Source organism: Cucumis melo, chromosome 3, assembly GCF_025177605.1.
Source record: "Cucumis melo cultivar AY chromosome 3, USDA_Cmelo_AY_1.0, whole genome shotgun sequence".
Taxonomy (NCBI): domain Eukaryota; kingdom Viridiplantae; phylum Streptophyta; class Magnoliopsida; order Cucurbitales; family Cucurbitaceae; genus Cucumis; species Cucumis melo.
In genome coordinates this window covers 29,451,883-29,505,718 of record NC_066859.1, presented here as the reverse complement: position 1 = coordinate 29,505,718, position 53,836 = coordinate 29,451,883, and the positions used below count along the sequence as shown (strand labels likewise).

At 31.1% G+C, this 53,836-nt stretch overlaps 5 protein-coding genes and 1 long non-coding RNA gene across 6 annotated transcripts; 4 read left to right on the top strand and 2 right to left on the bottom strand.

The window, feature by feature from the left end:
- Positions 1–2,638: 2,638 nt before the first annotated feature.
- On the bottom strand, positions 2,639–10,224 carry LOC103487913 (uncharacterized). The gene is made up of 16 exons (XM_008446422.3): positions 9,923–10,224; positions 9,107–9,411; positions 8,783–9,008; positions 8,459–8,704; positions 8,234–8,349; positions 7,559–7,657; positions 7,372–7,459; positions 6,184–6,413; positions 5,820–6,004; positions 5,500–5,699; positions 4,844–5,176; positions 4,652–4,753; positions 4,082–4,379; positions 3,680–3,828; positions 3,319–3,603; positions 2,639–3,057 (listed from the first exon to the last, which is right to left on the bottom strand). Exons 2-16 carry the CDS (start codon positions 9,403–9,405, stop codon positions 2,836–2,838), a joined length of 3,078 nt encoding a protein of 1,025 aa, XP_008444644.1. The 5' UTR covers positions 9,406–9,411; positions 9,923–10,224; the 3' UTR covers positions 2,639–2,835.
- A 6,819-nt stretch (positions 10,225–17,043) lies between these two features.
- On the top strand, positions 17,044–21,686 carry LOC103487914 (polyadenylate-binding protein RBP47-like). Its single transcript, XM_008446423.3, has 6 exons — positions 17,044–17,851; positions 18,971–19,451; positions 19,681–19,745; positions 19,868–19,998; positions 20,103–20,199; positions 21,200–21,686. The coding sequence occupies exons 1-6, from the start codon at positions 17,501–17,503 to the stop codon at positions 21,362–21,364; spliced, it is 1,290 nt and encodes a 429-aa protein (XP_008444645.1). The 5' UTR covers positions 17,044–17,500; the 3' UTR covers positions 21,365–21,686.
- A 4,070-nt stretch (positions 21,687–25,756) lies between these two features.
- LOC103487917 (uroporphyrinogen-III synthase, chloroplastic) lies at positions 25,757–31,904 on the top strand. The gene is made up of 9 exons (XM_008446424.3): positions 25,757–26,060; positions 27,246–27,333; positions 27,560–27,626; positions 28,255–28,370; positions 28,836–28,931; positions 29,959–30,014; positions 30,497–30,582; positions 30,698–30,832; positions 31,578–31,904. Exons 1-9 carry the CDS (start codon positions 25,833–25,835, stop codon positions 31,642–31,644), a joined length of 939 nt encoding a protein of 312 aa, XP_008444646.1. The 5' UTR covers positions 25,757–25,832; the 3' UTR covers positions 31,645–31,904.
- A 138-nt stretch (positions 31,905–32,042) lies between these two features.
- LOC103487915 (uncharacterized) lies at positions 32,043–35,040 on the bottom strand. Its single transcript, XR_537355.3, has 4 exons — positions 35,015–35,040; positions 34,747–34,867; positions 34,261–34,567; positions 32,043–33,116 (listed from the first exon to the last, which is right to left on the bottom strand). It is a non-coding gene; the product is annotated as an uncharacterized LOC103487915 (long non-coding RNA).
- A 10,464-nt stretch (positions 35,041–45,504) lies between these two features.
- LOC103487918 (transcription factor MYB44-like) lies at positions 45,505–46,611 on the top strand. Its single transcript, XM_008446425.2, has one exon. It carries the CDS (start codon positions 45,889–45,891, stop codon positions 46,603–46,605), a length of 717 nt encoding a protein of 238 aa, XP_008444647.1. The 5' UTR covers positions 45,505–45,888; the 3' UTR covers positions 46,606–46,611.
- Positions 46,612–49,708: 3,097 nt separating this feature from the next.
- LOC103487919 (uncharacterized) lies at positions 49,709–52,621 on the top strand. Its single transcript, XM_008446426.3, has 3 exons — positions 49,709–50,040; positions 51,217–51,729; positions 52,282–52,621. The coding sequence occupies exons 2-3, from the start codon at positions 51,277–51,279 to the stop codon at positions 52,435–52,437; spliced, it is 609 nt and encodes a 202-aa protein (XP_008444648.1). The 5' UTR covers positions 49,709–50,040; positions 51,217–51,276; the 3' UTR covers positions 52,438–52,621.
- Positions 52,622–53,836: the final 1,215 nt, after the last annotated feature.

Here is a 53,836-nt window from a genome sequence, read left to right as displayed (position 1 = left end):
ATGGCTTCACATATCAACATTTCTAATTAATGTTTTGAAATTTTTAATTTTGTTCGTATAATTAATATTTATTCATTTAAGCTCTTGGTGTAAAAATTATGAGAAAATTCATATTTCTTTTATTTTTTTAATGAGTTGAGTAGCAATTGTGTTCAATATAGTGTGTGTATTATTATAATATTACTTGGTAAGAGTCATATAATTAGTTATTGTAAATTATAACATTATTGTAAATTTTTGTTAGTACATCAATTATAAATACGGTAATCGAACCTCCAATCTCTGTATAAGTGAGTCAAGCTCATTTTAGCATTATAAATTAATTCTAATTCAAAAAAACTAGATAATTCGATTTAACTTTTCAATTTTTATAAAAATATGTAATAGGTAAAACCAATTGAATTATGCTTTTGTATCAAGATTAGTAATTTTATCGAAGGATTTTACTTATTTTCAATAATTGATTTCTTCTCTTTTTTTTTTTCTCTAGATTGGTTTGGATTGCCTTAAACCAAAAAAGTATTTTTTAAAACACTCGTTCTTATTTTCTCTTTTTATCAAATTTTTTAAATATATTTTAAAAAATATTTTGAATGATTGTTAGATAATCTAATTTTTCTTTTTGAAATGACTTATTTTTAAAATTAAACAATTGAAAATATATTATAAATACATCCTTTCTTTTGTTTTTTTTTTTCCTTTTCCATTTTGGCGTCTTATATTTCTCGGATCTTTTCAATGTTTTTATTTTTGAAAATGTATTTATCTTTTCTTTTCAATGTTCTTTTCAATGTTTTCATATCAATTATCAATATTTCCTAGGGTACCAATAAATTTGACGTGTGATTATGGAAAATGAAGACCCTCTTGATTTAATAAATTAGGGTTCACTTCCAATCGTGCAACATTAATTTTCTCTCGATTCTCAAAATTTGAAACATTCTGTATTTCTCATTTTTATATGAAACATTTTGTGCATTTATAAATTAAATAAATGGTTTTTCTTTCCATTTCTTATTATTGTCTCTTTTTCTCTATACAGCATATAATTAAAAAGAAAAATGTAAATGAAGCATAGTACAACGATCTTTTATTTTAAATAAAATGAAAATCTAGGGAAAAAAAAATAGAAAGCTTCGTCCAAACACATTCCTATTCCATTTGTAACAAAAACCATAAGATTAGATCTCCCAAGCTTCTGATTGCTATACTAAGAAAGTATTAGAAAAAACACTCTGGTAGGTTGCATTCGAATAATTAATTAATTTATTTATTATTTAAAATTTTTAATTAAGATTTTCTTTGAAAGTGTTCACGCATCCAACGTCAATTTTGTTAATCCAACCTTTCAAGAACTCAACACACGTGTAAGAATTGAACGCAAATGACAATATTCAAGTATGATATTAACAAACAGTCCAAATGAATTAACTAATAGTATTTTGAAAATTCGAAAAAAAAAATTATATGCTCCACACGATAATAAAAAAAAGAAAGAATTAAAATTTGGAAGCAATTTACATAATTTTCATTGTTAAGCTCTAAAGAAACAAAAGTAATAGATCTTCGATTAAATCTTCAAAACGCACGCGAATTGACTTCAGAATTTTTGGGTCAAGAGGAAGTTTCTTTTTTCTTTTCTCTTTTTGTAAAGAAACCGATTCTTCACCATTATGTATCAGTTTCCTCGAGTTGATGAAATGACGTAGGCAGACTTATCATTTTTGTTTAAACGAAAGGTTTCAATCTAGAAGGATACAGCTGCCACATCGCTACAACACATTACAAATAAAATATTTAATAATCAATCTATTCAAAAGCATTGTTTTAAATATATATATCTAAAATATAATTCACTTAAAGAAAGGAAAATAATAAAATAAAATTAAACTAAAAGTCACACGGCAAATCTCTCGAAGTCATCACACTCCATTCTTACATCTTGCAAATTTACTATTAAAAAAACACAAAATTTGTGTAGCCATATCACAAATATGAAATATATAATGACTGCTTATTGGTAAATTGTCGTTCATTATAGCCCTTAGATTTTTAGCAGCAACAATAAATTAGAAAGAATAATATTATAATTTCGAGTATAGTTCAGAATATAAAACACCAATTTTACCATTTTAAAATATGATAGTTTGATCTTTATGCCCGATTATTAATGATTTTTGTAGATAACTGCAAGACCTTTTAGCTTATTTAGTAAGCAATAAATTTAGAAAGAAAAATATTTGGGTGTATTTGACAGATTTATACAATTATCAATAACAACTTTTGGTTTGGAGTATAATTCGGTAATTTCACAAAATTACGTGTAAGAAACACATTAAAAGGTATGGACAAGAACAAGTTTGTGTCGTATTCCATTTTCAGTTAAAAAGTAACCGCAAGTATGCATTCTGAGATCTGCCCATACGCCCAAACATTTTGTATTGGGTCATTTGGAAACATTATGATATATATATATATATATATATATATATATATAGAAACTAAAATTCTTTTTTTCTTTTTTTCTTTTCCTTTTATACTGCATCCGTGAGGCCATAAAAATATTGCATTTCAAGAAATGAAACGGACATTATGAATCATGGATCTTAAGCAAGAGATGATGACTCCATACAAAAACTTGTAGCAAACATAAAATGGCTTCATTTTTTTTCTACCATTGGGAATGCAACCATTTGTTATGGAATCGCTTTTTGGGGATCAGAACACTAAAAGGTTAAATCAATCACTGTACAGAGCATATCAATTTCTGGCTTTAAAATTGCTACCCTAAAATACTTGTATCAAATACTACTAAAACTATAGTTAAAACTTAGGTCAGTGAATTTCTGACCCATTGGCATCTCCAAATCTATCATTACCTCTTCCTTGTCTAATAACAAACTGATCGACAATCTTAACGGTGTGCACTGGATCCTGATGCGGTGCAGCCGCCTTCCACTTGCTTGGAAACGACCTCTGGTGACTCATCTTCTGATCACCTTCCATTTCTCTTGCCTCCCCTTCCCACTTGGAATCCAACTTCCATTCTTTCGGAACCTGCAAAGTCAAATACGAGAGTCAAGATAAAGATAACTTGAAAATAAGAACGTGAGACAAATGGGAGTGGGAGTTATATGAGAAGTTTTGTGGAGTAGCGATCAAAAATTGTTTCTAAGAACCTATGGCACGAGCCAACACACCATCAGATTATGTATCCACGTGAATTTCAGTTTTAAAAGATAAAATCTCTAAACGTGGTCTAATACTCTTAATAAATAAAGCATTGCGTTTCCATTAGATATGAAAAACCATGTTTACCTTGTCAACAGCAAGAGTAAAAACTTCGAGATCACCATCACGGTTGATGTGAAACCGAGTGAATGACTTATAATTTGCAATTCTTAGTGAAGAGAATGCTTCATCAAAGTGAATGTGGAGCCAATTAATACATATGTATAAATAGCTTCCAAAAACGAAGGAGACGACCGGTGTCGAGAAAACCCAGAAATAAAAGAAGACGGACCCATAATATATCATAGCACCTCCCCGGGAAAGTGAATCCATTCCATTCTTGCAAATATTACTACGTGAGACAGCCATGACCTAAACAGCATCCTCTCAACCATTGGTCAAATAGAAAAAAAAAGGTATACTGGGAATTAGGAAAAAGTTTCCTAACCTCGGGTATATCAAATGCAGACATAAGATATTTTATACAGGCTGGATATAGGCCATATGTCCATTCTTCTAATCGGGCGCGAAGACCAGTCGGATCAGGAAAGTGCTCGCCTTCCTTTGTACGGTACCATTCATACAAAGTGTGATAGCCTGCAATGCACAGAAGAAAATTCACTTTCAACCGCTAATACTACACAATCAGAAACATTAAACCCCTCCTTTTTCTAGATAATCTCCAACAAAAAAGAACTCAAATCTCTTCAAATTCTCATCATTTTTTCTATTGCATGGCTAAAAGGCTAAAACAATACAGTGAAGTATAACTATATTCTTTTCCGTCATTTCTCATGGTCATGAAAAACTGGCAAGGCTGCATTAAACAGTAACAAACTCACGACAGTACCTGATGTTGCTAGTAATTCATGACGGATGCATGTCTCCAATCCCAGTTCCAATAGCAACATAAGAAAAAGCGCTGCAGCAAGATGTGCAGAAACATGAAGAAGCCCAATTATTACCCGTTTCTTCTTGGATGCTTTGCTAGGAATAAATGTTACTGCTACAATCAATAATACAATAGCACCAGCTAAAGATACATATGACTCTCCCAGCATGTACAGAAAAGCATTCCACACGGTGCCAAAGAAACTCTTCACGTGACCCGAAAATGAATCTTCTTGCAAGATGTGATCAAGCTTACACTAGAAGAAAGTTACAAAACTGGTCAACCACACATTTAAGTACTGCATTACTTTACTGAAAAGCCATGTGCATTATACGCCCAATTGAGCCTAAGAGAAGGTGAAGTATAAACAGTTCACTATGAATCAATGGGGACCCAAATCGTACAAGTCAAAGATCTCTAGATGTGAAGGAGGAAACTAAGCTAAATATGAATGAAGAGAAGTCAAGTAAAAAACATGCTAAAGGAAACCCAAAAATAAAACCTGGCGCAGAGAGGTCAGAAGCCAACCTGTGGGAACATAGAAAAGACCAATATAAAGTATATGATGCCACCAATGAAATCAAATTGCCAATTTTTCTTCCGGAACTTCAAAATATTTCCTAAAGCAATCTGCACAACGAAAAAAGAGTGCACTAGAAGTTAAAAACAAAATAAAATAGTAGAGCTGAGATAGCACAAAAAATTTTATTTCAACATTACCCGGCCAGAATCTTCAAAGGAAGGATAGGCAGCCTTGCACTCGTATGTAGACCCACAAAATTTTCGAAAATTACTAAAGACATGGGTTGGGTGTAAAAAAGCCCCACCACAGCCATTTACAAGAAGATGGTGCACATTTACAGACTCGTCTGATTTAACAGCAGAATGGCGCATATAATGATGCAGGTCTCCAGCAATACGAAGTTTACACCTCCCTTTGAGATAATCACATATTAGGTGCGAGACATTCTTCCCAGAAACATCCTTCCAGTAACAGTCAAGCAACCAATTTGGTTCATGAGTCATGATGATCACCGAGTCATCAGCTCCCATCTTGATCAAATAAAGAGATGATTTGTTCATTATAAAATAATAACCACAAAAAGAAAAAGTGAAAGAACACCGGAATAATAAAAACAAAAATCAAAGGAAAGAAGTCTTAACCATCACAGACAAATGGGATTGAATCATTCAATAAATTAGATTGGTATATGCTACAAATTGAAACTCCACAATAGAAAAAGCTGGTTAAGTAAATGAGGTGGAAAAGAAGGATAGGCAAGAAGAGCCTTGGGCCAAATGACACATTAGAGGCTAACTATTTCAGCACCTCTTGAATAAATTTCAAATTAACAAAAGCCTTATGGAGAAGATACCTTTTCCTGCACAAGTTCTGAAAAGAATTTGAATTGGTAGACATCAATATCACCATGGAGTGCTAGATCCAAACCAAATACCCACCATCTTTTAGGAAGTTTCAGCGCAAAATAGCTCTTCTTCTGAGGCATAAACCAACCACCCAACCAGCTCTTATGACATATGTATCTCATATAGGTATGAAGTCCATCGAACCAATCTATAAAACCAAAAGAATGCATTAACTCATTGAGATGATGGGTAATCAGTTCCAAATATTCTATATACATAGTACTATGACATTAAAATTGAAACAGCTCAGATTGAGTAAGGCAACAACCATGATTTCCAGGAATTACATAACACTGAGGTCCATCATATTGCTTCAGTTCAGACATCCAATGAGGTAACTCAGGCTTCTTCACTGCTATATGGTCTGCTTTATACCAAGGCGGAGGTTGAAGAGCATATTCGAAAGGACAAAAGAGACGTCTTTCATATGTGAATGCTGATGGATTAGGATATCTGTAGAGAACCACAGAGGGAAGATTTACCATTAATATATATAACTTTGCATATGCTTTTAGCAAGTAAAAGGCTATTCTAAACAATCTATCCAAACTACACATGGTGTTTTATAGATGGAGAGAGAAAAGAAATCATTAATGAAATACAGTATATACTTAAGATTTCTAACAACTTACGCGAGATCCCCCCCTATGAGTAACATGTCTCCACGTGGTAAGTTGAAAACTGAATCATCTTCAACTATACGAATGGAAGGTTGAGCAAGCAGACGTGCAACACTATAAGATGAATTCCCACCATCCCCAGTATCAGCCATGAAATCAAACCATAAGTCATCCCTTTCACTATAGTGATCGTATAATAAACCATCCTGTTGAGCTCCATCTTCAAGCTTGCGCATTGCTGCCTAACATTGGAAAAAAGGTCAAGAAGTGGAAAACGTTATATTTACAATTAGCATTCATAAGAGAACAATTTCTTTGAACTTTCAATATAGGAAACTAGAATTCATGTTAGATATCAAATTAAACTAAAAAGGGAGCAAAGCACCGCCCCAAACCAAGGAAGATTACAAAAAATTCTCGGTTGGGGAAGAGATTGCATTCGCATGAACTGTTACTATCAAAGAAATAATATGATTCACACCAAGAAAGACAAATAAAAGTAACATGGTCAAGAAACGTATCTATGGCTATGGCTTTTCTTTTCATTACTAGAATCAATTTCGTTGATGAATGAAATTTACAAGAGGAAAAGATATCCCCAGTGCAAAGTAAAAGTAAACCTGAATAGTAATAATAAATAATAATAATTTATAAAATTTATAAATAATAAGAAGAAGAAGAATAAGAATAATTATTAAATATTTATTTTATTTATAATAAATAAATAATAATAATACCCCTCAATTTTTAGTAGATAACATTTATTCACACGGAGAATGGATCAATATCTAAAATCTGCCTTTGAATATATAAAATCTAGAGACGTCTTTGGCAAAAAGGAACCTTATGAAGCATTAAATGAATATTCCAAATGAAATTCTAATTTTCAGTACTCTCTGAAAGCAAAAGTGTGGATAAAGTTGAGGTTATTACTACTGCTTCATCCCTCTGAAATTGCAATATGTGTCGCTGACAGGTATTTACAAGAAGACATTATTTCCTCTATGCATTCATAATGTTTGGGACTTGACATTATTTACAAGAAGATATTGTCACTAAAGACAGTCTAAGACATGAACAACAGGGTAGACCACAGTGCCTACAGTGAGCTAGTTAACAAAATTGGTGGATGTGATTATGGATTCATTCCGAACTAAACAGGGTAGGTAAAATGCAAAAATGTGGATCATAGAACTAAACCTGCATCATGCGCATGTCAAATCGACCAACAAAGACAGTCACTGAAACAAGTAGGTCAAAAACAGTCTTGAATAAATCAGCAGAAGTTCTGCAAAAAACCATCAAAAGAATACTTCAAATGTCTATAACTATGCACACCCGGATTAAAGGAAGAAATTGAGGCCAGGAATCTTAGGCAACATAATACCCTGAATACCAAGGAACCATGTCAAGGAAATCAGGCTTCATTTGCTTTCTCTTCAGCTTTTCATATTCTTTAACAGATAAAGGATGCGAAAGAGCCCACCTGTTAATCATGCAAAATTGCAAATCGATTAAGAAACTAAACAAAAACTATGTTCCACAGACTTCAGAATCCACCAATAAATTATCTAAGCTCATTATATGGTAGAAACCAAGTGAAAACTATTACAAAATTAACTTCAGCCAATTCATTCTTCAGAAAGGAAAAACAATATCATAGATTCATGTTTCAGTTCAGAAACAAAGTGCTGATCAAGTATGAACCAACCAAAATGAATAACAGATAAAAACAAAAAAGAATAGAAGTTATTGCTGAACAAAACTAACTATGAGAAACAAAAAGCAACCGGGACCTAAGATAATATGATTCCAGCATTCTCAAGTCCAACCTTGATAGTTTTCTTCATTAAAACAGTTTAATTATATTCAACCAACAACTCCAAATAGACTGAACAACTAAAAGCAATAGAATAGCTAGCAGACTTACAAGTAAATTCCAATAAGGAACAGAGGACACAAAAACACATTACCAGAACCATTACAAGCTTAGCCGAGTCATTATAACATAAGCTCCTAGCTTCCTGCTAAAATTTAAACAAAATGATAACCAATAACTTACCCTGTTGACCGTTCCACCACATAGTTCGCAATGTAAAGACCAATGAAAGTAGCCCAGAGTGAGTATATGGGTGAAATACCATCAGATGGACCAGCACATGAGCCATTGCAAGCTAACTAAAGCAACGAAAGTAGATGACATGAGAAAAAAAATATACATGCAAAGAATTGACAAAGACACATACAGTAAACTCACGCATTAAACAAAGATGAAGGCAGTATACACCTCGCTATAAATTACCCACTTAGACAAAAGTGGGTAATCACTTGCAGACCCAACAGGGGCAAACCAAGACGAGCACACCTGATCCTTCAATTCATTTACACGAAGAAATTTTGCGAGCCAGGTGTTTCGTTCTTCTTTTTTCCAGAAAGGAAACCAATTGGAGGTTCTCTGCTGAAGTGTTCTGTCTTTCAAAACACCATGATTGCCACAGTGACTGTAAAACACACAGCAGGCTATACTTATGACCTACACCACGAATGAGAACAAGAATTAATATGGCAACAGGAAAAGAAACAATGAATGTTGAAGATCCACAGAACTTACGGCACAATTCTGAAAAATTGCCAAAATTTCAGGCCTCTTTCCAGCAACACGTGAGACCAGACCAACGTACCAGAGGCCAATAAAGAGAATATGAAATACTGTAAGAAACAGAATGGAAGAGATATATATCGTTATGAACATTGAAAGGTTCATCCTTATATCCACTCCCATTGACTGAAAACTTGGAAGATGATACACAGCTGCCACTAAAATCCAGGCTATGTACCTGAAAACATCAATTACTCAAATTTCAACAGCACATTTAGACGGCCATAAAATGTCACTGTGAAACAAACGCAATAAAATAGAGAGGCAGAAACTCACCACCGACTGAAATTTGAATAACTGGGCTTAATGGTCTTCCCAATAAATGGTGATGAAAAGAAATAAAAGAAACCAAGCAAACATGAGTATATAGACCACCATTTGATATTCTGATCCAATTTGTCGATGAGAGTGTGCATGTTGTCGGAAGATATAAAAAATAAGCAACCAACCACCACCGCAATAATAGCATGCCGTGAATGTTCATGAGGATAAGGATACGTGTGAGTGAAGATGGTTCGAACCCTCTTCATTTTGAAGTTATCTAATAAACCAACAGAGATGTTGTCAGAAACCATAGTGTCCTGCACACACAGAGAATACCACTTCGTTTAGATTAAAAAAATTCATAAAACAAATCCTTTCGAACATTTTATTTGCCAAAAAAAACATCAAATACGGCAGGCTTCCACATTTCATCAAATAATATTCAAAGGAAATTATAATTCAGGATTTGACGCATCTTACCCATTGATTTCATTTTGAATGCTTAACTCGCAAGTAGACATTTTCTTTATCCTAAAATCCCCCGTCCTCATCAATCACGAAGAAATAAAAAAGAAAACCCTAGTTTCTTCCATACTTAACTCAGCAATCAGACACGACACTAGGCTCTAAACACTAAAAGTTCCACCGGTTAACATGCTCGAGATAACCAAAATATAGAAAAGAGCCAGCAATTCAATTCCACGAATGAATAAACCCGAAATCAAAGAGCATGCAAAATTGAGCATCGTAAGAAGTCGTATTTACAAGAACCAAACAGGAAAAGGAAATTTAAAAACAGAGAGAGGGAGAGAGAGAGAAAATGCATACCAGAAAAGAAGAACCGGGAAGAAAAGAAAGAAAGAAGAAGAGAAAGGACTAGCAGTGAAGGAAATAATATTTAGAAGAAGAAAGCGTATCAAAAGGTGTATGCATCTGAGAATGTCTGCATTAAAGAACATAACAATGGCATATTCCTTTGGAACCAAGGAGACGATGACGAGGCCGTCACAGAGAGACTCGACGACACGGGAACTCGCACGTAAAGGAATTGTGAGCGCGAGTGGGAATTCATTGACTCGGAGATTTGCGTGCCTTTCACGGTTCTTTTCTTTCTTCTCAGAACTGCTTCGGTTTTTTTTTTTTTCCCTCGTTTTTCTTTATTTCCTAATTCTTTTTCAGCGATCCACGTTTAATGGTCCTTAGCCTTGGCCTTTTGGGAATGAACAGCCAAAGGGGGGCCTCGTGAGCAATACGGCGCCGTCTCAATTAACTCCATCCACTCGCGTTGGACGGAAAAGTTACGTATCGAACTTTTAGGTATTATTATTATTTGTAAATTTGATATTGACATGAAATTTTGTTTCGAAAGAATTAATATTTATCGATATCAAATTCTAAAGTGATGATTGCATTCATTTAAATTTGTTAGGTTATACGTAATGAAATTATCTTTTTTAAAAATTGTTTTAAATAACAAATATAGTTTATCACAAATAAAATATCTATAAATATTTTTATTTAATTTGCTATAAAAACAACTAAACTATGTATCTATAAAATATAATAATCTTTTGTAAATAATAACGTTAGAATTGAATCATCATAGTTTTAAAAATAAAAAATTATCTTTTCATTATTCGAATTCTGAAAAATACATAGGTTTGATTTTTAAGTTTTCAACTGCCGATGAGAATTTTATAATATGTAAATTTAATTCCTCAATTCTCAAATTATACACCTTCCATCACTTTAAATTGATTTTAAAAAGGTTCCTATGATAACTTTAAATTGATTTTAAAAAGGTTCCTATGGTAACTTTAAATTGATTTTGTATATAATTTTAAAAAATATATTATCTCTAAAGCTTTTTCCTTATGTATATTTTATTATATAAATATAAAAGTTATAAAAAATACTCGGAAGGCTTTTAAACACATTTTTAAAATCTCGATAATTAAAAATGTGGATTTTGAAAATTTGAGAACCAAATACATTTGTTTTTAAAAAAACTATGACTAAAATGTAATTTTTGAAAACTCGAACACTAAACAAATGTATTCTTCAAAATTCTATGACTAAAAATATGATTTATCCCTTTAAAAATTATAAGTTCCTCGTTATAGATCAATAGACCTTATAAATAGTATTTATAATAATAAAATTTAAATGAAACATAAATTATCTAATATGAGCTTTGTGATCGAGAGTTATGTGAACTAAGACTCTAAGATTTTCTAAATCGAGCCAACTGTGTAATTTAACCTCAATCATTACAATTTATAGACAAATCTTGTAATTTAAACTTCTTACTTATGAGTTGTTTTATTTTGGTGGAAGTCAACGTATTTAATTAATTTATGTCATCGATTAACTTTTTTTCATTGTCAACGTGTTAGCTTTCATGTGGGTTGGTATATCTTACCATGTTTAGAATTGTTGTAAATCTAAAAAGTAGTTTTATTTTTCATGTTAATTTGAAAAATATTAATTATTTTGCCATTGTTGCTTTCATCTTCTTATATTCATTCTTAATTATTTTCATATATTTTTAAGGTAACACGTTGAAATGCATATCCAAATTACACATGAGAATTGAAATGGTTTTCCTTTTTCCTTCTTCGTCTTTTAAGTTTCACATTTAAAACACACATTTTAAATTTTTTAAAACAAAAATAGACTCAAGTTGAATGAAACAACTTTAGAGAACAAACATTCAAATTAAACATTTAGGACAAGTATCTAATCAAAATATACCCAAAGGAGAAAATGGATTAAATTTGAGAAGAATATCAAGTAAATTTTAAATTTTACAATGGTTGACACAAGTAGTTTTGAGCCTACGAATTAAGGGTAAAGTAAATTTGAAAAATGTTTTAAAAATTTAAACCGTAATCAAAACTTACGAGTGAACTATTTCATAATTTAAAAGTTTATAATCCAATTACTTTTAATTAGTTAATAACATCAAATATCCAAATCCACCGTATCCATTACAAACTTTAGACAAACAAACTTCGTGATTATGTATGAATTATAACATTTATACATTATAATATATATATCGAAAATATTAGAAAATCGGTTAGATTGAGTACATGCGAATTTTTTAAATGTAATCGAAATCCAACTCAATACTTAATTTATGTTAGACAATCCAGATTATTCGATTGGTTGAATTATTTAAACACCCCTTCCCTCAAGACACTGCTTGAAGGTCATTCAAGTTTTATTGTATAAATACACATGCGGAAATATATTTTTACAAACATTTCTAAACATTTAGTTAAAAATATTTGACTATGTAATATCATTTTCCTACAAATATGAAATTAGTTTAACTCTTTATTTCTTTTTCAGGTTACTCTTAAATTGTTGTCAATTATACGTTAGCAGTATTTTATACAATGAAACGTGAAAGAATGTCTTGTGGATAACTTGCATATATGTGATAACGTGACTGAGGCGGTGGTGTATATATCACATGGGAGATGAGAGATAATAATGTTTAATAGGTCAACAAATTGTTCTACTTTTCTAATTAATATTAAAAAATTATCGATGTTTAAAAGAATTGGTTGTTTAACTACTTAATAAGTTAATATTATTTTCGTGCAAGAGAAATACTTGGATGATTATATTCCACATATATGCATACTTTCTCATCTAATTCTTCAATCACAAAATGTCGCTTATCAAAATTTATTTTTCAAATATTTTATTATTTTGTAATTAGAGGGATTTCATGGAAACCGGCGAATGCTCTGTTACATTAATACTCAAGCATCGTTCCTCGTATAAATTTTTATTTGTATGTTTATAGGATTAGGTCGGCAATTTCACCCATATAAAGTATGTAACAACAACAAATAGGTTATAATCAATCCATTTTTTCAACTTTAGTCTTTAAAAATTATTGTTTTTTAAATGGGCTAAACGATGACAATATTTAGAAAAAATAAAATACAGTTACACGTAAGTATTGTTTCTAAATTTTAAGACTTGTGAAAAATACTGTGATTAGATTAAATATTTAAAATTGTTGATATAAAATTAAACAAACTCATAGGTATTTTTGAACATATCAATATGGTTCCTTTTAGATGTGTAATACCCACATATGCTTCGAAAGTAATATCTTTTGGATAATTATAACGTAAAGCATTCTTATACCTAATAATTATGTATAAATAACATTTTAAAAAGTATATAGTTATGATTTAAGAAAACTCTACTGTTTATATATTTTAATTAATGATATTGTCTTTTGTCCTAAATCAAAAATTTATTACATTTAGAAGTTATTTTACATTGTATTATGTTTATTAATATTTGGGATATAAAATGGTAGTATTAGCATTGATCACTAAACTTAAGCCAAAAGAAACTAGTTGACTTTAGGATTAGAGTTATTTGTCTGGTTAAAATTTAATCTATGTTCTAAAAAGGAGACACAAATTGAAATACAAATATAGAGAAAATATAATTTTAAAATAAATATATATAATAAACATTTTATGAAATTTTCACTATTTCTAGGAGTTTCAATCGATACATGTGTCTAATAACACTAACAAAATGTCACTATTCGTAGACAATTTGACAAGCATGAAATGGTTTACATGATCTTTAAAAATTATATTCAAAACACATAGCGCGAAGTGACGCATGAAAATGGACACTAAATATAATGGATATCTATTTTAATAACATTTGTAATAATATTATATATACAAGGTTAGTTTTGGTTCTTTCAATTCATAGGACCACCCGTACTATTGTTTAATGTGTTTTATTGCTTTGCTATACCTTTTCTGTTATTTTCTTTACGAGGATGTTCTTTTTCTATTTCAATTAATATAGTAACTAAATTATAAACATTTTGTATATAGTAGTAAAAAAAGTGATTATTAAGGATCCGTTTTCGTTTAAATATAATTTGATTATGTAAAAAAAACATTAAATTCATTAAAATATGACAAAATTTAACTATAAAATATAAACATTTTATAAATCCCGATGCAAAATCAATAACTATAATACAATTATTTTTATTAATCATATGCTATTAAAGTTTGATTTCAAATATTATTTATCGTAAACGATGTTGATTTAAGTTCAATTCAATTATGCTATTATGTAAATGTCATGGTTGTACGATATTAAAGATAATATAAATGACTATCTCGATAAAAAAAGTATATAATGTAAAATTCTACCTAATTTTAATGATGCTAAAAAGAATAAATTTAAATTTAGAATAACATATAATATACATATGGCATGATTTGAAATTTAAAATTTAAAATAACATAAACATACATATTGCAAAATTTAAATTTTGAAATTTAAAATTTTGAAAATATTAATAAACATATTTACAATTTAAATATGGTAAATCAAAGTAATATATAAATTTAAATATTGAACCAATTAAAATTCAAAATTAAATTAAATATATAAATATAAAATAAACATAGTTAAATAGAAAAGAAAATTTAAAATTAGATGTAAAATTTTTAAATCAAATAATACACTAATCTAAATATTAAAATTTTAATTTTCAAAATTAAGTTATCTTATAATTAAGAAAAATTAAGAAAATAAAAATAAAAATTTTATAAAAAATATTAAACATATAAATATATGAAAGATTAACAATATAAATACAAGTTAAGAAATATATATATATATATATATATAAAAGAAGTAAATAAAAAAAATCATAGAAGTAAATACAAGTACTTCACCGGTGAGTCAGATATAGATTTTAAGACATAATGAAGATATAATCGAACAAAATGGAAACAAGATTGAGATAAATTATTTCTCGTAGTTTCTCTAGTTTTTAAAAAGTACGATAATAGTTATCAAATATGTCTATTAAAAAATAAAAAATACAAAAAAAAAACATTAAATATAAACGTAATGAAACGGGTCCTAACTCAACTACCACAAAAACCTATAGCATATTACTCTAATGTACCAATATGTATATTTTTTAATTATTTCATTTATTTTGATTGATTATTGATGATTTATGGTCCCACTGTCACATATGATTTTATTTGAAGAAAAATTTCCTAATTTTTCTCTCATTCTCATTGAAGATAATTATTTATTTTATATATAATATATATATAAAACGACGAGGAACTAATGAGAAAAAAACAATCTATATAAATTGTGCAATACTTTAGGTAATTTTGGATGAATATGATAGAATTAGACATGTTTGTAAAAAGGTGAATGATGGATTAACATTTAATTTGACAAATTTATTTGGTTTAAACTTTAAAAGATTTTTCTTTTATTTTTTATTATTATGACAAAGATGGAGGGATTCGAAAAATTTTCTTTGTAATTATCTTCTTTCAAAGAAAAAGAAGGCTTATCTCATGTAAGTTGTAGTTAGAATGTATGTTTTCAAGGAAAATATGCATAACCTAAAGTAGTAATATGCAACTAAATAAAACAATAAGAACATGTCACATCAAATATTCAGTTACTTGCATTAACCTAAACTAACTAAATTAAAATGAATCATGGGAAGAAACTAACTTATAATCAAACCATACAAATGATTTTATTTTTTCTTTATTTTGCAAATAATATGTAAGTTTTAATTAACAAATGAATTAGGTTTCATTTCATAAAATTACAAATATAATGAAAACACTTGCATTTGTCGCAAAATACATATAATTTTTTAAAGGTCGAACTTAATATTAAACTGGCAATATCAACTAATTAAAATCATACATCATAACTGAAATAATCAAATTATTATTATTGGTCTCCGTAAAGTGAATAAATGCTTTAAAAGTAGTATGTCATAACAATGGTCATTTTAACGGATGCAAACTAACTCTATTTTTATCAACGGACAAAATTATACGAGAAGTTACATGAATAATATATAAATTAGTAAAAAATAACGACAAACAAGGTCTAAAACAACCCATAAAGTCCATGAAGAGGTCCAAGGAAAGAGGAAAGAATGAGTTGAAGCCCATTCCAAACTCATTGGCCACGATCCAACCTCGAAAACTATCTCACTTGCATCGTTGAATCTAATGAAAAATGAACCTTAAAAGACATTTAAAACTAAGGCATGATAGGCTATAAAACACCAATATCTAGAGTTCCGTTGGATGATAATTAATTTTATAAGTTAAGTTAGAAAACGAATCGATGTTAAAATCTAAGCATTAAAGCAAGTGAAAAGTACCCATACAAATAAATTCATTGCTTTTGTCTAGATCAAGATCTTAATATCAAAGAACACCGTTGTTCAATTTGTTAAGCGTTTGGTATTATTTTTTATTCTTTTTAAAATTCAACTTATAAGCACTAGTTTCCACTAACATATCTTTGCTTTATGATCTATATTTATGACTTTTTAAAAATTTTGGGCAAAATCTGAAAATCATAAGCACATATATATAAGGTAACAACAAAATTAGAAAATTTTAGAACCAAGCTCTAAAATCTAACTAAACTCTAGTTGACTTAAATTATAAAATTCATATGATATCTTTGGAGTGCAGGATATAATTAGAAAAATTTATATTTAAATTGACATAATTAATAATTTGTTAATGATTTAAATTATATAAAACTTGATGTTTGTAATAGCAAAATTGGGTTCCACAAATATTTAAGATGCCATAGAAGGGTGATTTTAAAATTGACAGGATCAAAATCTATTATTTTACCATATTTTAAAACTCTTCCTAAATGGTAAAAATAGGGTGTTAAATTGTAAAAATTATTATTATTATAAACGAACTAGTCCATTCCCAATAAAGCCGGCTTAAGGAAAGTAGCGATAAATCCGTAAACTATGTATATTCTTAAAAATTCAGGCGCTAAAAAAAGTTACCGAACTGAGGTAAAATAAAAGGAAAAAAAGGGATTTTATAGGGTGAAACGAAGAATCAAACACTCAAAAGGCAGTTGCGGCGGATGAAGAGGAGAGTGAACTTAACGACAGCACGTTGCATATAAATTACTAATAAATTTGGACGGTTAGGATCGTTTTATAGGGTTTGATCTAAGGGTTTGAGGAGCCACCGCGTCTACAAATCCAGCCATGAATCGGTGGTTTATTGATTTGCATTTGGTTTCGGCTGTTCCATTCCACCCTAATTGAGCCTCCTCTCCTTTTTCTCTCTCGCTTATCTTCTTCTTCTTCAGCCTGCGGTTATCATCAACATATACATCGCCATGGATTTCATCTCTCACTAGCTCTAAAACCTCGATTCATAAGCCCTTTTTTGCGTTCTCCCTTCTCTTCATTATTATCCTTCTTCTTCTTATTCTTCTTCTTCTTCTTCTTTCTTCCAATTTGAATCTGTAATTTTGTTTGTTCTTTTGATTTTGAGCGGTACTCAAGAGTGGGAGAAGATGCCATCGAACGGCCCTGATTCGCAGCCGCAGCAGCAGGCGGCGCATCAGACAGAGCAGAATCAGCAAACGCACAAACAGCCGCAGCCGCAGCGGTGGATGGCGATGCAGTATCCGGCGGCGGCGATGATAATGCAGCACCCGATGATGCCGCCGCAGCATTACGTTCCTCCGCCTTCACCGCACTATATACCGTACCGTCAATACCCGCCGCCGCATCAGCTTAATGGCCAGCAGCACCAGCAGCCACACCAGGGATCCACCAGCGAGAACAAGACTATTTGGGTTGGCGATTTGCAGCATTGGATGGATGAGAATTACCTCCATAGCTGCTTCGCATCCACCGGCGAGGTTTCCCATTTTACTATTGCGATTTATGTTTTTACTTTATTTTTCCTTTTCACGTTAGAATATTAATGCATACTAATTCATTTATTGGCATTTTATTGGTATCTACTGTTCTGGATTTGTTTTGCTAATTTTGTTAACTGTCATTAGTGTCATTTAGCTTACCCAATATAGACAATTTTTTTTGGATGAAATAACTGAGGGTTGGCGACAGCAAAATTGTCAGGATTTTATTTTTAAATTTTATGTCTGCAAGTTATTGTTTTTGCAGTCATTCTTAACAGGTTTTCTATTTTTGTTACGGGAGACTGCTCGGAGAAATCTGCAAAACTCTTACTTGGATCCGTTGTTGTTGTTGTTGTTATCAGATTTGATGCTTTATTTAATTCTAGTGCATCTATCATCAACTTAGGCCCAAATTTGTTTAGTAAATGCGCCCATTTGTTTTACTTGGCATTTCTAAAATGATCCTTTATACCATATATGTTATGCTTTCCTCAATTGTTACGTTCTATTTTCTATCTTATTGAATGAAACAAGCTGTGTAACTTTATTTTTTTTCCTTTTAGTCTCATTATTTAATTTCGTTTAGATACTTTAGGAAAAAGAAATAGAGAAATTAAGCAGTGTAGAAGTTCAAGAGCAAGAAAATCTGAATATGGTGGAGGCATGTCGGTCTATTCAGCCCCTATATATCAAGTGCCAACACTTTAGTAATTTCATTGAAATGAAAAATGAAATAGTATGATTTTTTCTTCCTTGTATTTTTTTTTTATTCTGTCAAGATAATATATTGGTCATTTTGCACATGATAATTTATATTTAATCACGATTTCTGAATGAAAGTATTTAATATATTATCTTCAAATATTAAGATATGGTACGTACTGGCCAAGTCAGTGTTGTTTTGTTTGTGTGTGCATGTTTCTAACTTTCTTGTGTCTTTTTCATTATGGATGTTCCTTGTTTGTTGATTTGTTTCATTTCTTAGAAGAGAACCTATCAAAGAAATCCTCTTGGAGGATGTACTGTTGTCTTTTGGTCTTTTTCTAGACAGTCTTTCTTGTATCCTCTTTAAGCCCATTTCTTATGTCCCATGCTTTACGTAACTATTACTTGCAGATTTCTTCCCTTAAAGTCATTCGTAATAAGCAAACTGGTATATCAGAAGGCTATGGATTTGTAGAATTTTTCTCTCATACAACAGCAGAGAAAGTTCTGCAGAACTATTCTTCAATTTTGATGCCTAATACTGAGCAAGCTTTCCGGCTAAACTGGGCAACTTTTAGCACTGGCGACAAGCGTTCAGAAAATGGTTCTGATCTTTCTATTTTTGTAGGAGATTTAGCAGCGGATGTTACTGACAGTGTACTGCATGAAACTTTTGCTAGTAAATATTCATCTGTCAAAGCAGCAAAAGTTGTCTATGACCCAAATACTGGTTGTTCAAAAGGTTATGGTTTTGTAAGGTTTGGTGATGATAATGAGAGGTCTCAGGCCATGACTGAAATGAATGGCATATATTGCTCAAGCAGGCCTATGCGCATTGGTGCAGCAACGCCCAAAAAGTCATCTGGATATCAGCAGCAATATTCTTCACAAGGTATTTGATACTTTACTTCTTGTAGTTATTTGCTCGTAAACAATATTGAGTTCATTTGCACAGTTTTGAGTCAAAATTTTATCACATTCCTTAAAAAGGGGATTTTTATACTGGGGGCATTGTATATATGTCAAGGTTGTGGTGTAATTTTATAAGGACACTGGGACTAACCCTTGGCGAATTAAGATGCCCATACATCAGCTGTAACTATATGTTGTCTTGGTATTAGGATATGCATCAAATGGTTCATTCTCCCATGGACACCAGTCTGATGGAGATTTTACAAATACAACTGTGAGTTGGATTTCTTCACTTTGTCTTCATAATATCACTTGTTATTTCTCTTGCTAATTCTCTCTTGTTCTTTTCTTTTCTTTTTTTCCTCTTCGTCTCGGTTTTGGGGGATGTGTGTAAAGATATTCATTGGAGGGCTTGATCCAAATGTTACTGATGAAGATCTTAAGCAGCTCTTTTCTCAGCATGGAGAAATAGTATCTGTTAAAATACCAGTTGGAAAAGGTTGTGGTTTCATCCAATTTGCAAACAGGTAAACTTTGTGGGCCACACGTTGTTTGACCATATGCCAAAAGTGAGTTTTTAGTTTCTTCATCCATTTCAACTACTCATCTATTTTCTAATTCTGCCATGTAGAAAAAATGCTGAGGAGGCATTGCAGAAATTAAATGGAACTGTGATTGGCAAGCAAACAGTACGTCTTTCTTGGGGACGTAGTCCGACAAATAAGCAGGTAATTGTCTTTTGTGTTTGTGAAAATGGTAGAAACATACAACTTGTGTCTTTTAAAGCTCAATTCGCAGTAAAGCACAATAGTCTTCTGGGGCTTAATCAGAAGGCGCAAAAAAAAACCTTTTTTTTTTTTTTTTTTTGGTGAGGTGCACTGTAGATAGAAGTACTATATTAAGAAAGAAGACATTGTTGAAGTGGAAATATGAAAAAACAGGCCTCTAAAAACAAGAAGTTTCGCATTTTGGTTTAATAAATTTGATATTTTTTTTTTAGTTAATAAAGAAGGGTATACCCTAATTATTTCTATTTTTTAAAAGAATAAAAAAGCCCCAAGGTGCAGGGCTTTGAGCCGCGCACCTTATTTTGTGAGCCTAGCCTTGAAAAGCTGAGGTGCCAGACCTGCACCTTGAGCCTAGGCACACACCCGTTGCGGCTTTTTAAAACACTGCATATAACTACCTCGATTTTCAGGTTAGGAGATGCTTATGGAGTAACTAATTTTTTCTCTTTTTCTCCCACAAAAAGAGTCTACTGTTGTCTGGTGTATGCACTCTCCTTAGTTCTTACTTACATGGTAGTTAGCAAATCTGTCGTTCCTTTTTTATGTATCTGCTCTGTTTTTCTAACTATATAAGAATTACTAATTCAACTACAATTATCGTGCACTATGTTATTTGGAGGGACAACTGGAAATATCCCTCTCAAATTGTAATACCATGACTTACTAAATAAGCCATATAAACTATTATTACATTCATCATGTAGGAAGGGAATAAAATTCCCTGTTGTGAGATCTCCCGGAATCTTTACCATATGGAATATAATGAGGTAGAGAATGGAATTAGGGAAGGAAATAGAAGGAAATATGTGTTTTATTGAGTAAGTAGTATATATCTGTTTTATATAGGTTCTTTCTAAATACTTGAAATATGGACACTCCAGCTGATTATATTTCTGTTCATGTCTTGAGTATTTTATGACTGGTTCTCTTTTGTGGACAGTACCGAGCTGATTATGGTAACCACTGGAGTGGAGCCTACTATGGAGGACAAATGTATGGTGGATATGGATACGCTCTGCCGCTACCTTATGATCCACCAACCATGTATGCAGCAGCCTATGGAGCTTACCCTATGTATGGCACCCATCAACAGCAAGTGAACTGATGATTGGAAGGTAGAGAAAACAATCTATAGTTCTTATACATCGCAATTGTCCCGCCGGAAGCCTGGGGTGGGCAAATCTTCTACGTTTCTCTGTAGGATCTCACTCTATCTATAATGAGCAAAGTTGGTTCATTCCTGAATGTTCAACTTTGTTCTCGAGGTTTGCTATAAATCCCTCCATCCGTGGAGTGGAACCGAATTTTGATGGACCTGAGTTATGTAGAATATGATTTACTAACTATTCGTTTGAGACTGCGAGAACTAATAAGGAACTTAAATGTTTATTAGAATATATAATGTTATGGCGTGTAGCGTTAGCTAATTTTATTCTGCTTCTACACTTGCTTTTCAACATTAGCATGAATTTGAAGCTACAATCGATAAGATTCTAACCGTTGTTCTATTCTTGTCCTGTTCTTTTGTCTAATTTCGAAAATACTTGACATGTCTGTTTGACCAAACATCTCATGAGAAGATCAAAAAGCAAATGTCCCTTGACGGATTTTGATTGTTTCCAGATGGGAATTATCAAATGGTTTTCAGGTGCTTGTTTATTTTTATTTATCTATTTTGTTTCAGGTCTGTTTGTAATGATTTTTGTCTGGATCTATATTTAAAATGGGTGTAGTATTGATAATATTTGAGGTTTTTTCAAAATGAAAAAATAAGTGGTAAACTATTGAAGAGATGAATGGTAAATGTTCTGTTATATGATTTATTTTTTAGGATCTCTTATCAATTCCTTCTGTTTCTTTTTCTCTAATGGTTTTGTTATCCTTCCCATTATGGGAAGCAAAACCCATATATAGATGGTATAAGGTTAAAAAAGTAAATTACACATCTACTGCTCAAAATCATAACTTCGGTGGTAGAGGCGAACGTTTGTTTCTAGTTTATGTTTGGGTGGTTTTTAGATAGAACCTGCATTAGTGAATCAATTATTATTATTTTCTTTAGAAAGACTTTTTCTTCAAATACGAACTTCGGTAGGAATTTGAACTTGAGATTTTCTTGTTCTCGGTTTATTGAGATTGCAAAATGTAGGGTTATACATAGGTTTTTCCTTCGGAAAGCAGTGTTGTGAGGTGATGCTTTGTGAGTGCTCTTTTTTTTTTGCAAGCATTAGGGTTGAACGTGAAGTATTTAATGTTAATTTTTGTTTTTTAAATATTCAAATATTATAAATCGGTGGAGTAAAATATTTGTAATATATAATAAATATATGCAAAATAAAAGAAAATTTAATTACCATGCAAAGTAACTATTTTAAAATTTTAAAGTATAAATAACTTAAAAATTAAACATTTTCATGTTATTTTAATTTTTTCGTACGAAAGTTGATTGAATGAAACATCTCCTTGTTGTTTTGTTTGAAAAATTTGTGTTATTTCGATTGTAACTATCGACGATCATTGTCTGCATAACATATTATTAAGACCAGATCTACCAATGACAGTGAGGTGATCACATCGGACAACTATATCTTAGTTAGAGAATATAAAAGACTAATGTAAACAACATAAGTTTGTGAAAACACGTCTATATAAATACGATATATATAAATAAAGAGAAAATTAGTGGTTAACTATAATATAACAAAACATACTTTTTTTCATTAAAATTAAGTTAAAGAAATAAAGATAATAAAGAAATAGAAGAACAAAGACTGAAATGACATAAATAAAATAAAAAATGATGGATAAAGAAATCTCTTCAATTGAAAATACAATACTCAGAAACAAACAAAAATTAAATTAATCGAATATAGATACATATATAAATAATCTTGTAGTGCCATAAGTATTGTGAGAATATTGCTTATTTGTTTGACATATAGTTGATAGTGTTGTGGATATATAGTTGATAGTGTTGTCAAAGGTCTCATTGCATCTTTATACATAAGTTGAAAAACACAAAAATACCTATTGTTTTACATCAAATTCTCATATACATGGATTTATTTTATTGCTCACAATACACAGAGATAATGATTGAGAGTGTGAACATGAGTCACAAGAAGGATGAGAGAGAATATGTAAGTAATAAAAGGAAATAAGAGAAATTTATTTAGCTTTAAAATCGAGCCAATGAATGTTCCTACGTTTTTTCTTAATTTAATTTTTTGTGAAAAGAGTTCTAAAGTATTAAATTTTTTTAATGAATTTAACTAATCGAAAGATAATGAAATATCTAACCGTTAATTGATAAATAATAAATAATTAGAACAACCAAATTAACGTAGTAAATAAGAAAGCAAACTAGAAAGAAAAGGTTCGACACTTTTATATATGCTACATACATAGATGGATATAGAAGATTTATGTCTTCTTTTTTCTTTAAAATATATTTATCCGAGAGTAATATTTCATTCGTCTTTGAAAAGAAGCTAAAACTGGAAATATAAAACGACGAATTTGGTATCCGTTTCATTCAATCCACCATTTTCTTTAATTTTTGTTTCTCGTTTCCTTTCTTTGAATAAATAAAATAGAGTTGTGTTAGGCAGCAACTTTTCTTTTTCTTAGAATGTATGGGAAATTTATTTCTAAATATTTATTATGCATTGTTTAAGCTTCTCTTTTCTTTTTTCTGGAAGAAGATGGGAACAGAAGAAGAAACTCAATTATTTCCTTCTTCCAAAATTTTTAAAAGAATTATATATATATTTATGAAAGCTGGTTTATGCCATCTCAATTAATTTCTATATAAATTGAATCCATAACTCTTTATTTAGTTATTAAGAGAATAGTATTATTTTTTATTATCAAGAGTTCAAAACATTTTGAAAAGTGACAAAAGAACCTCCTTTCCTAAAATACTAAAAATAAGAAAACAATCACCCATACAAATGAGAATGTTATGGAAGACCTCTGTTTTTTGTTTTCTTTTAAATAGAAAAATTAGTTTTTTTTATTGACATCAACAATTTAAACCATAAATATATTGATCAATTATATAATGTTTCTAACCTTAAATCATGTATAAGTTGATATACAACGTTGGCATGCTAAAAATGATTTATGTACTAAAAATGTTGGGAATATAATTTTAAATACATTCCTATTATATGTAACAAAGAAAATGTTTAGCATAAGTTCTATAACTTTCAAGTTTCAAGGCATCAGACTATTGAGAAGTTGTTTGGCAGTGGTGGGTGCTGCAACCAAGATTACCATGGGCGAGCTTTATAGTGGTTAATGTGTTTCTGAATCTTATACCTTTACAAAGTTCGAAGGGCCAACAAAAGGTCTCGTGATACGTGAAGGGAGGTAGGAACTCTCATGACCGACCAATTTTACTTTACATATCAGACTTCAGAACCTACCTGTCTTTTACATTTGAAAGTGATTATAAAATAGTTAAAATCATCCTTTTCTTTTGACTTAAAATTATTTTCAATCACAAATTTAATCTTTAAAACCAATTTACTTTTTAAATTCAAAGTAGAAATGTATCAATTATTTTAGATTATGTTTCGAATCATAACATGGACAATTACTTCCTAATTTAAGTATGTTTATTCAAAATATTGTTGTAAAAAATCTCATATTAAGCTTATGTTTTTAAGAGGAATCCTGAAAAACTATAAATTTTACAAAATATTTATAAAATATATCAAAATTTCAAAATTTATCGATAATAGATATTGATAGTAATTGATATGCTTATATCAATGTTATTAATAGATAGTGATAAAAACAAGCCATTTTAAACTTTCATATTTGTACAATTATTAAATTATTTAATAATAATTTTTAGATGACAAATTCTTACTAAATTTTTTTAAAAATACAATATTCTAATTTTTAGAAGGTAGTAATGTATTAGATGTACCTAAGTTTTGTTCCTCAACTTATCGACCTGTTTTAAAGTGTCATGACTTTCCTAATTATATTTATAGGGTTTTTGCTTAGAAAAACTTTTAAGAAAATATTAATTTAAGAGAACCCCTAAAAGTGTAGCTTTGATCAACCTCTTAAGTATGGACCAATTTTAATCATCACCGAGGTAGTGGAGAGAGACCCACCGCCCAGCCCGCCGCGAACTTTAAGAATCTGAGCTGGCATGTGTTCCAATTACGGGACGCACTGCATCCTATGGTTCGGCCGGGCAATTAGGACGCAAATCATAAAGCAACCGACAATCTTCATAATTTTAATTTTTTTAAAAAATCATAATAATTAATAATCACGAGCTCCTTTTCTTAATGAAATTCCCGCCCGCCCACTCTCTCAATCGTTCGAAATTAGCCTTAATTCGATGGCGGGAATTGGGTGTGGTTCTCCGTATCACAATTACGATAAAGGGAAACCTGTCGACGAATGATAAGACGCAACGTGGCAGCCAAACTCAACCTTTAAATAGTAAGCATAATTAGGATCTGTTAGTTTTGGGTCATGCGTTTTATTATGTTAACATCTGGCTTTGGCCCTCTTCAGTTTTTCATCTCTGCTCAACACGTTTCCCCATGGCTTCAGTTTCTCTCTCTTCTTTCTCTCATCCGCCTTCAGTTGTTGTTCCTTCGCCTTGTCTGCAATTTTACCGGCGAATCTTACTTCCCCGTAGAACTCTTGCTTGTTCGTCCTCTGCTTGGATTTCTTCTTCTTCTTCTTCGATCACGTCTATGTCAATTTCGGCGCCGAAAGTAGTGGTTACCAGAGAGCGCGGCAAGAATGGGAAGCTCGTTAATGCTCTGGTAATTTCTTGCGTGCTCTCTCTCTTTCTTTCTATTGATTTTGTAATCTGATGATGTTTTGTTCAGATTGTTGATTTAGCTTTTGATTCCTCGAGCTTTTTTTTTTTTTTTTGCTTTGTTCTTGTTCGCATGTTTGATTCTCATTCTGGTAAGGCAATCTCATGGTGCAGCGATTTGTAGCTCTTGGCGTTTGACTAAATGTTGTTTGTTCGAGCATTTTGATTAATTTTTGCCTTCTCAAATTCTTACTAAATTTCCAGATCTTTTCGAAATTGTCGTTTTGAGCCTCTTACTACCTTTACTACTCCCTGGAATGTTCTTGTTATGGTCGTTTTCCGAGTAGACAAGGAATGCGCACTTCAGTGGACTTTTCTTGCCGCTGAGATAAAGTGGAACTGTAATGGCTGTTAAGCGCCGATATTGTTTCTGTTTCCAATAATTAAATATCTTCTATCATCAGTTGATAGATAAGAAGGCATCTAAAATCACACAAGCTGATTTATACTCGAAAATAGTCTCGGTTCAATTTCAGTACTTAGGTATATTCTCAGAACTATGTCGATTCATTCTAGAGCTGCATGTGGTGGTAAACTACTAGTTAATCTCATTTATTTTCTCTGATAAAGCTTATTCGTAATAGCTACTCAATTGGTCTTTAGGAAGCATTGATGTGAAATATATTAGTACTGTTTATCCAGTCGAGAAAATGCATATATACTCCTCCTTTTCCAAGATGCATATTATACTTCGAGATGGTTATTGCTTGAATTGGTGGTGTATTTGGATGGAATCCAGTTAATTGCTGAGTGGTCACAGTGTTTCATCCAGAAAACCGATCTTCTGTGTTAATCAAGAATAAGTACGGTTTAGTATGGGGAATAGCCATTATGTTTTATCTTGAACTTTTGTCCATTATCATCCACCAACGGATAAATATTTTTGACATAAGCACAAGGTTACATGTATATCAATGCTTCTCTCCTCGATTACCTTTAAAGAAACTAAACAAGAAAAAAAAAATCCTTGATTCGATTGCCTATTCTTAATGGACCTGTTATGAAGGTAAAATAATGGGAAAGCAAAAGTAGTTGGCCTTCATATTTTTGCATGGATGAGCGAGCTACCAGTGATGTGTGAAATCAATATAAATTTAGACTGTGTTGATATTCCTGATATTGATCACAGGCAAGACACGGAATAAACTGTTTGGAACTTCCCCTCATTCAACACAGACAAGGACCTGATTTGAATAGGCTACAGTCCGTACTTAGTGGTACGTTCTTCACGGATGGTTTTCTCTCCTTGTACTCAAAGATCTGGCCGGTCTTCTTGAAATGATTCTCTCCATATCAAATGCATGCCCACATAAATGTTGCAGGATGTGTTTCTGATGCCTTCTAATCAACAGGAATAATATTTGGGATTTTCTATGTAGCAAAGAACATTTGAAATACTGTTTAGACACAACTGTTTACAATTTATTCTTCTTTGGTTAACAGATACTGTATTTGACTGGATTGTCATAACTTCCCCTGAAGCTGGCTTGGTGTTCCTAGAGGCATGGAAGTAAGGTTTAGAACTAATTCACTAGACTCTCACCATTCTTGTATGTCACTCAATTTCATGTCGATTTCTTTTGTTTTTTCCTGACAGTTGTTAGTTTCCAAGAACTTCACAAGCTTTGAAGTTGTGTAAAACTTGTTTTCCTTGTATAGGATGCTAGCACTTTTAGAAATTTATATTCATCATACTCGTTGGTCTAGCTCTTGAGAATCCTTTTGTTACTGGATGGTTTGTTTCATGTTACAGGTGATACAGCCTATGAAAACACAATATTACCATTTGATGATATACAATGACATGCTTGTACCATCAGATAAATCATATTTTACAACATTGAGTGTGTTGTTGGAACCTTTTTTGTTCAACTTGTATGGCTGTATGGTACATGAGCCTATCATTTAATTTGAATGTATTGTTGGTCAAATGTGTCAAAATGTATAACTGAATTTTATTTTATTACTGGTCATCACATTCTTGCTGTTGGTACTAATTTGCATGGTTGGTTATACATAATCATGATCCACTGTGAATGACAGAAAGACAAACTCAAGATTGATCAATACTTTCACATCACACTAAAGCTGCTTTAGGTCATCTTTGAGTGATACCTTCACATTGTTTTGTTTCTTAGGGCCGCTGGAATGCCAAAAGTTAGAATAGGTGTTGTGGGAGCTGGTACAGCTAACATTTTTGAGGAAGTGTTGCAATCATCAAAACTACTTGAAGTGGCATTTGCACCCTCAAAAGGTATGATGCATGTCAAAATCACATTTCTGGATTGCATTTTTTCATGATTTTATTAACAATTTTAGCTATATCATTTACTTATTTCTTGAACCAAATAATATGCCGAAAAGCTCTCCAAAAAGATACTGTAGTAGAATGGAAATGGAATGCAAGAACTATAAAATCAAAGCTCTCCAAAGAAATATCTCAAATGTATTAGATACTAATTGTGCTGGTAGATTCACTCTGTTATGCTTGTTGTTGAACAATCACAATTTGTAAGGTCTTTGTAACTTCACAGTAGATTTTTTGTTTGTCTTTGTTTTTTATTATAGAAAAAGAGAGGATAAGGCGATTTCTTATTAATATTTGTTTGTGTATACGTTTGGGTTTTATTAGAATAAGAATCCTTCAGCAGAGATGCTTGGTTGTCATACACATCATAATTATTTGAATTAGTTCTTTTTCTCCATTTATCTATTTCAGCAATAGGCAAGGTCTTGGCTTCGGAGCTTCCAAAGTTAGGAAATACAAAGTGCAGTGTCTTATATCCTGCATCTACTAAGGCTAGCAATGATATTGGTATGTTTTCTCCTTTCACTCTGAGAGCTATTTCCCATTAGATAATGTGGTAGCAACAAATTTTTATTTGTTTTCATTTTTTATTGTTTTTTCATGCTACTAAATCGAACTGGAAATACTGCTTACTAAATTGTTGCTTGCTGGCGTGTTTATAAAATTGTAATTGGTTTACTTGATTAGCCACTCTTTGTGATAAGTCTAATTTTACCTGGAACGATTAACCTAATTTTCAAAGGTGAAATTTCAAAATATCTCAAATTAGATGAATAAAGAAGTTATAATCGCATTCCTTTCAAATAAAGTAGACTTCTTTGTACTTTTAGTTCACGTAAAATAGTTAGGGTGGATAACAGCCTAGTTATTTATGTTTTAGTCATTTAAATAATACGGAACTTTTGTTCTAATGAAATCTAAGGAAGAGGAAGTTATATAATTGAAGTACTTTTAAAGTGGGAGATAGTGGTGCTCGAAATTAGACTTAGGCTTGTATCGGTAAGGTGAATATTTTGAATAAAATTTATGTTTTCTTTTGTGCATCTGATTTAGTTTGTAGCTGAGACTCTTAAGGTTGGTGTTTGGGCTCCCAACTTTAAGTACGTTGGGTGTGCTATTATAGTTCATTCTGTTTATTATTTCCTATTTATTTTCTCTTTATTACATCTTTACTATTTTCTACCTAGCCTAAAATACTCTATTCTTCAAACACAAATTATTATAATCATACTACTATCGGTCACAGACCCTAATAACCAAACCACATATTACAATAGCCAAGTCAGTGGCCAGAACACCTCTAAATTCTAATATCAAATGATCTGTTTACAAGTAAGACAGTGGCAAACTTGAACTAGTTATTTTCTCTGTTAGTAACTTCTTTTCTAATTTTTTTTTTGAAGTTCTAGTATTTGTCAGTCACATTGTAGCGCCATTATACTGATTTGGTTTCAGTGTTCCATCTATTATTACGGACAATAAGTAATGGCTTCAAAAAAAGTAATCTCGGTATCCATTTTTGCCATCACTACAGAGGAATGTCTTTCAAATCGTGGATTTGAGGTCACGAGGCTCAACACCTACACCACGGTAAAGTATTCACGTCCCTTTTGTATATTTTGACTAAAAATTTAAAGGTGAAGCACACTGATTCAGTCCGTGCAATTTTTAGAGGCGTATTCATTCACTTGATCTTTACTCCAGTATACATGCTATCATTCATATTACAGCTAATTATCTAAGTATTGGCATGGTATACTAGAAAAAGCCATTACTGATTCCCTCTATATTTGCACCAATACTTAGATAATTTGTTGTGATAAGAATGATAGCATGTAAACTGGAGTTGAGAAGGAGAAATTTACCGGGAAATTGTGAACTAAACACCTAAATAATAATAATAAAAAAAGAAATAAAAAAATTAAATCAAATGCGCATCGAGTGGAAGTGCATGATGCTTATAGTCTAGCACATCTTCTTTCCATAGGAATCCTGAATCATAATGCCTTATATTCCTGCACCATTCTTTTAGTTGAGTTTTTAGGCATCATAACTACTGATGTACCTTTCAGGCACCTGTCGATTACGTTGATCAAACCATTCATGAGCAAGCACGTTCATTGCCTGTTGTCACCGTGGCTTCTCCTTCGGCAGTTCGGTAAGCAGCAGTTTAAATTGCTTGTACTGCTTTGATTAAATTAGTTCTCCCCCAGGTGAGAGGGAATTTGTAATATTAATTTGTTTGTTCCATTTTCATAATTCTGTCGCGATAGCGCATGGGTCAATCTTATTCCAGATCCAAAGGAGTGGGATAAGTCGCTTGCGTGTATTGGGGAAACAACTGCAGCAGCAGCAAATAGGTTAGGATTGAAAAACGTTTACTACCCCAAGAATCCTGGCTTGGAAGGGTGAGTTTATCCATACTTTTAAGTTAACCATCTTCTAGCTGATGCGCATATTTGATGGGGTTTTTGTGGGTTGAGTTTAAGCATTTTTTAAATGAAATAGTTGCAAATATATAACAATTGGATTCAAAGTATTAGCATATGTTGAAACGTTTTTAAAAAATTATAAGTATAGCAAAATCTGTCATAGCTTACTATATTGCAAATATTAGTCTATCACGGTTAAATCGTAAGAGCCTATTTGTTCAATTATCGTCGAAAAACTTTGTTATATTTACAATCTTTTTAAAATATTAGTATACACTTGATTATTATCCTAAAATACCAAATATATACTCTTTTGGGTTACTTTGGATTGTTTAATTTTGTTTGCCTTAAAATTTAGCAAAACATTAAGATTTAAAAATTGATTTAATAATTTTCACCTAACAATTTTTTCAAAGTCTAAAATGTTCTAAGAACTTGTTGGAGAATAAGTCATCCATGAAGAAATCATAAAATAAAATTAAATAAAAATAAATATATGTATATATAATAGCATCATAATAGAAAAACATGTTTTTTCAAAAAGTAATAATTGGTTATGGTTACTTTTAGTGAACCTATGAAAACGAACTATGCGATTTTCCCTTTTTTTTAAAACCCAACCCAACTTCTACCAATTGAGTTTCTTTAATTATTTTAAAATGATCTTTCCAGTTCAAATGTAATGAATACTGAGTATAGAGAAACTTCAATTGATATGCAGGTGGGTTGATAGTATATTGGAAGCACTAAGATCGGAAGCTCAGATTGTTGGTCATTTTTCCGAGTAGCAAATAATCGAACCATCCCATCATCACGGAGTGTTCACCTGTACATTTGACGGAGTTTTTATTCGAGGTTAGGCGGAAGAAACTTTTCCAGTAGTCCTACATATGTTTATCCTACTGTTTGTCACCTTTGGTATCAGATAACTAATTACCATTGTTATACTCTCTTTATTGTTTTTAGATGAACATGTGGGTTAGTGACTCGAACATTTGACATTTTTTGGACTATTCATTTTGTTAATAGAATGTAAATTCAGCTCCAATATCCACAATTTTCTTTCATTGCTCTTCTTCCCAACTTTGGTCTGAAATTTAGTACTTCCAATTATTAAAATTTCCGCGAGCAGTTCGTAAATTGTAATTCACCTTGCAAATTAATTACGAAATTTCTGTTGCAACTTCGGTTTGGAATGATTTTATCAAATGTTCGTTCTTTAACTTACGATGATATAATACTTGATGAGTTGAAAGGGAAAAAAGTGAAGAAAATGTTATTTAAGAGAACAAAACTTGAAATCCTTCTATTTTTATCCTCTAAATTTTTGTCGATTCACAAGTTCTATGCTCATATAAATGTCTTACCCAATTTTAGTATCCACCAAAAGTGAGGACTAATTTTTAAAAACATTAAGACGTAAGGAACGATATTAAACTTTCTAAACAATAGGATTAAGTTAAAGAAACTTATAAGTCGTTCTACAACTAAAACATTTATTTAGCTAACTATATAATAAATAAAAAAATATCACGAGTTAGTCATTAAACCAACGTGCACCTAGCCCACCAAGCTAGGGACCAAGGCTATCCTCAGCTTTCATAAATAAAAAACCGTTTTCGACTTTTCTTTAACAAATTGAAGGGAAAACCAGAACATTCAAATTTAAAGTATAACCAAAGAACAAACTTGTTTTCAAAAGGAAAAAAAAAAAAAAAAAACAGAGAATCATTTGGTCATCAACGTCATTTATAGATTTAGGTTCAGGCTCAAGTTTGTTTTTATTATCAGCTATTGACCCTATTTAATGATTTTTTTTAAAAAAACTATGAATGTGAATGTGTTCAAATTAGAAGTTTATGAACCCTTAAAACACAAAATAAATTCAAATTTAAGTAGATCAATTTTGAAAGATGTCTAATACAATCAATAACCTATTAAACACGAATTAAAAAGGATAATAGAAAAAATGAAAGTTTAGGTATCCCTTACCCGCAAAAATTTGATATATATGAAGGAATTGCATTCATGGTAGGTATTCAAAAAGCCATGATTTCCATCAAATTTAACCGCCTCCTTTTGCAAAGTTCTTGACCAGTCCAAGTATACCACGAAATCTCGTTGGAACTTTTTTCTTTTAAATCTCATTTTTATAACCTTAATTATAATTTTTTAAAAATCTGTATAATTTGTTAGACTTGGCATTATTAGTCTAGGAAACATACCTTGCCGGAGGGTTGACAATCATGCAAAATCCAACCTGATTAGTAGGCGATACAAGAAGAGGTGAATTCAGATATAATTTCAAAAACTTGATAAAAAACGAATGAAAAACAACTTAGCATCTAACTGTGAGCGACCAGATATTAGAATTGGAATCCTATTCGACGGCTGCCACAAATTAGAGGTTTGGTGAGAGCAGAATTCGAAATAAGAAGCTTTGATGCTTCAGTTGATTGATGATGGAAAGCGTCTCTTGATATTGAGATGTTAAAGGAATATAAACACAGGATTTGTATTTTCGCAAATAGTGGTGAATGAATTCTATTATGGACAATTTTACACTTGTGAACAATCTGAGTCCGCATGCGTAACTTTTCAGGAGATTCATGGATTAAGATGTGGAAACCCATAGAAATCGAAATGATTTTGAAGGAGTTAGTTAGAAGCAAGAACAAGCTGAATCTTAACAATGACCTCTTTCCTTCTGGCTTCTATGAGCAAAAAAGAAAACCCGAAAAATATCGATTCGCGGACACAACGATTCAGAAACGGAACGTACGCAGAAGTAATTCCAATTACAGAGAAGTTAATTTGAAATCAGATCAAATTGAAATTCATGATAAAAAATACGCAAGATGAAGCAAAATAATTTGATTGAATGCAGAGAAAATACGAAAATAGCAGTGCGTAAAGAGAGATCGATTTTGTGATATTTCAAAATCAATCTTCTAGAAAACCTCCAGCAATCGTCATCGGTGCCTTTCATGTGAGTTCAATACTAAATTCAGAAACGGAGAGCAAAAGTAATTCTAGTTTCAGAAAAGCCAAATTTGAAATCAGATCAAATTCAAGTTCACGATCAAGAAATACACGAGAGCAAGCAAAAAGAATTTGATTGAACGTAGAGAAAATATAAAAAGAGATCAATACATAAAGAGAGATCGATTTTGTGACATTTGAAAATCAATCTTCAAGACTACAGCCTCGAACAATCATATCATTGGTTCCTTCATGTAAGTTGAATACTAAATTAAAATAACGGAGAGCTAAAGTAATTCCAGTTGCAGAAAAGCCAAATTTGAAACCAGATCAAATTGAAGTTCACGATCAAGAAAAACACAAGATCAAACAGAAAGAATTTGATTGAGCACAAAGAAAAGAGGAAAAGGATCTATACGTACTCGAGAGATGCGACACTTCACAACCAATCTTCAAGAATATAACCTCGAAATATCGTCATTGATTACTTTCAAGAAATTTGTATACTAATTAATTTCAGAAACCGAACGCAGAAGTAACAGATAAGTCAAATTTGAGATCAAATCAAATCGAAGTTCATGATTAAGAAATCCATAAGACCAAGCAAAAAGAATTTGATAACACGTAAAGTTGAAGACGCAAACGATAGATACATACAGAGAGATCCGATTCCGTGACGCTTCACAGTCAATCTTCAAGAATATGACCTCAAACTATCGTCGTCGATTCCTTTCAAAAAATTTATAGACTAATTAAATTTAGAAACTGAACACAGAAGTAATTCCAGTTACAGATAAGTCAAATTTGATATCAAACCAAATCGAACTTCATGGTTAAGAAACACGTAAGATCAAGCAAAAAGAATTAGATACTACGTAGAGATGAAGACGCAAAAGATAGATGCATACAGAGAGATCCGATTTTCACACTCAATCTTCAATAATAAAACCTCGAACTATCGTCATCGAGATCAATGAGGATCCAAGCGCGGCATTGATAATGCGACTGGAAACAGTCAAAACCATTTCCCTAAGAAATTAAAGCCAAACATCGAAACAAGCAATAAAATAAAGAACAATGAAGGAAATGAAAGGAAGAAAATGCAAGAGCGCGGCAAAAGCACGTCAAGATTCTTTCCTAAATCAAGAATAATAGATAGAAAGAAAGTTAGAGAACCTGAGATTGGCAGTGAGAATGCAAGTAGCGGAGGGAGGGAATTCGAAAGGAGCGGGAATGTTTTTATAGCCAGTTTGTATTATGCGTTCTCTAGATTAATGGGCTGTGGCCTGAGAACTAGCAGCAATTGTGGGCTGAAGTTTTTCTTGATAAAGGCTTAAAATGTTGGTTCAAATTATAACGGGATAGTTGCAAATGTAGCAATTATATTCAAAATAATTAAGGATATGACAACATTTTAAAAAAATTGCTAATATAGCAAAATCTGTTAAAATCTATCAATGATAAGAGTCTATCATCGATAGACCATGTAGCAAATGTTGGTCTATCACCGATAAACTATAAGAGTCTATCAACGATAGAAGTGTATCACTAATAGATTTTGCTATATTTGCAATTTTTTTTAAAATATTGCTACATACTTAATAATTATTCTAAAAATTGCTACATATTATAATTATCCAATTAGAATGGTATCGATAAAAAAATAAAAGGGTAATTATATAAGGTAGCAATTTTTATAATAATTATTAAATATGTAGCAATATTTTTAAAAAATTACAAATATAGTAAAGTCTATCAGTAATAGATTCTTATAGTTTATTAGTGACAGACCAACATTTGCTACATGATCTATTAGTGATATACTTTTATCATTGATAGATTTTGACCGATTTTGCTGTACTTACAATTTTTTTAAAATGTTGCTATACACTTTATTATTTTGAATATAATTGCTATATTTGCAACTATCCCAACATAAAATGAGTAGGAGAAAAAGAAATGAAATAATGTCAGGGTTAGGTGTTAGGCTTCTTTCTTTATTTTTAATATTCTTTCCTCGTTTCCTCTTTAATGTGAAATAATATATATGAGTGATAGTAAATTTTTTTTTCTCGTAATGCGAGTACAATTTTGTTGATTAATTACATCATTCAATAATATTATTTTCGTTTTATTTGTACAATATTTTATTTTTAACTTTTAAGTATAACAAAATTTATTTAGTGGCAATCTTCCATAAATAAATATAAGTGATTAGGTGTGTTATTAAGGCATTAGCACGAATTTAATTTGGCACTCATTTTTTAAAAATAAAAATATTAATCATTACATTTGATTCTAAAAATTTTATAACTGATTTTAAATACTAAATTATTATGGTGCTGTGAGGAATTACGTTATCACTAAAAATTACAAAAATTATTTAACTAAAAGAGAAGAAGAAAAGATAATCTTAAATACAAAGTCAAATTTTATACTTCTATCGTGAATGAAACGAATGAAACTTCTGGGTTAATTTTGGGTCTATTGCCTCTAAATTAATTGTGGAAGAAAAATTTATATATATATATATAGAAAAAATAGTTATTACATTCAAATTTAAGAAAATTTTCTTAATATATTTGAAATTTCACCTATTAATTTCTTTGTTATTTTACCTAATCTATTACACTTTATATAAATTTACATTTCATATTCTCAAATTTAACGTGATCCGAACATAATATATGCAATCTTTATTATAATGTACAAAACTATAAATTTCACGTGCAATGAACATGTTTTTTATCGATACTTCTAAAGTAATTGACAAAGATATTTTATAAAAAAAGCTATCCAGAATAAATAATTTGAGAGAGACTATGCTTAAAATACGCATTTTCAAAATCCATAAACATGATCTGTTTTATTTTTATTTGAAAGATAATGAACACAACACAAGTAACGAAGTTGTAGACATAAAATGGAAAGGGAAAAAAAAGAATCTTAAAAGGGAGTCGAATCTCATCAATGAAGATGATAGGGTTTCGGTAGGCTGTAGGGCTCAAGAGAATTTTGACATTTTAATTGCATGTTATTGTTTATAAGGTTGGATATAATTAATGCTTGAAAATGACAGCTACCTATACAAAATAGACTTTCGACTACATTTATCAACATTGCACGTTGGTTCAATAAACAATGATTTTGATTCATACATACATATATATATATATATATATATATATATACATTGCCAACTTGAACAAATTAAATGATTAGTACACCTTCAATTAGAGGCTCATAAATCTTCATCAATGTAACATGAACATGAACTAAAAAAACATCAAATGCATCTTTATATATGAAAACAAACCAAATTATTGGTCCTTACATATTTGGTATTTATTAGGAAATGTATTTCCATTCCTTTTGAATTATATATTTTTGTATATTAAGAAGAAGATAGAGAAAGAAATTACGGGAGAAAGAAGTGAGACCTAAAGAAAAAAGGCAAGTGGCAAAATTCAAACGAAAGAAAAAATTGCAATTGTATGAGATAAGGAGGGAGAAAAAGAAACAAGAATTTGTTTCAGCACGGTCCTCACGACCGAAGACAAAATGATGTTTTTGGACTTGAGTGAAATAAGCAAAATGCTATTTCAATTTCAAACAATTTTGAATATTGGATAGGGTTGAGCATGATAGACTGAAAAACTGAGTTGACCGATCACGACCAAATTGAAGTTGGTTGTCGGAAAACGAGAGTAATCGATTTAAAAAAATTTCAAACCGAAAATTTCCAAAAAATAATTCTAAGTGTTAAGCGACTAACCCTTACTCATCAATGTTGACGTTGAGGTCGATTTGAACATTTACTAAATCGGCTATAGTCGATTCGATGGTGGTTTTGTAAAAAAAAAAACTCCAATTCACTGATGAACACCCCTAATATTGGGATGCCCATGGAGAGTCTTTCATACAAAAACTCTCAAACTCTCGGCACCAAGTCCTCGCGACTACAAACAAAATGGTATTTTTGGACGTGAGTGAAATAAACAAAATGCAATTTCAATTTCAAACAATCTTGAATATTGAGTAGGGGTGAACATGATAGACTGAAAAATCGAGATGATCGACTACGGTCAGAGAACAAGAGGGATTGGTCGGGGTTGTTTTCAAAAAGCTTCAATTGGAGAATTTTCAAAAAGTATTTCTAAGTGTTAAACAACCCAACTCTCGACAAAAATCGACTGACTGACCCTTAATCATCTATGCCAAAGTCGATTTAAACATTTACTAAATCGGGTATAGTTGATTAGAGGACGGTTTTATAAAAAACCAACTTCGTTCAACTTATGGTCGGCGTTGATATTGGTCATGTCTCTAGAAGGAGTCTTTGCATACAAAAACTCTGGAAATACATAAAATAAAATAGTAGTTTATAGAAAACATGGAAGAAGGATTTGGCAATCAGGTTGGGAAGATGTGAAAGGAAAGGGACGGAGCAACGGCAGAGTAATTGGAAGAAAGGAAAATGGGAGTGGGAGAAATTAGAAAACAAAAACCAACTGTGGCGTTATCCATTTTTGTTGGCATGCGATGGAGTTAATTAAAAGCTTCAAAAAGTCAAGTCGGTCCAAAAAGAGCAAAATATCCATCCGTACAAGCAAAGCACCCACCGTCAACTGTCAACGATCGAGGGAAAAAAAAGATGTAGCCTTTGCCCTAAATTTTACAGCTATTTATTTATTTCTTTTCTTTGAAAAAATAAAGTCACTTTTCTTTTTCAATCTCTACACGAATCTTTTTGACTTGTCAATAATTAGACCGGTGAATCGTAAAAGTTAGTTAAATATAAAATTAAGCAATTTAACCAACATAAATGTTTTCTTAATTAGGCTTATAATTACGTGATTAAATGATATACATTTCATATTTTATTAGGTTGTTCAAGATAAGGCTCAAAGCCTATGAACTATGGACAGGTTGAAGTCGGCCTAAAGGTAACCAATAGGAGGCATTGTAAACATAACGACCCTAAAAAACCTTCAAAACGCGACTCCAAAAGAAAAAACCAGAGTCTCAGGATTGGACCAACTTATAAATAAGTATTATATATTAATTAAGAAATAACCAAGCTTCGGTTAATCTAACACCCTATACTCTTGAGTACAAAAAATAATCTTGATATGCATCACCATAATTATACGCATTCACAAACAACTATCCGAAGAAGGAAGGGCACTACAAATAATCTCGTTTAATGACCCCAAAAATGAAACAAGTAATCTTCATTCTCCTAATGGGAGCCTCGACCTTCTTTTATGCTTAGTTAAACTATACATTTCCTTACTAATTAGGTAATTGACAAAGTGTGATAAACTCGACACTACGCACGACGTATTGCATAAGTCACATGAAAGAAGAAACAAGACTAGGAAAAAACGAGTCATAAAGGTCAAGTTCATACAAAATCTGCTGATAACTATGAACACTTTAAAAGATATATATTAAATTTATGAACTTTCAATTTCCTCTCTCATTGAACTTTTAATTTTGGACCTTTAGCTTATTTGATGTTTTTTTAAAATTAATGAATCAAACAAACACAATGAAAAGTTTTGAATGAACTAGGAGTCACAACAACAATTTGTTAACTAAAAATCAGTTCGATGTATTAAAAGTTTATTGATAGTTACAAAATTAAGAGGTGAATTATTTAGAATCTATTTGATATTTTAAGAAATTCATAACTTATGAAATAAAAATAAAAGTTAGGAAAAGGATTATTGAGACACAAGTTTAGACATGAAACTAGTAATTTAATCTAAAATATTGTTACCGACCAATAAATAGGTAGCAAAGAAGATGACAAACTAAATAATATGTATATACAAAATGGAATCCATTTAACTAAGATGTTTGACTCACAAAGATGTGGACAAAATAAAATTGTGTGATACCTCTAGTTTTTTACTAGGGCATGCAAAGAAGGGCGGGGCCGACCGTGGCTTGGGTTGGTGGGGGACATATCCAGCGCGCATTTCTTTCTCTTTTTTGTTTCTCTCATTTCAATCATCCAAGTTTTGACCTCTTCAATTGATGCCACGTCGTTTTAAATGCTCCATCAAATACAAATGTCAATTATCAAATACCAAACAACAATAATATCAAATTTTATAAAGATGAACACTTTTAATTGATGTCAAAACTAGTTGTAATATATATATAAATAAAGACCATGAGAAGAAAAAGAAACAGAACATTAAGAAAGACACACGAGGATGGTTCTAATAACAATTAAAAGTAGTTTTAAGGATTTGATAGACATTTTGAGGATTCAAGTTGAATTCAAAATAACTATCAATAAACACATAATTAGTTAATGGAGAGTGTTAGGGAGAAGATTAGACTTTAGAGATTACTTATAAGTAGTTTTGTTTGAGCACTCCAAATAATAATAATAATAATAATAATAATAATAAAATATTCTTTAGAGAAAGAAACTTGTCCTTACTTTTTTTTTTTTATTCTTTTGTTTGTAGTTAAATTAGTAATTTTTGTACTAATTAATTTAAGCATCTTAAGGCAGTAAACTTGACACCACATCAACGAAAAAGGATCTTTTACACTAGTCAACTCGAAGAATATCAAGATCATATCAAGAAGAATCAAGTTAAAGGTCAAGACTACCGAGCACTCACAACAACGAAGAGATTCGAGCGCCAATAAATAATAAAGTATAAGATTTCATAATTGAGTTCATGTAAAATATAACTTCCTTCCTGTACTTTATTGATGGTTGGTTAGAATTTTTAATAATTATGATTAGTATATTCATAAAATGCAATACATGAAACAAATTTAAACGTAAAAAAGAAAACAAAAACAAAAGTTCCCATGTACATTTTTATATTAAGAACTTGTTATAGATAATTTTGGACGAAATAAAACCTAACCAACCTTAAACAATATTAGAGACAATAAGATAAAGAAAAGCACAAGATTCGTAAAAAATATAGCATCCCAAGAATAAACTGGACCTAGAAGAGAGAGAAATGGGTAGAAAGATCAAACCCGCATACCGGTCCGAATACCAAACCCAGTAAATTGTTAAATAAGATAATATCATATTAACGTGGAAATATATGCGAAGGACAGTAGTTAAATCAATTGGAAGGGAGTGATCATATACATATACAATGAAGTTTTTTGGTTGCAAAATCATGATGGAGTATGTTTGAAGTAAACAAAAACACTACGATAGAAATATTTAGAGGGTCATTGTCAACCACGTTAAGCTTTAGATTCCTAAGTTAACATTAGTTTTTTTTTTTTTTCCCTATTAAATTTATATGTTCTCTTTGATAAAGTTTGGTCATCTAATTTTGATTTTTTTGCTCGCCCATGTGTTTTGGCCTTTTGGGCATTATATGACTCTGTTGTTATAGAAAACGGCGAGAAGTTTCCGGTAAAGAGGATGAGTTCTTCGATGTTTTCTTATTTTTCTAAAAAAAGGGGTGTAAACTGTAATGTTTTGCAAATATCTTAAATCTATGAATAAAATTTCGGTATATTTAAATAGATATTTAATTTATAATTTATAAAAAATATTATTTTCCCTTTATCCTCACAAATATTAAAATTTGAGAATAATTGAAAAGACACCTTCCAATAAATGTACAAGTTGTCTAACTATTTTTAATACTTGGATCTAGTTCAACACATTTTTAAATTAAAATTCATCTTTTCAAAATTATTTTAATTTTTGATTCACAAATTTTCCAAATGTAAATATTTCCTATACTTTTACACAAATATGCTTAGCCCCATCATTATTTATAAAAGCAAAAAAAAAAATTAGTTCTCAAATATAAATATTACAAGACTAGAAATCTACAAATCATATAAACTATATCCAATTCATATAGTTTAAAAGGTCCATTCATATAGCTTGCATTCCAATATAGAATTATTTTCAAATAACTAATAAATCTATAAATTACATTATTTCATGAATCACCTAAACTAGGTTTAGGTCAAATTTAACAACTTGAAGTTTAATAATTAATTATGAATTTAAAAAAATCAAGCAAAAAATTAACTTTATAATTAAGGTCAAATATGTGTCAAATAATCTCGAGAAGAAAAAAAAATCACACGGTCTATAGGAAATATAAGATTCCACGTCAGAAAAAAAGCAGTAATAGAGGGGGACACCCACAAGTCGGTGTGCTACAGTAAGATGCCAGCTGGATTATATTATTTTTTATATAATGTTAACCGCTCAACTGCCTCGCGAAACTCGAATCACGCTCCAGTGGACTGCGAGTACTGCCACGGTTGCACCGTTGATGTAATCAGGTCCGTCCAAATTACAGACGGAAGAAATGGCGCACGTGCGATCCTTAAGAGCGTGAATGACACGATCTTTAAAATGAGGGAACTCTGAGGCATGTAAGATTTACGCCACACCGTAAGGGAGTGGGAAATGGAGATTTGTAGTCTGTTGGATTAGGCTCAAAAGGTCAAAGAGATTCAACTCGATTCACGTGAGATTCCTTTCCAGCCTGGCGTGGGTCCATCTGGCGTGGAAAATGTTCAGCCAATATATATATATATATATATATATATTATATTTTTTAAATTACTCGCTTTATTTAATTAATCATGTTTATAATCTAATGATTATTATTATTATAAAGCTTGTTTTGTTTATTTTCTATTTCGGTAATTTACCCTCTCTAAGTGCGAATATCTCTTCGGGACAGTAATAGCAAAATAGTCCACAGAAATCATAACAAATTATTGATGATATAATAAAACCAGTTTCGTTGGTATTATATTTACTTTTTGTTCCTGTTTTTCATATCATCTTGGTATTTGCAGTCATTGTTTTTAACTTCTTATCGTTTAAATTAGTGCCCTGAAATGATGAAGTAAATGTCCACTTGAAATAAAAATTGGGCCACATATCATTTTGTCATTTTTATTTATAACAATTTAGTCTATACTTTAATCAATTTAGCATTTGTATTTTCATAATTGTAATAATGAAAATTTAATAATTTTTCTCACATAAATAAATCAATAATAAAATTAGAGGCTCAAGAAAATTTTTATATTATAGACTAAATTATTATAAATTTGAGAATATAAAAATTCGGTAAAAGTAATAAAGTTGTTGAAGCTAAGTTTATACGTAAGGTGTTTTGGAGGTAGGATAAGTTTTTTAAGCTTAACATTAAGAATGTGGTTGTTAACTGTGTAAGCAAGGTATTGATGAAGATAAGTTGGAAAATTTACAGCTGTAAAATGTGAAAAATGGGAGAGAAATTAGTCAAAGATGGAGGGCCCAAATTAGGGTTTATTTGAATAAAAAAAAAAAAACGTTAATGTTTTGTGTTAAACAGCTCTAGCTGTACTGTCATGTCCTAAACGCCACCGATAAGCGCCACTCATTCTGCGTGAGGGGAATGATTTTATTATTATCTTCCTTATCTTCCGAGATCGTTCAATTTCCACTCTTACCCCTATTAAACTTTCTCTACCTAGTAGTAGTACCCTTCACTTATCATCTCCCTTTCTCATTATATTCTTGTTCTAAAATATTCAAAATATTATCTATTTTTTGAAATTTTCTATTAAATTATAAATTTCGTTCTTTTTAATTTACGACAACATCATATAGTTATAACAAAACATCCATGTCGACAGCGATAGCCAATTCTAAATTAAAATTATCAATCTAACAAAAGATACAATTAGGAACTCGAACACACGACTCCCTAAATTATAGTATATCCCAAAAGTTTAAACCAGTTGGTGAAAATCAATTTACTTATATATCACTAACCTTTCTTAAAGAAAAATAATTATAATTTGATCAAATTGTATAAATAATCTCTATCGTGTGATAAATTCTTCGTAAATTGTTTTAAATTAGTGTAAGAATTTTTATTGGATCATAAATACTAAATTCTAATTATAAACTATGTAGATTAGGTTCAACCGAAGCCAAAAGTTAGAAAAGATATAAATTTATAATTCATAACTATAAGGAATCTTAAGATTCTATCCATGCATTACAGTTACTTTTTCTAATAAGAAAATATCATACCTTTAATTATGGAATGAAAATTTGTGTAGTCATGTTAGTTAAGATATTGTATCGATTGTAAGGAAAATAATATACATTGTTTTTCTTCCTTTACAACGTTAACCTATGGGGTTATAACGAGACTTCATATTAATATATGACTTTTGTTTATTCATGAGTAAACTAGCCTTGTGGATATTTTCATATAATGCTATCTCATTCTTTTTTTTTCATTATTTATAAAAATGAAAATTAACATTTATTTATTTATTTTAATTGGTACACTAAAAATATATAGAATTAATTCGAATTAGTCATTGTAAATTTAGAAAATTTTAATAATATATTGAAAAAAATAAATAAATGAGAAGTATATTCTTTTTGCAATAATTGTTGGTGGAATGAAAATAAATGGGAGATAGAGATGCATAGAATCAGGCAGAAGATTTAGTTTTGTTTTTATTGTCATCCTTTTTTATTGTTTTTATTTTTTTTATTTTATAAAATAAGAAAAAAAAAAAAAAAAGAGAAGAAAGGAAACAAGAATTTCTCAACCCTTTCTTATTGTACTCTCTATCTTTTCTTTCTATTCTTGCGAGTACACATCTGAGATATTCCATCATTGAGAATAACACAAAATTCAAACATATAACGAACACAATTCATGTAGTCGAAATAGAGAGAGCGAGAAATAAAAAAGAAGAAAAGAAGAACATGATTATTAGCTGAACTCCTAGAGGAATCTGGTAAATTCATTGTTGAAACACTAAAACAGGATTAGCTGCATTTAATCTTTACTTTATAATCAAATCATTACTTAATTATTTTAATTCAAATTATTTCTCAAACACTGTTTCAGGTAATTGCATTCTTAAAGAAAAAATAATTAAAACATATCGAGATCAAATTCTTTTTTGTTAGACCACTTTTGTTCTAATATGATTTTAAATCACCAAAGTTTAAGTTAAAAAGGAAGAAGTTAAATTTAATATAAAATCTAAAATTTAAGCTATAATCCTCCTATTAAAATTTTACCAAAAAAAGAAAAAGAAAAAGATTTTTTTTTTCATTTAACATATACTCTATATAGTTATTATAATTATTATTATTCATCTGATTTGAATAAAATTCAATTTCAAATATTAAATTTATACATGGAATTATTGAGAAAAAGGTGTTAAGATTGATGAATGTATATGTTTCTTTTGAATATATTCACCATTATACTTCTTAATTGTCTAATTTTAATATAAATGCTTTAAAAAAGTCTAAAAACAAGCTAATGCAATTCCTTTAGTATTATATTTTTTTTTCCAATAATTTAGTCTCTAATACCATCTTATTTATTAATGAAAGGAATTCATAGAGTTTCTTTTCTTACATAAAACTATAATAATTATTATTATTTAACTTAGAAAGCGTAAACTCGAAAAAAATACAAGTATCAAAATAAAATATAATATAAAGTGAGAGAAAAAAAATGATATTTTAATCAAAATTATGTGGAAAATAACAATGATAATCCGAAAACTACCCACTATGAATATAGGTACATGTTGTTCATGTCTGAAACTAGAAATGAAACTTCCGTTCCCCAGGAACAGTATAGGGGCAAAACCGAAAATTGAAAAAAAGAAAACAAATCCGGACAAAGCAGAATCACACTGCGGCAAATTGGTTCACAGAAATATATAATTTAAAAAGCTAAAAAGAAGAGAAAGAGGGTACATAGATCTAGTACGTACTCCCCACCTACTTTACACAACCCAGTTTCCTGGAAGCTCCCCCTCCCGACTCCCACCATTGGATTGAACGCCCCAATCACATTCATGCACCTTCTCTCTCTACCCCCTCACTTTTTTTCTCCTCCTATATAAAAACAAACAAACCCCATTAACTAATTCTCTCATCCATCTCTCACTCCTCTTTATCACACTCCCCCACATAATTATACCCCGGCCTTTTCTCTTTTTTTCCCATTTCTGTTTCAATTTGCAGTTAAATTACAATGATGAGAAGTTCGTCTTCTAATTCCTCCTCCTCCGATTCCACGTCATCTGATTCTTCCTTCTCCGGCAAGGGATTGCGACGCCCGGAAAAAATTAAAGGGCCATGGAGTGCGGAGGAGGATCGGATTTTAACTCAGCTTGTGGATCGTTATGGAGCGAGAAATTGGTCGTTGATTAGCCGTTACATTAAAGGCCGGTCTGGAAAATCGTGCCGGCTTAGATGGTGTAACCAGTTGAGTCCGAATGTTGAGCATCGCCCATTTTCTCCCACGGAGGATGAGACGATTTTAGCGGCTCATGCCCGGTTTGGGAACCGGTGGGCCACTATTGCTCGGTTGCTTCCCGGTCGGACCGATAATGCCGTTAAGAATCACTGGAACTCGACGCTAAAACGACGGGCGAGGGAACAACAGCAGCAACAATTAGTAATGGACGGAATTACCCCTGAGTGTCATGGTAGCAATAATAATAATAACAATGCCGTGAACATTGCTAGTGATTTGAAGCTCTCCGTGTCCGTACCTCTGGAGGACGATCCATTGACCGCGTTGACTCTAGCGCCGCCGGGAATCGGCGGCGTTAGGACGACGGCGGTGGATGAACGGCTGGTCGAGAGTTTTCCGGCGGGGTTTTGGGATGCAATGAGGGATGTAATAGCGAGGGAGGTGAGAGAATACATGACGACGACGTTTATGGAAAATCCGGAGTTTCACTAACTGAAATGCCAGACTCCTATCTGTCTGTCCCCTTCTTTCTTTCTCTTTTTCTTTTTCTTTTTGGCCCATAGAAAGTTGTATTATTAAATCTCTTGTTAATATAATGATTCATTAAAGAAAAAAAGAAAATCCAACGTGGCATTACAGCCTGGCATGGCTTGGCATATTCTAATTTCCAACTGCCCTTTTCTTTTTGGGTATGATATTATTATTTATAAAAGCACGTTTGGATGGAATTAGATTATGTATGATTTGAAGGTCGGTCTTGTTGTTATATATAAGATAAGGTCGTCAACTTCAACCAATTTGCTTCAACTGTCATATCTCTGTATTCCATGTGTGGAATTCATTTTAAAAACACACACATGAATGAAAGATACAGAATGAATGTGTTACGAACTTTCCTTCCCTTTATAATTTCAAGAATAATCTTTATTTTAATCGCAAATGGTGGGGGAGAAGGAGAGAGATTCCTTCTGTTTGGATTGCAGATTTTAATTGAGATACGAGATATAGTGCTGTATATGCAGAATAAATTCAAATACTTTATTTATTCATTTGTATATTGAGAAGTAATGAGGTCGAATTTGTTTATTTATGTTCTTAAACTTTTGTTGGTATTAAATTAAAGTAGTTTGGTACCATACATATTGAATTTTAATCTTAAATGATCATTTATTTGTTTTCTTGAGTTCAACCAAAAAAGATTGAATTACACTGAAACTCAACTTTCATTGATAAATTTTGTGCTAGTTAAAATATACTAATGCTAACATGTAATTAGAAATTTAATAGATAATCTAATTCATTGATGCAATCTATTTTCTTACCGTATTATGGAATTTTAGTTCCAAGAAAGTTACTTACTCGTTAAGACAGTAAATTAGAGGTATCTTATAAATATATTAGAGAAATCAAATGTGAGTTTTAAATGTCAAAGCAAACTTAGCATTATTCCAACTTATAGTTTGTAATTATCTAAACTTTAAATGTAAAATTTGATTTTTATGTATAGATGAATATTGTATTTGATAACTGTATGATGTTTAAAAATTAAGGATACAATATTTATTTATTTATTTATTTATATTTAAAAATTTTAGTTTCTTTTCGATGTCTTAAAAAATCAAGACAAGTTTTATAAAACTAAAAAAAGTGTATAAAATTGTGTATTAAAAAATTTGAATTTGAGGATTGCCAATGACTTAAACAACGTCCACTGTTGCGAGATTAAAAATTTAATTTTTTTTATTGTGTATTTGATAGTTATATTATATATTATTAAATTTGACTAAAAATTCATAGAGTTTTTTAAAACTATTTTGTAAATATATTAAACAACTTATACAATCTTAAATCTATGTGGTAAAATATTAAAACGTATACCTACAGAAGGCAGTGGGGGCACATGCTTCCTGGCCCCAATGTAGCTTTTCTGTGCTTTTAGATATTAGAGATGTGATTAAATTAATTATGAGTAACTAAAGTTTTCAAAAAAACATTTAATGAGAAAATCTGGTCTGAATTGATTTGGGTATCTTTTAATTAATTAGTCGAGAAGATTTCATTAATCCCCCCTTAAGCACTTCAAACAATGGGAAGGGAACATTAATCCTCCGTAAGCTATGTATTTTATTCTCCTCTCCCAATAATGAATCATACAAATAAAATTCAGTTCGTACTTTATATAGATTCAAAGATATTTTATTAAGACTTTTATATTCACCTTACAACAATTAGTAATAGCTTATCATACCCAAAATAAAAATAAAAATAAAAATTCGATCAAACTTTTAATATTTATATCTACTTATTTTTTAAACTTCAAAAAATTTATGTCTAATACGATTTTTAAATATTATTAAAATCAATGATCCTTTTGATACAAAATAAAAATTTATATTTAATACTAAACCTCAAAAAAAAAAAAAAAACATTCTGACTTTTGAAATAAGGGAAAAAGAAAAGAAAATCCATATAATAACAATTTTGAAGGTTTTTAATTTTGAAATTCATATTCGTTTTCTTTAAACAGAATCATCATTTATACGTTATAAAACAGAATATCATGTTCAATTACAACTATACACATCTCTCGTATTGGAGATAATCTATCCAACTAACTTATGATTCATCCCATTACACTCGTGTAGAATGAAATTAAAGTCGAAATATTGTGAATACAAGTCATTTTCTCCCTAATTTCATCTAATAATTATTAAGAATATGGGCATATAGTACTATAGAATCCACATCCATAGATTATTATAAGACAACCAAAAATATCTTTGGAAAAGAATACTATAGTTGTTTAGCATTAGAAAATGACAACGTTTCTTATTAGTAGCCAAAACCATCACTAGCCTATAAAATACTATATTATTCAAACTTCATCACCGTTTATTTCCATATGAAAAAGAAAGAAAACGTGTGACTTTTGGTAATGAGTTTTAATAGAATGACTTACCATGGCGATGGCAATGCCACGAACTTCAAATGCCCAACGTTACAGTCGTAGTCATTTATCCTCCTCCCAGCGCGAGCAAGTAATAAGGCTTCCACTTGGTCCACCCCAACCAAAATGCCTTCTTCACCAATCACCGGTTCATTGCATTGGAACGTCCAAAAGCCTTATCTCTTTGCAGTAGTTGTAGTAGTAATTAGAGACTGGGACCGACATGTCGGCCTGATGGGTGGAATTTGAAGATTAATTCAAAGCAAAAGCCCAGTGCATGAAGTAACAAACCAATAGAACTAAAGTGCCGGTTAGTCGGAGAGGGCCAATATGAGCCGGTGCGTAAGTTTCATGTGTTAGTATTCTTAATATTGAACACCAATCATTAATTAATCGTTTGTTACATGCACAATGCTATTATATCATTTCAAATTGAAAAACTATTTACTACTAATAGGTAATAAATAAATCTTTGTTATAAGTTTTGTTCCTACCATAAGTATAGTTCTAGTCCACACCCACAGCCAAATTTCTATAAGTGGGCTTATAGTACTTAGGCCCACACAAGTTTTAAACACACGCAAAATTAAGGCCCAATAACTTGGCCCAAACAATAGAAAATGAAGCCGAATTCCCAACTCGACCATCGGCTCACTAAACACGTTTTTCCAGAAACCGAAAGAAAAAACTAACTCAGGGAAAAAAAAAAAAAAAAAAAAGAGAAGAAAAGAGAAAGAAAGGAGAATGGAGGCAGAAAAGCCATCTCCAGAGCTCGCCTTGCTTTTTTAGCTGTTGCCATTTTCACATCCTTCTCTTTGGTTCCTACGTATTACCCAAAGGAATTCGAAGTTGCATCTCTTTTCTCAATGTGTGAAATTTCTGTGAGCTAGTTTTCCTTCTATTGTAGGCGAAGCATCTTGAACTCCTGTCGGCCTCTCACTCACCATTTCTGAGTACCCAGCTTCTGGAAGCTCAACGAGGTATTAGGTTTTTCTTTGTTTCCCTTTGATTTTTTTTTTTTGTCATTAGGTATTAGATGTTATTGGGTTTAGAATTCTAAGCCCACTGGAATTCTTTAATTAAAATTCAAGTTAATCACTTCAATTTATTGAACAATGGAATTTATAGCGACGTTCAGTGGTAATCCCTTGTTTATGGTCATGTTTGGAGGAATTTTAAAATAGTTAGGAGTTATTTGGGGATCCAAGTTGGGTTTTAAGTACGGAGTTATTATTGTGGTTAGAAATGTGTGTAAGACTTGTTTAGTTGGAGTTGAAAATATTATGGAGGGGAAGATGACAAAATAAAGTTTCTTAATAAATGTGCAAAATTACAACAGTGAACACTGAACACTGTTAAAGTGACGGAGCAGGGTTATTTGACATCGACCTATGAAGTTGATAGACCAAACACTCCGGCAGTAATGTTTAGAATCACGATGAAATATGTGGTTAATCGTTTAAAATAAACATTAAATTTGTTAATATATTTGAGAGTAATTTTAAACTTACAAGAGTAGGTTTACGAATCACCCCAAACTTGGCTTGGATATGAACTTGAATTCATTTAACTGGCTCAAGTGTGGCGAGTTTTAGATATTTGCAGTTAACTTTGATATAACAGGCAAAAGGATAATGAAAGTGGATAAGCCTACAAAAAGATTTTTTGCATTGTACTTTGCTCGTGCCACTTTATTCTATCAAGCTCTCAAGTTCATTATGTCACATGTCTGCTATGGCATGCTCTGTCATTATTTGGTAGAGACTAAACACTGTCAAACTTAAAAATTCAATAATGTTACCCCTTTTACTTTTTTGGTGCTACCTTTGTATTTTTTTCATTTTCTTCTCAATGAAAGTTCCGTTATTAACTAAAAAAACCTGTATAGGATAATCCTGTTTTGACATCCAAATATCAGAGGGTAAGTTTATTGTATTATGAAAAATAGTCGAATTGGGTATAAGTTACCTAGACATTCATGAATATAGGGAAAACACTATTTAGTGATTGATTTGAAACTTTTAAGTCTGCAGAGACTGTATCGATGTAACCATCAAAGATTCGGGATTAAATTTAATATAATCAGACTTTTATTGCACAAACTTTCTTTTTTGTTAGATATTGCAGTTCTTTATGTTTTGTATTTTCATTTGCAGGGGTAAAGTGATAGTTTTTACTTTTAGATTAGAAGGAAAGAGGAAAAGTTAAAGAATATAATGGGTTCAACACCCAAACAGCCTTTATTTTGCTTCAAATGGCCATGGGACGTAGACTCGAAAAACCGTTCAGACTGTTCGTTTGAGGGTCCTTGGTTGTTCAAATCGTTGCAAAATGTGGGTGGCTTTGCTTTCAATTTTGTAAATAAAGTTTCAAAATCATCGCCTCCATGGATGACTTTTAAGCCATTGCAATTCAACCCCTTAACTGGTGGAAATAAGATATCTCAGTCTAGAAAGATGTTAACTCCTGAAGAGCAGGGGGAAGCAGAAAATAGAGCATTGGCAGCAGCATTAGCCAGTGGGAAAGAAGCCACCGTGATCGAGTTTTACTCGCCCAAATGTCTCCTTTGCAATTCCTTGCTTAATATTGTTATGGAGATAGAAGCAAGGAATTCAGATTGGCTTAATATTGTGATGGCAGATGCGGAGAACGATAAATGGCTGCCTGAGGTGTTCAACTCTCCTCTTACCTCACATTTATATGTCAACCGTGGCTTTAGGAATTCTAGTTAATTCTAAAAATTACGTTTTTGGTGAATATATTATCAATGGTTTATCGTTTTCAGATGAGTCGATTAAGTATTCTTCAGCCATAATTTAGTAAGATTAATTTATGGTATAGAATTAGTGGTATTAACTTGATATATTGCAGTTTGAATCAATGCACATCTGATAGAAAATGCTGTATGCAACTATGAAACCTTAATAATGAAGCAAATTAGTCTGTATATCAAGCATATGATATGTTTTTACTTGTACAAAAAGTTGAATAGTAAATTATCCCAGAATTATTCTGCAAATCCACATATTGCCCTGCCCATTAAAAGCTTACATAGGATTAACCTATGATTCGTAATCTCATCTCAACCTTTTTAAACATTCATTTTGATAGTTCTGTTATTATTTTTCTTGGAAATTGAATGTATAAACTGAAATATTTCCCGTTTGGTTGAATTCTGGGGTACCACTGCTCCTGATGATCTTGCTTTCATCTTTATGCAGCTTCTTCATTATGACATTAGATATGTTCCTTGCTTTGTGTTGCTGGACAAACACGGCAAGGCGCTAGCAAAGACGGGTATTCCTAGTAGTCGGCTTCATGTAATTGCAGGACTTTCGCATCTTATCAAACTGAAATCGCCCAAGAGCACTCCCTGAATCAGATAATAAGCCACCATGTTGAACAAAAGGGATTTGTGAAAGCTGTGATTTAGATGGCATGGGTTAGAATTGTAGTTAATTCGAAAGAAGTTGTTCTCTTTTAAAGTTGCACATCACAGTTTACATTTAGAAATTTACTCTAATTTCTTAAATAAATACAAAGAGTTGAATTCCTAACAAACCTAAACAAAAAACAGAATTTAAAATCTATTTTTTTAGGTTTCATAGTTCCGCTCGGTCAAATCAAGAAATTTAGAGGTGAAATTACGGTTTATAGCCTTAATTTAAAAAAAAAAAACGAAAAATCAAAACTAAATGGTTATCAAACAAAGTCTTGACTATCCTATTACAGTAAAGTAATTTTTACTTGCACTCAATGGATGTTGGACTCTCAAATGTTTGCAACCCAACGTTGCATTCTTAAAATCAAACCCAGGTAGTTATGTCAAACACACTTCAAATGGGTGTTGAGCAAATGTGGGGTGTATATGTCTGTTTGTTTGTTTTTCCCTCCTTTTGGAGTATAATAACAGACGTGGGGTAGAGATTTGAACACTAATCTCAAAAAAGAAAAAAGAAAAAAGAAAAAAAACAAATAATAACACTAACTTCAATCGACCATGTTATCCCTTCACAAACGTCTCACTTTTTCATTCAATGAAAGTTTATAAAAGAAGTTTTGACTTATATTTCACTTATTTCTTAATTAATGCTGTAGGGACAAGAACACTACAGAGAATGTATGGAGTAATATCTGCAGTGAGCTCATATTCACACAAACATCTCGGCTTCCTAAATTGTACATAGTTTTGCTAAAACGAGCATATAACTTAAATTTATATCGAACATTTACTGTTAGTTCAGAGAGATTCAATCTTTCAACCCAACGTATTCTAAAACTAACCAAACTGTTGGGACCAAACTACAGAAGAAGTGATAGAAAATTGAATGGTCATAGTCATTGACGATAGAGTAAGGAAAGGAAGGTGGTTGAGTATTTGAAATGAATATACATAAAACCTTCAAACGCCTGAATTCATAATTCTTAGCATTCATCTGCCACTGCACGTTAGCTGAATAAAAGCTGGTTGTTACTTGTGATTATCGCATTTAATGTGCTCTGATGTTAGTGCTGCCCAATATAACCTGTCCTTATTTATTTATCTTCCTAGTAAAGGTGTGTTTCCATTTTAAACCAAACTGATCAAAACTTCTCTGTGTTGTAGATGAGAATATAAAAATTACTTTTCGTAATCATTTTGTCTTACTTTTTTTCATTTCTTCATTTTTTTATCATGGTTTCTTTTTCCAAACTTTTTGGTTAAATTGTTTTCTTTAGCTTTCTGAAGAGAAATCAATAACAAAATAAGAAATTTAGGGATGATTGGAAGCAAAG

Coding starts and splice junctions, on each gene's coding strand:
- LOC103487914 (XM_008446423.3), top strand. CDS start 17,501: ATGCCATCGAACGGCCCTGATTCGCAGCCGCAGCAGCAGGCGGCGCAT. Junction 17,852..18,970: donor GCTTCGCATCCACCGGCGAG/GTTTCCCATTTT, acceptor TATTACTTGCAG/ATTTCTTCCCTTAAAGTCAT. Junction 19,999..20,102: donor TTCATCCAATTTGCAAACAG/GTAAACTTTGTG, acceptor TCTGCCATGTAG/AAAAAATGCTGAGGAGGCAT.
- LOC103487913 (XM_008446422.3), bottom strand. CDS start 9,405: ATGGTTTCTGACAACATCTCTGTTGGTTTATTAGATAACTTCAAAATG. Junction 8,705..8,782: donor CAATTTTTCAGAATTGTGCC/GTAAGTTCTGTG, acceptor TTCGTGGTGTAG/GTCATAAGTATAGCCTGCTG. Junction 8,350..8,458: donor AGTGGGTAATTTATAGCGAG/GTGTATACTGCC, acceptor TCGTTGCTTTAG/TTAGCTTGCAATGGCTCATG.
- LOC103487918 (XM_008446425.2), top strand. CDS start 45,889: ATGATGAGAAGTTCGTCTTCTAATTCCTCCTCCTCCGATTCCACGTCA.
- LOC103487919 (XM_008446426.3), top strand. CDS start 51,277: ATGGGTTCAACACCCAAACAGCCTTTATTTTGCTTCAAATGGCCATGG. Junction 51,730..52,281: donor ACGATAAATGGCTGCCTGAG/GTGTTCAACTCT, acceptor ATCTTTATGCAG/CTTCTTCATTATGACATTAG.
- LOC103487917 (XM_008446424.3), top strand. CDS start 25,833: ATGGCTTCAGTTTCTCTCTCTTCTTTCTCTCATCCGCCTTCAGTTGTT. Junction 27,334..27,559: donor GCTACAGTCCGTACTTAGTG/GTACGTTCTTCA, acceptor TTTGGTTAACAG/ATACTGTATTTGACTGGATT. Junction 27,627..28,254: donor GTGTTCCTAGAGGCATGGAA/GTAAGGTTTAGA, acceptor TTTGTTTCTTAG/GGCCGCTGGAATGCCAAAAG.